This window comes from Brassica napus, chromosome C7 (genome assembly GCF_020379485.1).
Source record: "Brassica napus cultivar Da-Ae chromosome C7, Da-Ae, whole genome shotgun sequence".
NCBI lineage: Eukaryota > Viridiplantae > Streptophyta > Magnoliopsida > Brassicales > Brassicaceae > Brassica > Brassica napus.
In genome coordinates, this window is record NC_063450.1 from 33,056,564 (window position 1) to 33,126,902 (window position 70,339).

General features: G+C 37.0%; 8 protein-coding genes and 2 long non-coding RNA genes across 12 annotated transcripts; 4 read left to right on the forward strand and 6 right to left on the reverse strand.

Annotated features, from left to right (window-relative positions):
• Positions 1-4,376: 4,376 nt before the first annotated feature.
• LOC106417793 lies at positions 4,377-8,290 on the forward strand. The gene is made up of 7 exons (XM_048764167.1): positions 4,377-6,495; positions 6,586-6,591; positions 6,850-6,934; positions 7,007-7,076; positions 7,176-7,186; positions 7,806-7,885; positions 7,983-8,290. The coding sequence occupies exons 1-7, from the start codon at positions 4,377-4,379 to the stop codon at positions 8,288-8,290; spliced, it is 2,679 nt and encodes an 892-aa protein (XP_048620124.1).
• LOC106351986 lies at positions 8,061-11,149 on the forward strand. The gene is made up of 5 exons (XM_048762353.1): positions 8,061-9,238; positions 9,630-9,759; positions 9,958-10,245; positions 10,325-10,540; positions 10,661-11,149. The coding sequence occupies exons 1-5, from the start codon at positions 9,150-9,152 to the stop codon at positions 10,976-10,978; spliced, it is 1,041 nt and encodes a 346-aa protein (XP_048618310.1). The 5' UTR covers positions 8,061-9,149; the 3' UTR covers positions 10,979-11,149.
• Positions 11,150-15,091: 3,942 nt separating this feature from the next.
• On the forward strand, positions 15,092-16,794 carry LOC106381601 (uncharacterized protein At4g04775-like). The gene is made up of 2 exons (XM_013821518.3): positions 15,092-16,072; positions 16,155-16,794. Exons 1-2 carry the CDS (start codon positions 15,899-15,901, stop codon positions 16,443-16,445), a joined length of 465 nt encoding a protein of 154 aa, XP_013676972.1. The 5' UTR covers positions 15,092-15,898; the 3' UTR covers positions 16,446-16,794.
• Positions 16,568-20,294, reverse strand: LOC106381586. Of its 2 annotated transcripts, XM_048762352.1 has the most exons (3): positions 17,938-20,294; positions 17,442-17,856; positions 16,568-17,367 (listed from the first exon to the last, which is right to left on the reverse strand). In XM_048762352.1, exons 1-3 carry the CDS (start codon positions 18,973-18,975, stop codon positions 16,997-16,999), a joined length of 1,824 nt encoding a protein of 607 aa, XP_048618309.1. In that variant the 5' UTR covers positions 18,976-20,294; the 3' UTR covers positions 16,568-16,996. The 2 variants fall into 2 exon arrangements, with proteins under 2 accessions (XP_048618309.1, XP_048618308.1); XM_048762351.1 differs by having other exon boundaries at positions 17,442-20,294.
• A 1,045-nt stretch (positions 20,295-21,339) lies between these two features.
• Positions 21,340-22,299, forward strand: LOC125589819. The gene has a single exon (XM_048762354.1). It carries the CDS (start codon positions 21,340-21,342, stop codon positions 22,297-22,299), a length of 960 nt encoding a protein of 319 aa, XP_048618311.1.
• Positions 22,300-29,035: 6,736 nt separating this feature from the next.
• Positions 29,036-30,708, reverse strand: LOC106379430. The gene is made up of 2 exons (XR_001276038.3): positions 29,813-30,708; positions 29,036-29,685 (listed from the first exon to the last, which is right to left on the reverse strand). It is a non-coding gene; the product is annotated as an uncharacterized LOC106379430 (long non-coding RNA).
• A 3,500-nt stretch (positions 30,709-34,208) lies between these two features.
• On the reverse strand, positions 34,209-36,221 carry BNAC07G18340D. Its single transcript, XM_013819382.3, has 2 exons — positions 34,875-36,221; positions 34,209-34,778 (listed from the first exon to the last, which is right to left on the reverse strand). The coding sequence occupies exons 1-2, from the start codon at positions 35,051-35,053 to the stop codon at positions 34,361-34,363; spliced, it is 597 nt and encodes a 198-aa protein (XP_013674836.1). The 5' UTR covers positions 35,054-36,221; the 3' UTR covers positions 34,209-34,360.
• A 4,862-nt stretch (positions 36,222-41,083) lies between these two features.
• Positions 41,084-43,075, reverse strand: LOC106379427. 2 transcript variants are annotated; one of them, XR_001276036.3, is made up of 4 exons: positions 42,852-43,075; positions 42,716-42,769; positions 42,087-42,362; positions 41,084-42,005 (listed from the first exon to the last, which is right to left on the reverse strand). It is a non-coding gene; the product is annotated as an uncharacterized LOC106379427 (long non-coding RNA). The 2 variants fall into 2 exon arrangements; XR_001276035.3 differs by having other exon boundaries at positions 42,716-43,074.
• A 3,961-nt stretch (positions 43,076-47,036) lies between these two features.
• LOC106379426 (abscisic acid 8'-hydroxylase 3) lies at positions 47,037-49,591 on the reverse strand. Its single transcript, XM_013819381.3, has 6 exons — positions 49,080-49,591; positions 48,660-48,978; positions 48,173-48,559; positions 47,909-48,074; positions 47,600-47,825; positions 47,037-47,487 (listed from the first exon to the last, which is right to left on the reverse strand). Exons 1-6 carry the CDS (start codon positions 49,286-49,288, stop codon positions 47,382-47,384), a joined length of 1,413 nt encoding a protein of 470 aa, XP_013674835.1. The 5' UTR covers positions 49,289-49,591; the 3' UTR covers positions 47,037-47,381.
• An 8,543-nt stretch (positions 49,592-58,134) lies between these two features.
• On the reverse strand, positions 58,135-60,699 carry LOC106378082. The gene is made up of 3 exons (XM_013818271.2): positions 60,487-60,699; positions 58,985-60,229; positions 58,135-58,815 (listed from the first exon to the last, which is right to left on the reverse strand). The coding sequence occupies exons 1-3, from the start codon at positions 60,697-60,699 to the stop codon at positions 58,135-58,137; spliced, it is 2,139 nt and encodes a 712-aa protein (XP_013673725.1).
• Between the last annotated feature and the right edge of the window lie 9,640 nt (positions 60,700-70,339).

Consider the following 70,339-nt stretch of genomic DNA (forward strand, 5'->3'; position numbering starts at 1 on the left):
GGTTATGGTGGAAGAGGAAGAGGACGAGGAAGGTCTAATGGTTGATGGTCATAACAAAGGAGGAGAAGCTTCAGACAAGACCAAGAAGGACTACTCTAAGGTTGGATGTTGGCAATGCGACAAGATGAGCACTTCACAATGTCCTACACGACCAAGAGAAGAAGCTAACCTAACAGAAACACAAGAAGCAGATGTATTATATATGCATGAAGTAGTATTCCTCAACGAAGAGAGAGTGTTTCCTAAGAGGTTTGATGAATGCGATGGAAATACGAGTATATGGTACCTTGACAATGGTGCAAGTAACCATATGACAGGCAAGAGAGAGTTCTTCTCAAACTTAGATGAGAGCATCAAAGGCAAAGTCAAATTCGGTGATGGATCAAACGTCGAGATTGTTGGGAAAGGTTCGATCACGTTCATCGGAAAAACAAGGGAGAGAAGAGCACTCAAAGATATCTACTACGTCCCAAGTCTTTAACACAATATCATAAGTCTTGGACAAGCAACCGAGATGAGTTGTGAGGTTAATATAAAAGAAGACTTATTGATGCTGAAAGATCCCCGTGGAAGGCTATTAGTACAAGTCGCAAGGCAACCAAACCGATTGTATAAGATGCCAATGGAGGTTGAATATCCGAAGTGTCTTCAAATACAAGAAACTGATGTTACATGGACGTGGCATGCGCGGCTAGGACATGTGAACTTTGAAGTCATGAAGAATATGGTAGACAAGGAGATGGTAGTTGGTATGCCTCAGGTGATACACGAGAAAGATGTGTACAGCGCCTGCTAAGTTGGGAAGCAAACTCGGAAGTCTTTCCCGCTTAAAGCAAAGAATCGAGCATCACACGCATTGGAGTTGGTACATGGTGACTTGTGCGGTCTGATATCACCATCAACACCAGCAAACAATAGATATGTATTTGTCTTAATTGATGATTACTCAAGATATATGTGGACGATGCTGCTAAGAGAGAAGAGTGAAGCGTTCGAGCGGTTCAAAAAGTTCAAGGAGTACGTGGAGAATCAAACGAAGCTAAAACTCAAGACTTTTCGCACCGATAGAGGAGGAGCATTCACATCTTCTGGTTTCATTCGTTTTTGTGAAAAAAACGGTGTAACTAGACATCTCACCGAATCGTATACACTATCAACAAACGTGGACGAAGAACCAGGATCATTCAAGCTTCCTCATATCGATGTTACAGAAAAAGGAGATGGTGGTGAGCATCAAGATCACCAACACCACGAAGAGCAAAGTAATAATGAAGAAGAAGAAGCTGTAGAAGCAGGTGAACAAGAGCAAGTAGCAGAGAACAACGATGCAAACCAAGACCAGCATGTAACATCAAGATATGGCCGTAACATCAAAAAACCAAAGCGGTTCGATGATTAATACATTCTACTCGCTGAAGTTGAAGGTGGCAGACTCTTGCTCACCATCGATGGTGAACCAGAAAGTTACATCGAAGCTGCAGTGATACAAGCTTGGATTGATGCAATGAAGGCAGAGATCGAATCTATCATCAAAAACAAGACCCGAAAGCTCGTCAAGAAGCCGACAGGTGTGAAACCGATAGGTTTGAAATGGATCTATAAGATCAAGAGGAATGCAGATGGAACGGTGATCAAATACAAAGCAAGGCTAGTTGCAAAAGGTTAAGTGCAACAACAAGGCATAGACTTCGACGAAGTGTTTGCACTAGTTGCTCTAAGAGCTTGGAACATAAAACTCGACCGTGTTCTCAAGGAGATGGAGTTCACGAAGTGCACCAAGGAACCTGCGGTATATCAAAAGAAAGAGAAGGGGGAGCTTCTGATCATAGCTATATACGTTGATGACTTGTTTGTAACAAGAACTTCGCTCAACGTTATCAAGAAATTCAAAAATGATATGTCAAGGAGATTTGAGATGTCAGACCTTGGGAGGCTTACATACTATCTTGGTATAGAAGTAACGCAAGGAGCTGATGGCATTCTAATCAAGAAAGTAGGATACGCGCAAGGTATACTTGTCAAGACGAATATGGAGTCATGTAACTATACTCACGTTCCGATGCACACGAGTTTGAAAATATCAAAGGCAGAGGAGGCGCCTGAGATTGATGCAACACCGTATCAAAGCACCATTGGATGCTTAAGATATCTTCTTCATACACAACCAGACTTGGCGTTTTCGGTTGGTGTATTAAGCAGATATATGCAGAGTCCAAGAGAGAGTCATGGAGAAGCAATAAAGCATCTATACTCACGTTCCGATGCAACATCATATCAAATAAATGCGATGCACCTATTAACAGTCTGCGCAAGTTCATCGGAGTTCAGAAGATCAACATACCTAAGATTCAAGTTGGAATTAAGGGGGGGAACGTTGGATAATTCTAATTAACTTGAGGAGCAAGTTAACTCATTAAAGTGAAGTTTGATGGGTTAAGGAAAAAAGAAAACATATCGAGCTTAGGAATGTTTCCATATTATTATTAGGAAAAGATGTAGCTCCGCCCTTAGGAAAATATGTAGTTTCGTCATATATAAAGAGTTCTCATGGAGAGATGTTTCATAAAGAGAAACACATTGAAAAGTTTAGTTTTGAGAGACTTTCTAAATCTAATAAGAAGAGAAGTTCTTATAATCTTTGTGTTTGTGCAACTTTAAAATACAGCTGTAAACTTTTCATGCGAAGAACGAATCCTACTACGATCAGCAAAACAGAAAAACTCAAATGAGAATCTAAACTCATATCCAATTTATTTTCACTCAAAGAGTTTAAATATAGGACTTTGCGTCCCCACAAGAAATTGAACTTATTCTCCAAGAGGTTAGTCAGTGATGGTAATCGGGATGGCATGGCCGATACAGTCTAAAATCCATAAGATCTGTAAATATTTGAGTTTTATGATTACTCCAGCCTAACATTCACACAATTCGTAAATATTTGAGTTTGATCCAATCCAAACTAAAAACATTTTAGAATAATAGTATAGATGACATTTTTATCATTTTATGCATGTAAATCTTCATAAAAACAATATTTTCTGAACTATTTTTTTCAAATATAAAATCAAATTAGATATAACAAGACTTAAAATAGTCTGATGTATAATTAAAACTAAATATATAGATAACAACACTAATGCTAACCAAATCTTTCACACTTTTAATTTTGGCAAAAAGTATGTCTACATGAAGAAAAAGACACAATTTTAAAATTTCAAATGTGATTAATGTAATGATAAAAGAGTAAGGTAAATTCACATCTTTCGCAATTTCTTTACTAGTACTTGGATCAAAATATTAAAACACTATGCCAATATCAGAAATAGCTTCGACTACAAGAACAAGCTTAACTAAAATATAAAGTTTTAGGTTTTGCGAACCAGCTTTATCCTAAACGAGCTTAAACCCAAACTGATTTAATCCAAAAAATTCAGTTTTAAGCTCATATAACTAAGCACAAGCTCAATAATTTATATGACGGGTTCAGGGGACCGAGATTCGGCCTAATTGACATGTCTAAGATTAGCTTTATAACAACTGAACCATAAAGATTAATGGAGAAATTTGCTTATTCTTCTTAACTAATGGCAATGGAAGGACAAAAGTCAAAATCATCAAATAAAAGAGAAACCTAATCGAAGATAACCTAATAAGGCAAACGGCTACTCACACACCAATCGAAGAATACAGAATGAAAGTCAAAATTTTAAATAAACAGAAGACAGAACCAGAAGACATCATCTTAACATAAAACATCATAAAAGTACAATTCTATGAAATAGAGAAGCTTGGCCCTTGAGCAGAAAAGGTGGAACACACATGAGGAGAAAAGCCAAGATCGAGAGAGGAGCGCTAAGAAAATCTGACGAATTTACACGAGACGGAAGGGGGGAACACTACAAGAAAACAGGGATTTCCCTACTGAATTTAGTGACTACAGCTGCAGTCGCTAAATATACTAACCGAATACCTACTATTTAGCTACTGATTTGCGACCAATACAAATCCGTTACTAGTTGGTCGCTAATTTACGACTACTAAATTTAGTCCTTATTCAGTCGCTACTTTACGACTATTTAGCTACTTATACTAGGTCGCTATATTTTTGTCGGCCATTAGTCGCAAAATACCGTTACAAAACACGTGGAAATCGTTACTGAGTTTAGTATACCGGTTTTTGACGAGTGATTGTAGTTGTCGCCAAATCAGTAGCAAAAGAGTGGCAAAATAGTAGCAAAAGAGTGGAAAAATAGTAGCAAAACAGTCGGTAAATATTCTATATATAGATGAAAACTGACACATTTCTTATCTCATCACCCGTGTAATAAGAATCATATCCTTAAAAAAATTCGAGAAAAAAAAAATCGTGAACAACAATGACGAGCAATTATAACAAGTATATAAATTTTCGTGCTTGGATGTACAAGAGGATTGATGAAGAAACGGGGAATTTCTCGAGAGAGTTTGTCGCGGGGGTAGAAGAATTCATGACGTTTGCAAATAGTCAGGAATTAAAGCAGAGCAATGGTGGTAAGTTCTTTTGCCCTTGTAGTATTTGCAGAAACGAAAAATTTCTCTCGGGGCAAAAAATCTTGAAACATATATATAGTAGAGGATTTATGGAAGATTATTATGTTTGGTACAACCATGGAGAAGAAATCGACATGGGATTAGGAACGAGTTATGTTGATCCGACGCATTTAAGTGGTAGTGAAGAAGTTGGTAATTTAGTAGAAGATAGATATGTGGAAATGGTGAATGATGCATTTCGTGATAATTTGAATTATGATAATTATCAACAGGATGATAGTTATCAAAATGTTGTAGATCCGGTTTCGAACCATTCAAAAAAATTCTACGATTTGTTAGAAGGAGCAAAAAATCCTTTGTATGATGGTTGTCACGAAGGTCACTCGCAGTTATCCTTAGCTGCTCGAGTTTTACAAAATAAGACAGATTATAATATGAGTGAAAAATGTGTGGATTCGGTATGCCAAATGTTATCAGACTATTTACCACCTGGAAACCAATCAACCGCTTCACATTACGAGACAGAAAGGTTGATGCGCAATTTGGGCCTCCCCTACAACACAATTGATGTATGTGTTAACAATTGTATGATCTTCTGGAAAGAAGATGAAAGATGGGATAAATGTCGATTTTGTGATGCACCAAGATGGAAGCCTAGAAATGAACGGCGTAGGACAAAAGTACCATATAGTCGTATGTGGTATCTACCTATTGCTGACAGATTGAAGAGAATGTACCAGAGCAAGAAGACTGCATCAGCAATGAGATGGCATGCAGAGCACCAAGCAAAGGAGGGTGAAATGTGTCATCCGTCAGATGCGGCGGAGTGGAAATACTTTCAAGATCAACATCCCCGTTTTGCAGAAGAACCTCGTAATGTTTATCTTGGCTTATGTACGGATGGCTTCAATCCATTTGGAATGTCTAATAATCATTCGTTGTGGCCAGTGATCTTGACTCCATATAATCTACCCCCTGGTATGTGCATGAAGACAGAGTACTTGTTTCTCACAATTTTGAATTCTGGACCGAATCACCCGCGAGCTAGTCTAGATATTTTCCTCAAACCTTTGATTGAGGAGTTAAAAGAGTTATGGTCTACTGGAGTTGAAGCATATGATGTCTCCTTGAATCAAAATTTCAATCTTAGAGCAGTGCTTCTGTGGACGATAAGCGACTTTCCGGCATATGGCATGCTATCAGGATGGACGACCCATGGGAAGTTGTCTTGTCCAATTTGCATGGAAGATTGTAAGGCTTTTTATCTTACTAATGGAAGGAAGACCTGTTGGTTTGATTGTCATCGAAGATTACTTCCTGATAACCATCCACTGAGGAAGAATAAAAAGGACTTCTTGAAAGGAAAACAAGCTTTGAATGATTTTCCACCTGAATCTTTGACAGGTGAACAAGTTTATTCGGAGCAGTTAAATGGTGTCAATCCACCAAAAACATCTAAGTGCGGTGGAAATGGTCATGACAAGAAGAAACCTGGATATGGGAAACATCATAATTGGCACAAGGAAAGCATATTCTGGGAGCTGCCGTACTGGAGGGACCTCAATCTTCGACATAATCTTGATGTGATGCATATTGGGAAGAATTTTTTTGATAACATCATGAATACTCTTATGAATGTGAAGGGTAAGTCGAAAGACACAATCAAGTCAAGATTGGATATAGCACTTTTCTGTGATAGAGAACATTTACATGTTGATAGCAATGGGCAAGCTCCTTTCCCTCCCTACACATTGGACAAGAACGCAAGAACAAGTTTATTGGAATGTGTGAAACATTCGGTTAAATTCCCAGATGGTTATGCTTCAGACCTAGCTAGGTGTGTTGATCTTGAGAATGGCAAGTTTTCAGGCATGAAGAGTCATGACTGCCATGTTTTTATGGAGAGGCTACTTCCATTTATATTTGCAGAACTCCTAGACCAAAACGTCCATCTTGCGTTATCAGGTAGTAATTTTTTTGTTTTTTGAAATTTGATATATATATGTTGATAATTAGTGTTGTACTCACAATGTGAAATTTGAATATATATTGTAGGTGTTGGTATATTTTTCCGTGACCTTTGCTCGAGGACTTTACAAAAAAGCCGGGTCAAAAAACTTAAACAAAACATAGTTTCGATAATCTGCAATTTGGAAAAGATCTTTCCACCATCATTTTTTGATGTGATGCAGCACTTGCCTATACATCTCCCATACGAAGCTGAACTAGGAGGCCCCGTGCAATATAGGTGGATGTATTTTTTTGAAAGAAATTTCAAAAAGTTGAAAGCAAATGCAAAGAACAAAAGATATGTGGCAGGATCGATAGTTGAAGCATATATCAACCAGGAGATAGCTTTTTTCTCGGAGCACTACTTTGCTGACAATATACAAACGAAATCAAGGTAAATACATAGATATGATTCATATGTTCACTTTTTCAGATATAAAATGTTATATTTTCATCATTTGGGCAGGTTCACGAGATTTGATGAAGGTGAAGTCCCCGTATATCATGTCGGAGGAGTACCTGATATATTTACTCACGTAGGTCGTCCAAGTGGAGAAATGCAAGAAATATGGCTATCCGAAAAAGATTATCAATGCGCACATTCATATGTTTTGCGAAATTGTGAATATTTTCAGCCATTTGAGAGGTATATAATTTGACAATTGTTAACCTTATGTTTTTTTTTTATATATCCTACTTTGATTTCTCATATTTGTGTTGGTCTAATATAGGATGTTCGAAGATTATATCAGTGCAAAATATCCAGACATTTCCGAAGAAGAACTCTCCACGAAGAGAGCAGATGAATATCATATATAGGTGAAAGATTATGTATGTCTTAGTAATTATACATGTATTAAGTGTTTTTCGTTCTTTATATTGATATATATATATATATATATATATATATATATATATATATATATATATATATATATGAATTTATTGATACAGGTTAGCTACTGGAGCAACACACATCCTTTTCCTCTTTGGGTTAAAGATATGGCGAATGGACCCATGAATAAAGCTAAAGCATGGCCTATCTATTTCACAAGAGGTTTTTTGTTTCATACGCAGAAGCATGGTGACGGACGAAAGACTTGTAACTATGGAGTATGTGTTAAAGGAGAGAGTTAAACAAATATAACTGATGAAGCACATTACTACGGGATCTTAACTGATATCATAGAAATAAAGTATGAGGGGGCGGTCGATTTGAGAATCACACTTTTTAAGTGTAAGTGGTATGACCCTGTTCTTGGTAGAGGCACTCGGCGGAGCAATGGTGGTATCGTTGATGTTCTTTCATCGAGGAAATACTACAAATATGACCCATTTATTCTAGGTACATATATATATATATATATATATTTTTTTTTTTTTTTTTTTGACATCAGGTACGTATAATATGCGTAGATATATTGATATTTGATATTACACAGCTTCACAAGCAGAACAAGTTTGTTATATCCCGTATCCGTATGTAAAGAAACCAAAGCAGTTGTGGCTCAATGTTCTTAAAGTGAATCCGAGGAGATTAATCGTTGCTGGAGAATATGAAGACGTAGCCTCGATTACGTTACAACAAGAAAACGATGATGCTGTTCTGATGACTACAGTTGAAGACCTACAATTTGAGCATTTGGTACATGCTCGAAAAGAACCAATAAATCTCGATTTCGAGGTGGCAGATGGAGAACCAAATGACGAATTCCGATGTAATTTATCGTCTTCTGATGATGATGTTTAAGTTATTTGAGGCAATATGTAATGATATATATTATTGAAACATTTATTTTATGGTGTGTTTTTTTATAAAAAAATTGTATTTAGCTAACTAATCCCACCTAAACCATAAGTAACCCGCCTATAAAGCCTGAATTTACTAAACCCAAAAATTTGATAATTAGAATCCCTCCTAAACCAAAAAATTTAACTAATCCCGCCTATAAACCCAAAATTCAGTAAACCCGCCACAAACCAATTATTTTTGGCCCATTTAATTAGATTTCTTTACTAATCATCGGCAACCCTAGCTAATCAATCTCTAAATCTCTCGATCCCACACTCCTCTCTAACTTGCGATTTCACTCTCGATCTCGACCTCTCAGTCCGGCGATTTCACCGAAGCTACTGCCGATCTATCTCCGGCGATGGGTGGAAAGAGGAAGCGCAATCTCGTGGCACCGGGTTCGTCGATTAATAAAACACCAAGACCATTACCGACTCAGTATGACTTCGTCTCTAAGGCGAAAACGTCGAATCTTCCACCGGTGGTTCTCCCTAACAACAATCCGGCGCCGTCGGTAAGGGATTATCCACCTCCGAGGCAACTCTTTCCGTGCTCCACGTTCCAACCTTCTGGATCTGCTCTGGTTCCTTAAACTCAGTCTCCAACTCGAGTACCTCAGTCTTCTGGCGGTGAAGGTAATTCATATCCTCAACCTGGGCAGAGACAATCTCAATCTCCTCCACTTGAAGAATCTCCATCGTCTCCACTTCATGCAGCTCCATCGCCTCACAGTTCTCAAGCACAAAACTCTCATGGAGACCCAGAAGATTTTGCTGAGTTCGAAGCTCCAGTTGAGCCTGATCTCTCGGAGGATGTGATGGATGTATTAAACCGCATGCTAGCCCAACCAGGCCGAGAGGAGTTCACAACGGTCCTGTCTCCCAAACTCGAGCCTGGTACAACATGGTATGGGTGCTCTACTTTGTGTCTGTTGTGTGAGGTTTCAGTTTGTCTCCATGAGAGTTTTAGTGTGTTTAAGTTCGAGTTCGAGTTTTAGCTGTTTGAGTCTAGTACACAATTTTGAGTCACGAAGTTGAGCTAATTATATGTTTTATGTGTTTAAGTTTATGTCCGAGTTTTAGCTTTTCGTTTCAAAACCTTAGTTTTTTTTTTTTTTTTGTGGTTCTGTTGTGAAGATTTTAATTATGTTTCGCTTTTGTTTGAGTTTCTCTTCTTTCTGTCTGTTGTGTGAGTATTATACTAGTGAGAGTCTCTGCCTGTTTAGTGTCTTCTCACTGCTTGTTTGAGTTTGAGTTTGCTGATTGAGAGTCTCTGTTTTTTTCCTCTTGTCTTGTAGGTTTGGTTATGACAAGTCCAGCTTGACCCGTAAGATAACCAAGATTATGAAAAAGAAGTTTAATAAGCCTTTCTATAGTTGGACCTGTGTGCCTAGAGACAGACAAGAAGGATACTTCGTTGAATTTACGGTAACCTTCTTTATCTTTTACATTCAGTTTATAGTTCTTTCTGTTGTGAAAAGAAATATCGGCAAGTAAAGTATGCAATGAAACTAGGTGGAACAAAGAACACTGAAACATATATAATTATTTATTTGTATGTGAGAGATATGTAAAGTAGCTAGCAACCATGCACGATAAGCTTATATGTTATCTGTTGTTTTGTAGAAAAAACACACATGGAATCCCATGTTAACCGGTCTTGTTCAAGAACACTTTGAATCCATTTGTCAGCTTCGAATGAAAGGTATGGTCAGTGATGTAAGGACCTCTCGCGAGCAACCGAATTGGATAGGAGATACACTCTGGAAACAAATGACTGCTTATTGGGACACTGAGGCAGCAGTGGGAAAGAGCCGCAAGGCATCAGCAGCTCGTTTGTCTGAACGTAATGGTCTTGGTATTCACAAGCATAACTCAGGACAGAAGTCCTATATGCAAATCGAACAGGAGCTGGTGAGTATCATTTTCTTTGTCTCGTTTTCTTTAACACTTGTCTCATTTTCATGTGTGACTTTCTTCCATTTCATTTCAGACAGTGGAGTTGGGAAGACCTGTGAGTTTTGGTGAAGTATTCATCAAGGCTCATACAAGAAAAGGTGGAACCTATGTTGATTTCAAAGCAGAAAAAGTTGCTGAGGCTTACAAAAAGAAAAAGGAAGAGAAGTTGGCTAACCTTGAGAAGGATAACACTGAAATCTCAGAGGGGCTTTTGCTAGCAATAGAAGAGGACAACGAGCTGTTTATTCAGGTCTACTATTTTTTAAAAAAAATATTTTACAGTCATAAGTTTTTGCATTAAGAGTTTGGAGTTGTTTTCCAGCTTGGAAATTGATTGATAATGACTTACTCATTGTTTTCTTTGTTGTAGTCAACTTTCTGCAATGACAGAGGAGACCTTTTTGGTATTGGAAGCCTGAAGAAGAAGCTTAAGAGAAAACCAAATGACCCGATCAGCTCCTATTCTTTCATGCACATGCAACAAAAGCTTGAAGAAGCTGAACTCAAGATAAAAGAACAAGAAGCCCGTATTGCCAAGGCTGAGGCAGACCGTGCACTGGAACAAGCTACTAACCAGGCTCAGATGGCTGAGTTCTCCCTTATGCACAAGAACATGCGTTCAACTGACCAAAAATACCTTGATTTCATTGCCTCTGAAGCATCATCTCCAGCTCCTCCTGATCAGTAAAAGCTGTGTACTTAGGTTATCATATTTAACTATCTTTTGGTGTTTGGTATTTTGTACATATAACAACTCTGATAACGTTTTGGTATGTATCTGTATTTTGGTGTTTGATTTGGGATGTATCTTTTTGGTAATTAGGATTCTAAAAACTTTAATCTACCTCCAGTTTCTTCATTTAGCATGTGTCAAATGATTAATCCCACAAATAAAAATCAAAAGTGAACCAAAATAAATAAATACCAAATCCCAAATCAATGTTTGTATCGGTCAAAAAACAGTAGCTCCGTAGTCACTTATCAGTCGCTAAATACGTTGATAATCAGTCGTTAATCGTGGCCACCTCGGTCACTAATTAGTCACTATATATACCGACCGTTTAGCGACTGGTATATTAGTCATTAAATACGTCACTAAAGTAGTCGCAAAATCAGTCGTACCTTAGCGACTACTTTACGACTGTTAAAAGACTGATATAATGGTTGGTAGTCAGTGGCTAAATACCGACCGATTAACGACCGATTTATTTAGCGACGCACACTATAACGACAGGCTTAATTAGTCGTAAATCAGTCGCTACTCTTGATTTAGCTACCGATTAGCTACTATTCTTCCAGTAGGTAAAAACCTGTTTTCTTGTAGTGGAAACGCATACGATGAGACTCATACAAGAACAAGAAATTAATGCATATCACAACTTCCTATCTCAGTTTTCTTTCAAAACCAGTAATGAACATAACAATGAGACTCATACAACAACAACAACAACAACAACAAAATGCAGCTACCGACAATTTACTGGTCATAAAAGATATTAGAGACTAAGTCTCCCATATTGGTAGTTGGAATGGATCACAAGTAATATTTAAGATAGAGCAGTCAATCCACTTATTACCAATTACTTTTATGTTGGAAGTCCATCTATCTTAACATGGTATCAGAGTCCGATCTATATAGTCCAACCCGATCCACATTGATCTGACCCAAAGTTAGCCCATCGATCCTTACTCGAATATTCCGAGATTGACAATCAAATAATCATCATCTCGAGTGAGCGTACTAGAGGCTAAGTCCCCACATCGGTAGATCTTAAGTAATATATAAGATAGATATGTTAATCCACTTATGATCAATTAGTTTTAGTTGGAAGTTCATCTAGCTTAATGATGTGGGAGATTTAGTCTCTAATACAAGACAGCTAGTCATGCTGCTAAACTAACTGCAGGATACTATAACCCATCAAACTGTGATGGGTACTCTCTTGTTTTCAAAACTTTGAAGAAGTATTCCGTGACTGTGAAGTTGTTTTCAAAACTTTGAAGAAGTATTCCGTGACTGTGAAGTTTATGAGTCTGTCTTCAAATGAGCATAGATAAGCACTAGCTAATCCAGAAGGTCTGAGTTAGCAGGTAATGGCAGTTTTCATTTATGACTTAGCTTTCTTATTTCTCTGCAAATGTGTTTTCTTTAACTGAAGTTTGGTTGTGTGGGCAGGTGGTCAATGCAGCTTAGGATTAGGGATTTGTTTTTGGTGGAGAGAATGCGATAACTTCTTTAGATAGAGAAGATTGTATGGGGACTAAATGAAATAGCTAAACCAAAAATCCCTCCAAATAGTTATCACTTATATTTCTTCAGTTATAGCCAACCTTCTCCTCTTGTTTAAGGATCTATTTGCTTTACAGATTTGGACTACTTTATAAAACGTATACATGGTGAGATTTAACATACAATCAATCTCGCATGTCTACATTGCTAAAGTTGTGGTTCTTAAAATTATTTGTATGTTTTTGCAGGTGACATATACAGAGATAAAGAATGGCCGGAAATCAAAATTGAGTGATAAAAGTTGCAGGGTTTTAGAGGTTTTAAAGCAAGTCGTTGTTTGAACTTTGAAACATCAATTTTTTTTTACCTCTTCTTCACAGGGACTAAATTTGATATTACATATGTAAACCCCTACACTCTATAGGAGTAACTAATTATCACATTTTCCATTGCTAATGTTTAGGTCTAAAATCTAAACCTCATTCATAATTTATTTACTTTTAAAATTATACATGCGAGTCTTATACTATTTTTGGTTTTAAATAGTTAAATGCAATTATTCTGAACCCACTCAAGTAGAGCATCTACTTTTTCAGATATATTTTGGCAACTTATGCTTACAAGTAGTCAGTCATTGGTAGGTAAAGAGAGTCCATTTTTAAATAAGATGCTCTCTTGCACACGTTTTTTAGTTAATTAAAAATAATAAAATGGAAAACAATGGTTTTTACCTCATAATAATGAAGGTAAAGAGGAGAAAGTAAACAGTGTAATAATTTGTTTTTTAATCAAAAACAGTGTAATAATCTAATACTACGCCTTTAGGTATGAGTTCGGTCCTGTCCTTTAATATCATTGTTTGTACATGGCAACAACTGAAGGATTAAACCGAATTTAGTCAGTAGTAAAGTATATTTTGAAGAAGAAGATATTAGTTAATGGGTAATTGACGGGGCAGAAAGTGTTGCACCTAAAACCTTTTGACTAAATTGCTCGAATCCGATTTCAATGATGTCATTAACTTTGGTACAAAGTTACATGTTTTTCTTGTACTATTACAGACATATTCTGATAAGATTCAGATTTCTCATCATTGTATTCTGATAAGTTAGAAGAGCATTGAAGAACGTCTTTAAACAGGATACTCAGAGCATGATTAATTGAAGATTTTTAGGGTGGAGTTCTTGGCGGAATATCAAAAACTGTCTATTAACTCTTAGTTAAAAATGCTAAGAACCGATTCTTAAATAAGATATTTAAAAGTCGGTTTTTAGCATTTTTAGTTAAAAGTAAAGAGACAGTTTCTTATATTCTGCTAAAAATTTCACCTTAAGAACTTTTTATTAATCATGGTCAAATAAACAGAAGAGCTCTAGAAGAACTTAGAAATGGATCGTTAGTAATTAACCTTGAAAACTGTGCTTGTTAACTCCGAACAGACAAGAACTCCTAAGCCACAAGGCGGAAAAACGACTTATTCATGACCGCACTATGAAACCAGAGAAAATACATACCCAAACAATATTAACGTGCCAAAACATTCCTAAACTAAATAAGAATTTGAATTGCATACCTAAACTCATAATAAATAGCTAAAACATGCATATAGCCGGTTATATGATGATTTGGACTATTTTTTTAAAAAAAATTTGTAGTTTAGTCCCTATAATTCTATTTTTTGTTAATATGCCTTAAATAACTTAAATAATCAAATTTATCGTATTTATAATTTTAATTTGAAAAGTACAATTTTATTTTTTTTACCAGATTTTAATTAAATTTAATTATTTATCAGAAATTTAGATAGTTATCATATACAATATATTAATTAATTTAGTTATCAAAGTATGTTAACTACCTTATTAAAACATGAGAATTAATTATAAATAATCTTACTCATATGTAATAATTACAAGAAATAGCACTCAATTTATATTTATATAAAATTTTATTTACAAATATAGTCATTCAAATTTTAATCAAAATAACTAAAAATACTCTTTAGAAATTTGATCTTACAGTAGAGATCTTTAATAATATTACCCTTACTTAATAAAAAGAAAAGAATGGCTAGTTAACCAAAAATAGTTTCAAACACAACATCTCAAGAAAACAAATATCGCACAAAACCACTAGACCATATTACATTAATTTTATTTTGCTACAAAATTAGTATGTAATATTAATAATACACAAAAAGTTTACAAAACTATTTCCCGATTAATTTTCGTATAATTACCAAATAATTTATTCGGCGCTAGGTTAGGGTCAAGCGCACACATTATGCCTAGTGTAATTAACATTGGTTTTGATAACTACAAACAAAAATTACAAATTTTTAATTTTATTTATATTATATATATCACGCAAGCACATAATAAGATTTGCAACTAAAATAACCTAAGGAAATATAAAAAAATATTTTATAAACTTTAAGAACTAGTGAGATTAAACCAGACTTTAAATTATGATATTGTTTTTATGTTGTTTTCTATTTATTTAAATTTTTTGTACCAAATATTACAATATGAAATAATAATAAAAATAATATATTTATATTATTAAATCAATTTTATTTGATAAAAAATATTTCTATTTTATATATCACCATATATTAAAATTTATTTCCAATTTTGAAATTATAAATAAGGCCAATTAGATGATTTTAATTATTTGTGGTACTTTACAAACAAATAAAATGATAAAAACTAAAAGATAATAATTTAAAAAAATAAATCAATATATTTTAAAATGGACTGACACGTGTCAGTTACGAAACATATTTTAGTTATTTATTATGAGTTTAGGTATGCAATTCAAATTACTATTTAGTTTATGAATGTTTTGACACGTTAATATTGTTGGGGCATTTATTTTTTTGGCTTCGAGCATAGATATTAGATAAGCAGTTTTCCCACCGCAGGGCCCACAACTGTGATTAAAGTGGACTGGCGATCTATTTCCCCACCGGAACTATGGTGTCGCACTATTTCTCCATCAAACTATTGTCTCGTTTCATTTCCCCACCAAACGAAAGTTAAATATCTATATACCCACCATATCAAAGTTAAATATCTCTTTTCCCACCCGACCAATTTCGATGGTTAAATGTCGAAACCCCAGTACCAAACCATCAAACCTCCGTTAGTAAACCGAAGGAAAACCCAAATATTGTTAAACCGGACCTATATCTCGGTGATAACCCGACACAACGGTCAAAAATCCCAAATCTAAAAAATCCCAAATTGATAAGAACCCTAGAAAAAACTGTATAATGTGAATCTCAGAGTTCTTCTTCTTCTTTTCTTATTGTCGAGTGCTTTTTGCTTTTTGTTCTTAATCTCTTCTCACTTTGTGTTAATTTTCAGATCTAAAGCCATGAGTAACGTGTCTGGAGCTTCTAGTGGTTCGTCAAGTGGACGTTCTGGAGGCAGAGTGTTTGGTGTGCCGAGAATTTGTCATTGTGGGGTTCAAATAATGGAATTGGTTTCTAAATCCAGCAACAATCCGTACCGGCGTTACTATCGTTGCGGATATGCTGTATCTAAGAAGGTAATTTGATTAATCCTTGCTTCTTCTTCATTGTATTAGTTAATGTTTTCTTTTCATAATTTTTTGTCTAAATAATGCACAGCTCTCGAATGACAACCACACTTTCAAGTGGGTCGATGAGGCTTATTTAGATGAGATAGAGGCATTAAAAATGAAAAATGCTTCACTTGCGGCAAAACTGGAGACAGTTACAATGGAGAGGAATGAGTTTGAGAGAATAGTGTTTGAGAATGTGCAAATGAAGCTTGAAAAGGAGATTTTCGAGAGAGTTGAAGAGGCTTTGGTTGAATCATCTTCTACGATGAAGAAAATGATGGTTGTTGTAGTTGTTTTGTGTATGGTCATGGTTGGGTTTAGTAAGCTCTTTGGTTGAAAAGGTTTATATAGGAATGACCTTTGTTTTAGTAATCTTATGTTTTGTGTGTTTGATCATTGTGGTTTGTGTACAAGCTTCTAGTTGCAGTAACAAAGATAATATGAAGTGCAAAACAAAGATAGATAAATGTCATTACATTACATGGATCCAAGACCATTAAGTTCAAAACCAAAGATATATGTCATTACATAGCTGTCGAAAATTAAGTTCAAAACAAAAGATAATAGATGCCATTACATATCAAATCATTCAAGCTTGAGAAACACTAGCTTGAGTGAGAGTTCCTTGTGAGGATTCACCTGCAGTTTGAGATGTGCTTACCGGTACCGAATCATCATGCTTGCCCTGCTTTGTATGCCACCTCGAGTTGTGATTAGCCTTACCACAAATGGCACAATGCATAGTCCTTTTCTTGGCTTTTGGTAGCTTCTTGGTTGGTGACTCATTCACACCTCTTTTCCTTGTCTTATCCGCTTTGGTGAGCTTCTTCTTCTTCTTCCCTGTTTCTTTCCCTCGTTCTCCCTCTGTTTCTTCCCCTTGTTCATCCTCTAAGGTGGAGCATGTACATCAGGAGCATCTGTTTTGGGCCAAAACATAGAACCCCGGACTGGAACAATTCCATCTGTGTAGTTTCTTCTCCACTTAGCCGTGCGAAACCACTCACAAACAAAGTCTGACGGATCAACCTTTAACTTCAGCATCACACCATATGCATGCTTACATGGAATTCCAGTGATGTCGAACTTTCTGCACGAACAAGTTCTTTTCTCCAAATGGACACGATGAGTATGGCCATTCAATCTTGAGTCAAAGTAGCCTTTAACGCTTCTTCTAACAACACATTTGTTGGCTCCGTCTTTAAAGGGCTTATCAACAAGAGCCTTAGCGAGAACTCTCTGCACATATGGTGTACATTTTCCTGACAAAGAGAGAGCCAATTAAGTTAACTGAATTTATATTTTTTAGATATTAGAAGTATTGAAAAAAACTTACCTTGGTGTTCATGAGATTCTCTGGATCTTGTGGCTATACGCACCATAGCAAGTCTTGCTATTGTTTCGAGCATATGCACAAATGACTTCTCTCTTGCCTTGTTGATGGAGCTGTTAAAGGACTCTGTCGAGTTGTTCTCCACATCTTCGCAGTAATTTCCCAGCTTGAAGAAAGCTCGGCACCAACTCCTCGGATTTGTAGCCATAACATCTGTATACACACCTGTATCGTAGCAACTTAACCTGTCCAAGTTTTGCTGATACTTTGCTTCATTGTAGCTCCATGCTACACTCCATATGTAAGACTTCATCTGTTTTTTGTTGCCATGTTTCTTCTTCAAATTCCCGTAGATGTGTCTTACACACTTCCGATGCTCCATCTTAGGCAACTCTATCTTAATAGCTCTGATCAATCCCTGATACAGAACCACAAAATTAATCAAACAACAACATAAAGAAACAGTGATTTCAATCAAAAAAAAAAACAAAAAACTTACCGGGCTACGGTCTGAGACAGCAATGTAATTGTCACCATCCTTTAGATCCAAATCAACCTTCAGTTTTTGCATAAACCATTGCCAATTCTCGTTATTTTCCACCTTTACAACAGCCCAAGCTATAGGATAAATTGCATTGTTTGCATCTCTACCTAAAGCAACCAATAACTGTCCCTTGATTCTTTCTTTGAGAAAGCAACCATCAAGTCCTATCAATGGCCTACAACTCTCCTTCCAAGTATTCCTTAGGGCGTCAAAGCAAATATAGATTCGATTGAAGACATCTTGACCTTCATCATTCTGGAACGTGTCTACTTCAACAGAAGAACCAGGATTTGATTCTACTATCTCGGCAGCATAATCTTTAAGGCGTGCAAACTGTTGATCATGTTCACTCTTAATCCACTTCAAAGCTTTATTCCTACCAGCTTGACACTGAGGCCTAGACACACTAATAGACCAATTTGCCATGATCAATTCCTCGATCTTCATAGGCATATAGTATGCCGGCTCTTCACGGATCTTGTTCACAAACAACCTAGCTATCACAGGGACCTTCACCATCTCACACTCTCCATTAACCTCACATGTATGGTTATCTACAAACAACCTAACTCTCCAAATTTTATCCTTCGGAAGGATCGAAGCATAAATTTTCCAGCCACAAGCTTCATCATTCTCACCAAGACCAGCACATTCGAAACCAAGCTTATCCTTATCATACCTGTATTGTCTGATATTGCAGCGAGTCCTAAGAGCATAATCGAGGACTCTGTCTTTGAAAGCCACACCATTGAAGAATGTCTGGTCTCGGTACAAATGCCCATCACCACGGCGTATATGCGTCCTCATTCTCTGTGGGGCTTCAGGATCTTCTTCTTCCTCATTATCTTCATCACTCTCAGGCAAGACGTCATGCTGAATTGGCGGCTCACTCACGAAATTTTGCAACAATTCGTCGAGTTCAAACTCTTCTCGCTCAACTTCTTCATCATCAATTTCGAACTCTCCTTCGCCGATTATAGGTACTACAGACATGGTAAACACGAATTCAATCGATTTCCTGTTGTTTTCTCTCAGGAATTCTATCCCACTCTCTCTATTTCACGTTCTAGGGTTCTTGGGTTTTTGATTTGGGGATTTTTTGGGTTTAGATAGATTAGGATGTTTAAGTCGGGTTAAAATAATTAAGTTCGGTTAAGTCGAGATTCGGTATGAGTAACCCGTCTTAACCAAACTAATAAACCAACTCAACATGGTTTTATGTGGATTTGAATGTTTAATTTTTGTCGGGTGGGGAAAGAGATATTTAACTTTGATATGGTGGGTATATAGATATTTAACTTTCGTTTGGTGGGGAAATGAAACGAGGCAATAGTTTGATGGAGAAATAGTGCGACACCATAGTTCCGGTGGAGAAATAGATCGCCAGCCCGATTAAAGTAGGGCTGGGTTCGTGAGTCAACCCGTCCCGCATGACCCGCCAACCCGCGGATCGACTCTATTTTTTAAACTCAAAATTCCGACCCGCATAACCCGCGAAAGAAAAATCGTAAACCCGCACCCACGCCGTTAAGATTGCGGGTAACCCGCGGGGCCCGCATATAATATTAAATTTAATAAATAATTATTTTTATTATCAATTAATTACTTTGTATAATAAAAATTATACATTTATAATTTAAATTATATAATTTTCATTAATTTATATATTTTTTTACATATTTTTATTTTTATTTTTATTTATTTTAAAAAAAAATTAGAAAAAAATAATATTTTCTTTTTATTTTGCGGGTCGGCGGGTACCCGCGACTCAAATTTGGTTGACCCGCACCCGCCCCGCTAAAAATCGACTCAACCAGCACCCGTACCCGCACCCGCATGCTGAAATTTGTAAATCGATCGATCCGCACCCGTCCCGCGGCGGATCAAACGGGGCGGAACCCGCGGGTAATGACCCAAATTCCCAGCACTAGATTAAAGCAACACCAAAAGAAGATTATTCAAATTATAGGAAACTCTGCCACTAACGGTGTGTTGATGACATCAGAGAGAGAGAGTATAAACGAAACCAGGGGTCTAGAGGATTAAAGCGTTTAGCCTTGCGTGACTTTTAAAATTAAAACCAAGGTTTAAAGTAATTTTTGGGTAAAGGAAAAAGAATCAGATTGACAAAAATAAACCTGTTATAAGATAAACTTTGAAATGATCTTCCACTCCTTTACCAACTCAAGCACTATGATCATCTACTCATCAAGCACTATGATCATCTACTCATCAAGCACTATGATCACCCACTCATTTACCAAATCAAGCACCATATTTGATATTTTATGTATTGTTGCTCACTATAAATACCATCACTCATCTCACTCTTTTGTACACAATTACATCTTCTTCTTCTTCCTTATAATAAACTATTTCTCTCATATTAAGTGTTATTTGCTTCCTACGGGTATTGAATTCTACTCTTATTTAAATTTCCCGATACTATAAATTATAAGTTATTTCATAACACGTTATCAGCACGATCACTCTGCGATTTGGTAAAATTTATTTGTATCATTTATACCCTGTTATAATGGTCGGTATACCGCCTCTACTATTATTTATATCATGTTATAATGGCCGGAATACCGCCTATATTATTTACTAGTAATTTAATTTATTTATTGGTCGGCCGAGCCGCCTTATATCCTGTTTATTATTTATTGGTCGGCCGAGCCGCCTTATATCCTGTTTATTATTTATTGGTCGGCCGAGCCGCCTTATATCCTGTTTATTATTTATTGGTCGGCTGAGCCGCCTTATATTCTGTTTATTATTAATTGGTCGGCCGAGCCGCCGTATAATTTATTTATTATTCTGCATTGATCGGCTGAGCCGTCGCATGATTTGTTGTCATATAACATAAATATTTCATTGTCATAATTTTTCACTTTTATGAAATTTTATAGATTTGATTGACCGTTTAATACGATATTTTCAGACTAATTTTTGGTGCACTCGATTTAACCCCAACGGTCACAAAGAAAATTTTTCAAAAATTTCCCCTTTCTCCAACGGTCATGAACAGTAATTTTCATCTATAAATACAACTCATTTTCACTCCATTTCATCATCCAAAACATTTCATCTTCTCTCAAAAATTTCAAATCGCTCTCCTCCATTTTTCATTTCAAGAAAGATGATTCGCGCACTTTTGTTTTTATGTGCCATTTTTATTTGTGTTTCTATTTATGGTTCATTCGTTGGAGAATTTACTCCGAGTGAATTTAAGATGAATATCGGTTTAATTTTATTTACATCGCTTCTCCTTGTAATTGCTTGTATGATTAATGTAAACGGTTTTTAAATTATGAAGTTCTAATAAAATTACTATTTTGTGTTTTAGAAATACAAATGGCAAACATCGAGAAACTCCAGTTCCCGGCTCTAAAAGTAACCGGCGAAAACTATGTCAGATGGGTCACAAATGTGAAACCTTATCTTGTAATAAAAAAGATATCTGAAGCTATAAAAGTCGGTAACAAATCGCCACCCGAGCATATAGCCGAGGCGATAATCTTCCTGAAGAAGCACTTAGATGAGAATCTAACTCACGACTATGGAGACGTTGAGGACCCAGCTGTACTATGGCAAGCCTTGAAAGACAGATTCGATAATCAAAAGGAAATCAATCTCCCTCACGCTCTTGAAGAGTGGAAAACCCTGAGGTTTCAGGATTTCCAAAGGGTTAGAGATTACAATTCCACTATCTTGAGGATAGTTGCACAATTAAAATATTGTGGTAACCCTGTCACCGAAGCAGAAATGCTTGACAAGACATACAATACCTTCCACAAAGAACACAACGTCTTATCCCGAATTTACAGAAAATGTGGGTACACCAAATTTTCTGAATTGATGGTAACACTCATGTTGGCTGAAAAGAACGATGAGTTACTAATCAAAAACCATAATTCCCGACCCACGGGAGCCAAGGCATTTCCCGAAGTGAATGCTACGGCGGTAGAATATTCGGGAAGGAGAAACCATACCAATCGAGGTCGTGGTCGGCGTTTCAACAACAAACGTGGAAAGCCTTACTATCCTAAAAGTATTAGATCTAACAAATGGGTTAGATCTGAACAACCTCATAAAGGCAAAGAAACCGAAGAGGATACCACAAAGAAAAGTGAGACTGTATGTTACAGATGTGGATGTAAAGGACATTGGTCCCGTACCTGTCGTACTCCCCCACATTTGTGCAAGTTATATCAAGAATCCATAAAAGGAAAGGCTAAAGAGGTGAACCTCACGGAAAACGTTGAAGGGACCTCATACCTTGAATCCTCTGATTTCGCAAATGAGCTGGACTAGAATACTCTTGAAGAGTACGGAAATGTTTCTAATAAGACTGCTGAATAGTCCTCATTTGTAATGTATAATAATTATGTTTTCAAAGAATAATGTTGTTTTAACAACAATATTTGTATAATTATTGTGTGTTTTCTTTATATAATCAATGAATAAATTTCACGTTTCACTTTTATTTAATGTTTATGATAATTTCAGAAATGGATCAAAATACTAATGGAGCAAAATCCAAGAAACGGATTCGTGAAATATGCATACCAGATAGTGGAACAACGCACACTATTCTGAGACAAAAGAGATATTTCTCTGATATAAAACCGACAAGAATTGTCGTCAATACAATATCAGGTCCTGCAGACGTGATTGAAGGAACTGGTAAAGCAAACTTTACTTTGCCGAATGGAACAAAATTTTCCATAAATAATGCTTTATACTCTCCGAGTTCTAAAAGGAATTTGTTGAGTTTTAAAGACATATATCTTCACGGATATGATACTCAGTCTGCAACTGAGGATGGAAAGAAATACATGTATGTAATTTCTGAAAAATGTGGCAGAAAACACATATTGGAAAAGTTTCCAGAACTTCCTTCGGGATTACATCATACTTATATCGATGAGATCGAATCAAATCTTGTAGTAAAACGGAACCCAGAAGAGTTCACGTTATGGCATGATCGCCTTGGCCACCCAGGCACTACAATGATGCGTAAAATCATAGAAAGTTCACATGGTCATCCATTGAAAATCCAGGAGATTTCTCAAGGGAATAAAATGACATGTGTTGCATGTTCTCTAGGAAAATTGATCGTAAGGCCATCGCCAACCAAAATCGATAAAGAATCACCAAAGTTCCTTGAAAGAATTCAAGGTGATATATGTGGACCGATACATCCACCATGTGGACCATTCCACTATTTTATGGTATTAATTGACGCATCCAGTAGATGGTCACACGTTTGTCTATTATCATCTCGAAATGTGGCATTTGCGAGATTTCTAACTCAGATAATCAAACTGCGAGCACAGTTTCCTGATTATACTATTAAAAGAGTTAGACTAGACAACGCTGGTGAATTCACATCCCAAGCATTCAATGACTATTGTATGGTAATGGGAATTGAAGTTGAACATTCGGTTGCTCATGTTCATACGCAAAATGGTTTGGCTGAATCTTTAATTAAGCGTCTGCAATTGATTGCAAGACCATTGATCATGAGATCAAAACTTCCAACCTCTGTATGGGGACATGCCATTTTGCATGCAGAAGCACTCATTCGGATCAGACCGAGTGCATACCATAAGTATTCTCCACTACAGTTAGCGTTTGGTCGAGAACCAAACATTTCCCACTTTAGAATCTTTGGTTGTGCGGTATATGTGCCTGTAGCACCACCACAACGAACAAAGATGGGACCACAAAGAAGGTTGGGAATATATGTTGGTTGTGATTCTCCATCAATTATAAGATACCTAGAACCACAGACTGGTGACGTCTTTACAGCACGTTTTGCTGATTGTCATTTTGACGAAAATGTATTCCCAGTTCTAGGGGGAGAAAACAAAAATGTTGGAAGTGATATAAAATGGAGTGTACCATCATTGTTATATCTTGATCCTCCTTCTAAAGAGTCAGAACTAGAAGTTCGACGAATTATGCATTTACAGAGTATAGCTAACCAGCTACCTGATGCATTTGCAGATACCAAGACGGTAACTAAATCTCATATACCAGCTGCAAATGCTCCTGCTCGTATCAAAATGCCAAATGAACAAGAAAAGGAGGATGACACACGAGAGCCAAAAACACGCCTGAAGCGTGGTAGACCTGCTGGTTCTAAGGATAAGAATCCTAGGAAACAGAAGAAAGCTGAAATATATGATGCACCCAAAATAGCAGAAAATATTTTGGAAGAAATAAATGATAAGGACTCTGATGAATCAGAGCATCATGAATCGAAAGATAATCATGAGATTTCTATTAATTACATCCATAATAAAAGGATATGGAATAGAAATGAACAAAATGACCTTGATGATGCTTTCTCATATATCGTGTCAAGTGAGGTAAATGAAGATACCGATGATCCAGAACCGAAATCCATATATGAATGTCAAAAGAGACATGATTGGAATAAATGGAAAGAAGCAATACAAATCGAACTTGATTCGCTTAACAAACGAAAAGTGTTTGGATCTATTGTACTCACACCTGAAGATGTGAGACCAGTTGGGTACAGATGGATTTTCGTTCGAAAACGAAATGAGAAAAATGAGATTACAAGGTATAAAGCTCGCCTTGTAGCCCAAGGATTTTCTCAAAGACCTGGTATTGATTATGAGGAAACATATTCTCCTGTAATGGATGCGATCACATTTAGATTCCTGATGAGTCTAGCCGCTGATAAAAATCTTGAGATGCGTCTCATGGATGTTGTTACAGCTTATCTATACGGATCATTAGATACTGATATCTACATGAAAATCCCTGATGGATTTAAAATGCCAGAAGCATTAAGTTCCAAACCTAAAGAGTTATGTGCAATAAAATTGCAAAGATCATTATATGGGTTAAAACAATCTGGACGTATGTGGTACAATCGTCTCAGTGAACATTTAACAAAAGAAGGATATGTGAATGATCCTATATGCCCATGTGTTTTCATCAAGAAAACAACATCCGGATTTGTGATAATCGCGGTATATGTTGATGATCTAAATATTATTGGAACTCAAAAAGAAATACAAAAGGCATCAGACTATCTCAAAGGAGAATTTGAGATGAAAGATCTTGGACAGACACAGTATTGTCTTGGCCTACAAATAGAACATTCACAAAATGGTATATTTGTGCATCAATCCACATACACTAAAAGAGTGTTGAAACGATTTAACATGGATAAATCAACTCCTCTTAGCACCCCAATGGTCGTTAGATCACTTAACATTGAAAGTGATCCATTTCGACCACCTGAGGAAAAAGAAGAGATACTTGGTCCGGAAGTACCATATCTAAGTGCAATTGGAGCGTTGATGTACCTTGCAAATTGTACACGGCCTGATATATCATTCACTGTTAATCTTCTAGCAAGATTTAGCTCATCTCCAACACGAAGACATTGGAATGGAATTAAACATGTCTTTCGTTACCTACAAGGGACTATTGATTTAGGCTTATTTTACCCTAAAGATTCAAATGGTCAAATGGTTGGTTTTGCAGATGCAGGATATCTTTCAGATCCACACAAAGCCCGATCGCAAACAGGATATGTTTTTACGATCGGAGGCACTGCTATATCTTGGCGTTCTCAGAAACAAACGCTTGTGGCTACCTCTTCAAATCATGCTGAGATCATCGCACTCCATGAAGCAAGTAAAGAATGTGTATGGCTAAGATCAATAAGCCAACACATTTGTTCAAGTAGTGGGATTGACAAAAGTACGGGGCCAACTATTCTATATGAAGACAATGCAGCATGTGTTGCTCAAACGAAGGAAGGATATATCAAAAGTGATAGAACAAAACATATACATCCAAAGTTCTTCTCATACACTCAAGAGCTCGAGAAGAAGAAAGAGATTGAAGTAAGATATGTCCGATCATGCGACAATGCAGCCGACCTCTTCACAAAATCACTCCCTACTTCGGTATTCAGAAAACATGTCCATAACATTGGAATGCGTCATCAGAAGGATCTATGACTGCTCAATCGAGGGGGAGCTTACGTAGTTGTACTCTTTTTACCTAACTATGGTTTTTCCCATTGGGTTTTCCTAGAAAGGTTTTTAACGAGGCAACAAAGACATTAAGCGAGAGCGGAGAGTGACACCGGTCCCCAAGGAGAGTGTTACGAAACTTAATACAAGATGGATGATCAAGGGGGAGTGTTATAAGATAAACTTTGAAATGATCCTCCACTCCTTTACCAACTCAAGCACTATGATCATCTACTCATCAAGCACTATGATCATCTACTCATCAAGCACTATGATCACCCACTCATTTACCAAATCAAGCACCATCTTTGATATTTTATGTATTGTTGCTCACTATAAATACCATCACTCATCTCACTCTTTTGTACACAATTACATCTTCTTCTTCTTCCTTATAATAAACTATTTCTCTCATATTAAGTGTTATTTGCTTCCTACGGGTATTGAATTCTACTCTTATTTAAATTTCCCGATACTATAAATTATAAGTTATTTCATAACAAAACCCATATTCTCTCAACAGTCCAAACAAAGTATTTCGAGTGCAACTACATCTTTCTCCACGTCTGTTTTTTTTTTTTTTTTAACTAATCTCCAGTTTTATTATGTCACTAGATTTTGATCCGCACTTTCAAAACGCGGAACTAAATTTTGTTGACAAAATTATTAACTCATATATTTATTCACTAATATGTTTGTATAACCTGTCTTAGAATTGATAGAAATTTTTTATAAGAATTTGGATAGATATTCTTAAAGTTTTTAGTTTTTTGTTAAGTTTCCGGAATATTTTAGAAACTATATACATTTTTGTCAACATTTTAGAAACTATATTCAAATTGTAATTAAACATCTAAAGAATATTAAATTTCCAATCAAAAAGGAAAAAGATAAGTAATCAATCAATTAGGTAGTAGAAAGCTCTGAGCTCAAAAAAAAAGATTATGGGCTTTATATAAATTTAATTTAATAAATAATTTTTTGCAATTTTTCTTCCTTGTCTTATTTAAATTAATAAGAATCATCTTTCCAATTTATTTAAATTGTATGTTTTGATTAAAATATAAGAAAATTATCATCGTTTAGAAGAATACATAATAATTACCATAGTTACATAAGTGTTATACAAAGTAAACTCATAAAGTTAAGTACAAAAAAAAAAAAAGTAAACTCATAAAGTATGATGATAAATGAAAATGTAACTATATTATGTATCATCAATTTTATAAAAGAGCCAATTTACATCCACTTTTTCTTAGCTCAAAGACATTAAACGAAGTATGTTAGCAGACTCGCAATCTTTTATAACATCATTGACTAATCCCACGATATGAACATATATGACTGCGCAAAAAATATTTTTCTAAGTAATATATAAGTATAAAAGTAAGATGGATTAGACTTCTATGTATTAGAGTATTATTTAGGTGACAATATGGGATCAAAATATAAGAGCAAGGTGGATTAGATTTCTAATCGTAATATCAATTTTTTAAATGTAGTGCAATTGGTTTTTCGGTGATTAAACGTGTCACATAGGTAGATTATAATTATAAATTAGAACTATAATAACTCACAAAAAAAAATATGGAAAATATTAATTATCATAAATATAGAGAATATTCTGTTGTTTAATTTAAATAAATAATATTTATATTAAAATTAGATGCCAGTGGCATACCATTGTAAATATGATGAAAAGCAAAAGCATAGATTTTGTTTTAATAGTATAGATTCACCAAAAAGATTCTCTCTGTCATATACATTAACTTGTTAATACTGGGGGTGATTGGTAGTTGTTTTAGGTGCTGTCTACATTCCTATTTATTTCTAAAGCACCAAATTCAGAGCAATCAAGCTTTAAATTTTTTTTTGAAACCACAACTGTAGAAATAAACTATAGCTGTACAAGTGCTCTGCAGAGCCAAATATCCAAAGCAATTTTTTAATGCTTTCATAAAATTCTACAGCAATAAAATTTAAAACCACAGCAAAAAATCTGTAGATTTTTTTCTACAGCAAAAATTTGAGAAATTCTTGGGGTCACCCCCTATGGTGAACCTTTAAATTCATCAACCAATAGTGTTTGGGTATTTGATATTTGATATCTTTTATAAAAGGAAACAAAATTGAATTTCCAAATAACATTATATTTTTAAATAAAACAATAAAATACATAAAAATAGTTACAAAAAATAAATAAATAAATATTGTTAAACCGTTAGTAAAATACTAAATCCTATACCCTAAATCATAAACTCCAAACCCTAAATTATAAACCTTAAATCTTGGATAAACCGTAAACCATTGGAAAATTTTAAATCCTAAATCATACATTAAAAACTAATTCTTAATAACCCTAAACCCTAATCACTAAACCCTTGGATAAACCCTGAACCCTTGGATAAATCATAAACTCTAAATCAAAAATATTTAAAATTAAACCCAAGAGTTTATGATTTATCCAAGGGTTCAGAGTTTACCCAAGGGTTTAGGGTTTAGTGATTAGGATTTAGGGTTTAGTGTTATTAAAATTTAGTTTTTAATGTATGATTTAGGGTTTAAGATTTTCCAACGGTTTAGAGTTTATCCAAAGTTTAAGGTTTAACGTTTAGGGTTTAGGATTTAGGGTATAAGATTTAGTATTTTGCTGAAGACTTAACAATATTAATTAATTTATTTTTTGTAACTATTTTTATGTATTTTATTATTTTATTTTAAAAATATAATCTAATTTGGATATTCAATTTTATTTCCTTTTTTAAAAGATATCAAATATTAAATACTCAAACACTATTGGATGGTAACGGTGAACCCAAGAATTTTTCCAAAAAATTTTAAAGCTACCGCCGTTACCAATCGGACCCACTATATATGCTAATACTATATATGCTTCTGTGCAATAACTTGTTTCTATATTTACACTATCCAAAAATGACACAAAAACAACATCCAAAAAGGAAACTATTAATATTATTCGAAATAGACCATCATCGAAACCAAAACGAATCTGAAAAAGTGGAAATCAACTTCAATTTCTATTAAAAATTCTTCAAAACTTGCAAAACCTCCTATTTGGAACCATAATAAACTCTGAATCTGACAACATCATGAACCTTCTTACCGAACAAGATTCAATTTCGATTTCTATGGTTTCTAAACAAACCAAAAACCTGAAAATCAAATTCAGATGACAAAGGTAAACTCAGAGATTCAATAGAAGGAACTTACCTGCGACACCAACCTATGCCAATATAGATGCAGAATAAACACTGAAATTTCTCAACACCCCATTAAGCATAAAGCTTCGAGATTCAGAATCAACACATCTATAGATCAAGTGGGCATCGCAAAAATCTAGATCAATGAACCAATGAATATCTTTAACCTATGGAGATTACAAATACAAGATCTATAGCTAAGAAACACCTTAGATCCTGAAATTTCAAGAACATAGCCATTAGTCCTCAAGCTTCAAAACTAATTAAAAGATTGGAAAAGAAGAATAAATCCCAATTACAAGATATTTGATGAGTGTGTCAGATCTGAAAGTTGTAGACTTTTTTTCTTTCACGTCGGACTCGGATTCACTTGATACAAGGCGGGATCCGATCCCTGCTCACAAGCCAACCATGAAAAGCCACGTGGCAGTGTCAGCCAATCAGTTCCCGACCTGCACCAAGCGAATCAGAGGCCGCCGTAACATATTTGGTCGGTCATCCTACTCCTCCTCGGACCTTCTCTTCTCTCTCTCTCAATTGAAAAGACAGAAAGAAGAAAGAGAGATAGAGAACAGTTACCATATCTGGCAAAAATATCGTGGATAGGTTAGCCTCCATTGATGTGTATTTAATGCGAATGACAGACCATTCATGTATAGACGCATGTCTTCTTGGAAAAGTCTTCTCCTTTCGCACCAGTCGTGTTTCCCGAGATTTTAACTAGAATTGGTTTGAGAAAAGAAAAGTAAGTACTATTATTACGCGAACTCTCACGTTACTCACGTGGAACGGTTGTTTTTTTTTTTTTGCTGAAACCTGTGGAACGGTTGTTTGAACTATGTTTTGGTTTATTTAGGTTTGTAATCTTGTTTTGTATTATCCTATTATGTTAAGTTAAAAAATAATCCAGTAAAAATGTTAATCGTGACAAAAGGAATTACTTCGGGTTGCTTCCACAAGAAAAATAACTTCTGATAAAAATTTCGTTTCCAAGCATTATTCTCAACGTAGTCTTATTCGGTAATCATGCCAAACCTTATAGCATCTTTGAGTTATTACTTCATTTTTTACTCTAAAAAAGTGCACCACCCAAATTGAGTTAAGTTTTACTCCAATATATTATTCCATTTTTACTTCAAAAATAATATTCTAAAATGATTATATTTTATTTTATCAACAATTGTAAATAATACCTTATACTTATACAATTTTACGAATTAACCCCAACTATTTTATGTTTACAAAAATTACTTGAAATATAAATTATTTAAATTAAATATTTATTATTAAGAACTACAATAAATCATTAAAAAGACAATATATATGTTGGTTCAATAATGATCATTAGAACATTTTTCTCACAAATGATCAACTAATGCATTTTGTAATGAAAGATGAGCTTCTTTGTGTATGATATTCCTAAATCGAGCAAGAAAATTTTATTAATTTTGAAATTGTAAATAATAGCTTATTAATTATTTATGTTTGTTTTTAAAAAAAAATATTTTATTCACATTTATATAAAATTATTAAATAATCCTTTTGTGAAATATCCTATTTTATTTCATATTATTATATTATTTTTAAATATTATTTAAATAAAAAATAAAAACATTAAAGATTCAAAGGACCATTTTATAAATAAAAATATTCAACTCCAAAATGGAGTAATATGTAAGATTATTCCATAAATGGAGTAACCCTAGCCATTATTTTATTTTGGAGTTGAAAATGGAGTAGAGTTAAAAAAAGATTTTATTGCAAAATGATATTTGGATTAGAAAATAGAGTAGGATTGGAGATGTTCTTAGGACTGGGCTCTGGTCTAGGCCAAAACATCGTTAAGTCTAGCGTTTTCTAAGTCTAAGATCAAACAAGCAATAAAAGGAGAATATGCTCAACAAATAGGGTGTCCACGTAGGATTATTAATCCCAGCCAATGATAGAGCTTCATCTCTCCACATCATCACCGCACATCATCAAGTCTATCCACGTCATCAAGTGGGTCCCAGCAATAAATAAAAAACTTGCAACGATCAATTTGAAACGATGAAGACAATGTATTATCAGTCAATTATTTCACCACTAATTGCTACTTTTAATGCCAGGAGAAAAGAAAGACCGAAAGAGAAAATAAAACGTTTAAGATACACAGAACAAATAAAAAACAAAATAAATCGAAAGACACATAATTTACTGCTACTATTACTCCTTTTCAGAGGCAAAAATCCTTGATTTTCGTAGTTATCTCAGTCTATCTCTTTTTTTTTTTTTTGAGAAAATCTCAGTAGTTCCACCATTTCCTCGCTGGCTTTTTCTCCTTTTTAGCAAGAACAATTGTTTATGGCGTTCTAATTAGAGTAGCAATTTCTATAGATTTCATTGCTTAGCTGCAAGTCTAATTTAAGTTTTTCTCCTTGAGATCTCTTTTTTTTTTTTGAGAAAATCTCAGTCTATCTCCTTTATTCATATTTTGAAACCAAACCTCTAATTTAAGTTTTTTTGTGTATTCAATTTTATAGTTCATGGAGATTTCTACAAACATCGAAAGTGAGGATACCAGGAGATATGGGATCAATGGAGAATGTTCACTCCTCTGCTAGCGATTCTTTAATATGGGGTTTCAGCATAATAATTAATAAGTATCGTCATGACCAAACTAATCTTCCACGTAATATAAATCTCAGCATTCAATAGATGACATTTTGTATGTTTAATTCTTTCTTTTGGTATGAGGAATTTGTTACTGTACTTTTTAGGTTTATATGGTGGAGATTGTCGACCAAGAGGAAGCTAGAATTTTGCTTCAATGGCATGTATTGTATAAGGTACGAAAGTTTCAGATCTCTCTGATATTTTCACTTTCTGGACTCTGTGGCATTACTCATTGCATATATAAAATATGTGGAATCAGGAATATGTGGAAGAGGAGGCCAAATTAAAAGTTGGTGCAGCTGCGAACCAACAAGAAAAACAAACAAAGGTACATATACAAATTTCGCGATAATATATGACTATCTATCTTCTGTCTTCCCTTTGTTGTAGTCACTTGGAGTCAGAGAATCTAATGAATCCAGCTTAGTGTTTCAGTGTATACAATGGGATCTTAATATATGTTTCAGTATATATATATATATATATGTGTATATTTCAGTCTGATTAATATATAAGTTTGGGGTTGGTTAATATATAAGAGGAAGAAGTTGGTTTGGAAGTTTCTGTTACACCAAGTGGCTCGACAATGTATGTGGCTTCCATTATATCCGTGGACCTGGCCACATCAACTAACATGAGGCACGTTTGATATGTTCTTTAAAAACATAAAAGAACTGCACATGAGTTTTGGGTTAATTTATTATATGTTGGTAGTTTGATATTACGTTGAATATGAAGAATGGTAAGCTTGATTGGTTATTTTTCAGGTTCCTTACTTTAGTCCTAGAGACTAAGAAAATGGCGTCCGCCGCAAGCAGTTTGTCTGCTAAGGAGAGGAGAGAGCAAGCAGCTGCAGCTAGAGGTACGACATTGTCTAATTCCGGGTCATCGGAAAAATCTCAGCTTGGTTCTATGGGTGAGTTTACAACTCTTTCTGGCAAAAATTCTCTTCGTGTTTCTACTAATCTGTTGCTTACTGATATCAAAGTTTCAAACTTTCTATTGCATTCAGCTTTATGTTGTAATCCTGTGAACTACATCAGTAGACTAGAGAAATATTGGTAGAAGGGTTTTTGTTTGTACAGTGAGTTAAGAATCTTTGAGTTTTTGTTTTGATTTGGTTGTAGGGAAAACTGGGCAAATCTTTACGCCGCATATAGTTAATATAGCTTCTGGTGAGGTATGTCTTATTAGCTTGATTGTGTTTACAGCTAACATTACATTTTTGTTCTCTCACTTTCGATTATATTATTCCCCGATTATGATATGATCCTTCTTTTGTTTTTTAATTCCTTGGTTAGGTTATGATCCTAACCAAGACCGATTACTTTCATGATCTGGCTCAGTCGAAGATTTTCTCCTTCCCCTTCTTCAAACTCCGATTATTTGCAAGAAGATTTAAATTGAAGGAATTTTCCGATGCTGAATCTTGCCAAATAGATTTAGTTCTTTAGCTTTTCTATTAACATGTATATTTTTTTCGTCCAGCTTATGTTATATATGTTGCTGTAAAGAAAAGAAGAACCTTGGGGGTGCATTCTTGACTTTATTTGTAATACAACATGCGAACAAATATTTGTAAGTTTCTGATCCTAGCTCAGTTTGTGTGATTGATGCTTTGTGTCTACATGATTTCCTTGAAGATAATGTTTACAATACCAAGACTTGAGAATGTTGGAAAAACCCGTTTGCAAACGCAGTCGTGAGTGAATGTTGAATTTTTCTATCATGTGTTTTTGTTGTTTGAAACATGGTTGTGTTTTTATTTATCCTGCAAACTAAGGCTCACTGGGAAAGAGTTTATAATTTGATTTTCTACTATTCATAAAGCTATGACATGATTCTTTCAGATCAAAATGTTGTTATCTCATTACATTAAGTCACGATCACATCGAAACATTAGAAAAATAGTATCACTATGGTGTCCTAAATACCACAATTTTCGAAGCTTATTTGGACTCTTTTTCATGATTATTGTTAACTAAAAATACAAATCTTGCCAAATCAAAAACCACAACATAACACAGCATCACGTACAGATTTTTTGTATAGAGCAACAATAACATCAAAGGCCCTGCGCAAGCGCTGGGGCATGCCCCTAGTACAATTAAAAACTCCTATTTACATGTATAATATAGTACAATTTACCTCCCCCAAAAAGAGGTTAGTAGGTAAGTGCCGTGACGCAAGTGGTTATGCTTTCCACGGCTAAAAGAATATTAAGTTTCGGTAAAGTAACTTCATGTTGTAGAATGAAAAATAAGCTTCCTTCGTGACAAGAAAACTCCAATATCATGACTTTTCTTTTATGTTCTGTATCTTTGGGAGAGAGGGCAAGATTGTTCATTTGATAATATTATGAAACAGTTTATTACATTTATTATAGAAAATAAAAAAACCGGCCCCAAAAATATTTTTAAAAACTAATTAACTAAGTTTAAAAAGAAAAATCAAATGAGAGACAAAGAGTTCCTAATGCTTACGAGAAGAAGTGCAATGAGATGGGATGGAATTGTGATCAGACGGTCTAAACCTAAGCTCACAACTAAGGTTACATTCGAACTTGACCGATCCTACTGGCCCGACTCGCCATCGAGCCTTTGACCCACCTTTAAGTTCGAAAACAATCACATCTTGTTTAATCGCGTAGTCTATGGCTTGCTTCATTTGTGTACTCAATGGTATTGGAGATGACTGAACCACGTAATGAGAGAAAACTGATTTCTCTTTAGCAACTACGAACTCATCCTGTTTTAAATACGCTATTATTTTACCTTCATAGCTTAGCTTAAAATTGGTTTTATCAAACAAAGCAGGAGCCTTAGCATTATCGTTCTCTGCACGAATCACAATCGTTAACTGCGTCTGCATGACTCCAACTATATCGTACCTGGTTCAATAAAAGCAAAGAACACAAGAAACCGATCGTTGATGCTCAAGATTTCAAGAAAAAAGAAAAGGAGGAAGAGTTGTGGAAACCCGTTACTTTAAGAGGTCGAGGTGAGCATACTCAACACTAATGATGGGAACTCGCGGGTGAATGACCAAGTAACCAACAAAGATTACAATGCCACCAATTATCACAGCAATAGAGATGATGGCACAGATGATGCCGGCACACCAGATGAAAGGGCTTGTAGCATGGGTAGATGACAATCTGGGCATTATTATGTGGCTCTTGGACTGGGGTTTTGGTTAAGGATTTAATGAGACAGCATCCAGGCTGGGACCAAGTTCTTGGCTTTTTTGGTGAGATGTATGAGAGAGGATATAGGAACTTAACACTAATTGGTGGAGAAAGCCTTGGTATCTTTCTTTCCCTTGGTGTAAAGGCGAAGATGGGCTCTGCAAGTAACTTACATAATTGTATAAAGCTTTTAGTCATCATAGAGTTTAAGGAATCTTCTAATACAGTGCCTAATGTGCTTTTTCGTTATATATAAAAAGAGAAATTCTTAACTTGTAAGTGTTAAAAATTTGCTTTATGTTTATATGTATATTAGAATATTAAATAACAAAATATAAAAATTAAATAACAAAGCATATGAAGTATTTATCTATATTTGATGGTTTGCATATACCAAAAGGTTCATATTACTTTTGTGTTTCTCTACATGGAGAACCAACATTCTCTCCTGAGGGTTAAGCAAGGAACTTCGAACTTGCCAAAAATGATAATGCCTACAAATCTTGAGATATTGGTTACCATAAAGCTGTTCTTTACCCGAAAGAACTGAACTCCGAAACAGAGTGCTAGAAGTGCGAGTGACCAACCAAGCCATTTTTAGGAAGACAGAACTTCAGATCAGATATGTGTGTTTCTTCCTCGGTAACCATAATCCAAGTTTGGGTAGTAGATGTGGTTGTTATTATTACTATATCCGCCTCTGTAGTTAGTTTGTGCACCGAGATATGCACCCTGACCCGCTTGTGGTTGAAGTGGCCTTTGGAAACGGTTACCAAATGACCGAAATAAGGATGAAGAGAACAAAAAGGTCCATAAAATGAATACTATTTGCAATTTGAGGAAGAAAAGTTTCACAACTTTGGGTCGGTGGATATAGAAAAGATGAAACTTGTGTTAAAAAACGAGGGTGCCTAGCCAAATATTCGGCCTCCTAGGCCCTCAATGTTAAGATACCGATTAAGACCATCTCCAATGATTCAATCTATTTTTCGCTCTAAAATAGAGTAACTCTATAATAGAGTTGGATTATACTCCAATTGTACTCTATTTTAGAGTGAAAAATAGAGTTATGAACAAAAAAATAACTTATTCTATATATAGAGTAAACTCATTTTTTACTCTACTATAGAATGAAAAATAGAGTACTATTGGAACATTTTTATTCTAAACTCTACTTTACAGTGAAAAATAGAGCGGGGTTGGAGGTGTTCTAAGACCAATTCGGTAACTTAATCGGACCACTGAATAATTGGTTGTCTAAATCAAACTAATCGGCCCTTAAGATCAATTAATCAGTTAAACGACAAATTATACTGTGGTCTTATTAAGACCTTCCAAAACTTTCAGTATTAAAACCTTCCAGAGCTAAAAAAGATGAAACGAGAGTTTCTGGATTTGTGTTGTACGAGCGAACACTTGGTTAAGTTGGTTCAGGAAGGCCAGCAAGCGTATTTCCCTAATGAAAACGGAAGCTTCATTCCTCCTCAAAATATAGACCAATTCTAGAGTCTTCTCTTTTCTTAATCATTTATACCCAACAAGTGTCTTTCTGAACATGCTACTCTACGAGATCTTTGTTTTGTTGGCAAGAAACTAATTTACATGTGCTCTGGAAACTGGATGTGTTGGTCAAGTTGATCGCATGAGATTGTATTGAAAATTCACCTTTGTTATAAGCAGTCTGCAACAAGCATATAATAATGTTGATTGCTGCTTGAAATAATAAGTTAATAACTAATATAATGTCAAGAGCTTGAGAAACTGATCATCATAGAAATGAATACTTTTTCCTTCCCTTCTTCACTAGAATCAACTGAACTCTCTTACCTGTGATTAATTTGATTGTTGTTTCTTTCCAAGAAACCCCCATAGTTCACTCTTCTAGAACTTTTCACTCATTGAACTCAATGCTAGAACTAGGATCCGAGACTGCATTGCAAAAAAAAAAAACTATAGCATGTGTTGTAAAAGAACTAAGTTACAATCTCAAGTCACCAAATGATGCCTTGAGCCTTCAAATCCAGAGAGGTTTAAATCCAGAGAGAAACCTCTCTGAACTTGCCTTCAAATGCAGAGACACTCCTCTGATTTGCCTAAGACTTCTCTATGATCTTTTGATACCCCTCAACAACACTCATGGATCTTTATTTATACTCTCCACGTTGCTAACACAGCAACCATCAGCCACGTCAGCTCTAGTATTCGGTATCTATCAATTGTGCATCGCGGAGGATGGTGAAACTGCCTGGTCCATCATACAAGAGGGACACCAGTGGAATATAGCTTGTTTCCTCTGAGTCAGAGGCTCTGACAAAAGAAGGCACCAGTGGACAAGCATTACTTTTGAGTTGCCTGAAATGTTATTTGTCGAACCAATAAGGCTTGCTGGTAATTCTGTCAAGTTTCCAAAGATTAGATGGAGAAGGCTGGAAGGCCCGGCTCAAACTTATGACAGACCCGGGGCTATAGTTAAAAAAGGTCACAAAAGTTATAGGTCCATTTCAAAACCTTGTTTAAATATGGACCCTTTTTGTGTTACAAACAAAAACAAATATGGACCCTTTAAAGTCCACGTGCATTTTTAAACAAACACTGTTCTTCTTCATCAAAAGGACAAAACCTAATTTTTTGTTTCAGACTGTTCTTCTTCACCCGCTGTTATGTTACGTTTCCAGAGATATTTTTTTCTTCTAAATTTTGGGCCCATTTTTTGTAAGAAAAATTAAGCAAAATTTTAGGACCCTGTGCATTTGCACCGTCTGCACAAGCATAAAGCCGATACTCGGTGAATGTGTTGTGGCAGGAACCGGTTTAGTGTTCAAAGCAGGTGTATGGACCACCCATTGTGCTCCTCTCCCTAAACCATAACAACATCATATACTGAAGGCAACTAGCTCATAGCTGGCCTAGCATGAGAGGACTGTAAACAAGTAAAATGGAATAAAACACTGTAAAAGTCATGCAATCTGATCGTTTGAACTAACAGTTATCAGTTATCCATGCTTTACATGAATGTCTTTACATGATTGATGTCCTTTTCACTTTGAATTTCCTGACTTGATTGTGCAGATGGAGTTAGCTTGCAGATCCTGAAAACACCATACAAGCATCATCACAAATCATTATAACTAGTTTCAACAAAAAGGCTTGAACACTAATCTTGATGCACTTCCACGATAAATAATGTAATCGTACTGTATCACAATATCATTAAAAACCTAATGAGTAAACAAAAACAATAAGAAACAAAAAGCATATAGAATCGGATGATTTTCATGATCCTGCTTAATGCTTATTCAGATTAATTAATTAATATATTTCTAGTTGTTTAATCTGTTTTAGATATTTTAATTGTCTTTTTTATTTGTCCTTGGCTAATCACTTTATCTATTCAACTAATTATTAAACCGTGTGTTACAGCCAACTAATCAACGAACATAGTAATGTACAGTCACTTATGAACTTTGACAGACTGTTAATTCTTCACATTCAATTAAACTACAATTAAAAGTGGTATTATCTATTTAACTAGGGTCGGCCGCCCTAAGGCGGAAAGTTAGCAAAAACTATTTTATATGAATTTACATTAATTTTATAAAGCATTTTTAACAAAATTGTAGATTGAAAACGATATTATAAACAAAAATAAATAAATAGAATTCAGAGATCATGTTGTTATTTTTAATAAATATTTTTTGACTGAATTAAAATGACAGTAACTTTCATTATTCTATGAAGAAAAAACTAATATAATAAGATTAATGACATCCACGTACAATTATGCAATGATCATCCCAGAGAAATATGTTAAGAAAAAAACTTATATTATCTAAGCGAAAACAACCTTTTGTTAGTGTGAGTAACTTAGTATGTGTATGTTTTAATTAAAATGTGATAGTTTTCTATTAATGAAAGTCATACTTCAACTTTCTTGTTACTCTTTAAATTAAATACGGTTTATCGTTATTAAATAAGGTTAGAATTTATTAGATAGGTTTTACTATTAATTTAGAAGTTATTAATACTGTGGAAACTTTCGTTATGAATTAACAATATATTTAAATTTAAATTAAATGATAATATTGCATGGACGTTTTTTATAGAATTCATGCTCGTATGTAATAAAGAGTTTATGCTGCAGATGCGTGTAACTATCTTAAAAAATACTCCCTCTGTTTCATTATAAGTATCACTTTAGGTTTCGGCATACAGATTAAGGAAACAATTAATTTTTTACATTTCCTATAAAAAAAAAACACTATTACCTATACACCTAACCATATTTCAACCAATAGAAAAATAAATTTTGCATAAAATTAATAAATTTTGCATTGAAAATCAAAAACGACACTTATTTTGTAACGAAAAAAATTCTCTAAAACGACACTTAATATGAAACGGAGGGAGTATATTTTTACATTGATGTATTAATACTTTGAAATAAAACCGTTTACCGTACAAAAGGAATCATTCAAAATTTTCAAATATCAGAGTGTATGTTTATTCAAATAGCTAAGTATGAGTAATATATAATAATATGTTTGCGCTATTGTATGAAAAAAAAAAAGAAGTTAGGAACACTATTTATCCTGAAATCATTGACCTTAAAAAATACATTGATGTAAATGGGTAAAGCAAATAATTATAGGAGCACTATTTATCGTGAAATTATGGACCTTAAAAAATAAATTGATGTAAATGTGTAAAGCAAATAACTATTCTTATGTTTTTTTTTTGCTAAAACATTATTCATATGTTAAATACTCAGTATATGTATAAAAAATTAGTAAATTCAATTTTGCATTCACTATATAATATTATACATTTTATATGTATGTTCACTAATATACTATAAACCTATTGGTTCATCTAGTTTTTTTGGTTTTTATGGGCTATTTTACACATTAAAATAAATAAAAACATTTTATTGTATTTTCGACACGTGTAAATCTAATTAAAATCATTGTACTCGGTTCTGTTGATTTACATTAATTTGTCATACCGGTATGATCAGATTGAATATCAATAATATCATAAGAGTTGTTTTTATGACGTATTCACAAGACGAAGAACACAACATTATTTGTTTACTAAAATATAAAAGTATATTGTTAAAAGTATTATTTTTAATTTGATCTAAGATTCACACGACAATATTCCCACATGTTTATAAGTTACACCAAAAGCCGACACGATCTCCAACTCCAAAACGCCGCGTTTTGAACTCTAAGTTAATGAAACACCGCGTTTTGAATGCAGACACGTGTCGGCTTCTCAAAATTCGAATTAGTGATGTGTCCGCCTATGTGGACAGTCTAGGAGGGAAGCAAACTCAACTTTATATATAAAAACTAGGGTCGGCCCGCTCTACGGGCAGAATATATTTTACTTGTGATCTAGGTTATTATTTTTTGTATGATTTTGTAGTATTTTTAGGTTTGCATTTGCAAGAAAGGTGTATGATACACTACAAAAAAAGGATCATATTACATCATATAAATAGTATCAGAAAAATAAATGATATCAATTTGAAACACATATTAATAAATGATACAAATATTTGTTTTAAGATCAATTATTGTAATTGATGTTGTTATTAACTTATCTTTGTCTATATTAATCTTTGTTAAGCAAGTGAATATTAATTAAAAGATATATTGTATTTTCATATACGTGTAAAAAATATGCAGTTTACTTAAACTAAAAATAATTTTAATTTTTACTATTGTTTCTGTTCTTCTTATTAGAAATCAAAAGTTTGATAAATTAAATTTTTATTTTATTTTTTTCATTAATGTTATAATTTTAAATTTTTATCGTTTGTTTATTATTATTTTTATTATAAAAGTAAGTAAATAAAAATACTTGTCATTACAGTTGAAATTCAATACATAAACTATGAGTTATTTTTCATTCTTATAGATTTGTTTTTGAACGTGTTGGTATTATTGTATACATTTTTAAACCTATTGATTTAGATAATATGAATATGTATGGATATGGAGAAATGAGAAGAAACACCACTTTTTTTTTTTTTTTGAACATTGAGAAGAAACACCACTTGATCACTTAGAGCCCACGTTCCCACTCTTAATCACCCAAAAATTATAACAAAGACGTGTTCACATCTCATCTCTCACTCACTCACCAGCTCACTTCACTATCTCAATTCTTATTCTTTTTTTCTCTTACAATTCAACCAATCAAAGACGATGGCTCTCGACACATTCAATTCTCCGACCTCCACAACGACCACCGCTCCTCCTCCTTTCCTTATCGAGCCGGAGAATCTTGACTCGTGGACCAAAAGAAAACGTACAAAACGACACCGAATCATAGATCAGTCTGACGCTTCTTCCGAAGAAGAATATCTCGCCCTCTGCCTCCTCATGCTTGCTCGTGGCTCCTCTGATGGTGATGATCATCACTCTCCCCCAATGGCTAAAAGATAAATTATCACGACGTCTGTAACCAGAACATCAAGTGATAGACACAAGCACTGGCTTCGAACAAAGATTGGTCGGAAATAAACAACACCTATAAATAACAGAGCCAGCTTCGTTGAGATGCATCACTTTCTCTTTCATTTTAAGCCTTCTTGACATTATATTGAAGCCTCTTCATTTTCCGAACAGAAATAATTCTAGAGTTCCTAGAATATAGTGTGCTTGGACGTTGCCGCTACCAGGGCATGGCATCTAGTCATAAGGTCGCTGAAACGCTAGACGGAGGTCAATGGAGAGACCGTTAGTGGCTGCAGGTTCAGATGGTGGTATACCCATGGCTCTGTGCTGCCTCTGCGAGAACAGGGGATGATGGCATTGTGTTAGGTACAGCTGTTCGAGAACAGGAGACTGAAACTCCCGCCAGATTCAGACTCCTTGTCAAAATAGAAATGAGTTCCAGGCGTGGCATTGAGGAACAAACGACCTGCAAATTGAAGCTCGGTTAGTTTTCATAAATAGCATTAGGATGAAACTCATAATTAACAAAACAGATATGAAGTGATACCTCCTATAAGCTTCAGATTAATGCATGTTGGAACAACCACACGTGATTCAACCTTGTAGCCCTCAAGCTGTTTGTGAAACGATACAGCGTGAGAGTCGAATACACTCATCATAGTGACAGACACACCACTATTGAACCGGATCGAGAGAGGAGAGTTGGACAGCTTGAAGTTCAAATTGCTCCGTGTTACCTCAAAGTCGCTAACATAGTACATTGAAAAGATGCCTGAATGTGTTCAGCGGTGGACACGTTCCTGGTGGCTTGGGTGAGAGTCGCCTGCAATGCATGACAAATTGGAAACATAAACAAAACAAAATATATATCTTGACCATCAATAATAAACTAAAGCGCTTGTTAATTTTTTCATAATCAAGACATAAGCATATGGATTTCCTTATACGGACTATTTGATGAATAAAAATATACGAACAAAGTGAAACAGAATCAACAATCACAACAATGATCATATCCTAAATATTTGATGATAAGAAAAAATTATGGGGAATAACGAAAACATGAGTGTATTGATCTCTGGTGAAGAACTATTGTTTGAAAGTTTCATAATCAAAACAACAACAACGCTTGAAAGGATTAAGAAAAAAAAAACTACAAAGTCAAGCCGGAAGTACCTTGGCGTACAGGAGGAGCATGTCGACCCTCGCCGCCTCGCTTAACCGGAGATCCTTTCAGAGAATTGAAAGAGAAGATGAGTCCAAGAAGAGGATTGCTCACATATTTATACTGAACACACACCGCCTTTCATACCTAATCAACACCTCAAAGACACATCCTGGGAGAATAAATCAACAGGATTAAAGACGAATCCATAAAGAAGTCCGTTACAGTCATGAGAAGAAGCGCAAACGTCACCGCCTCCGGCCGCATGAAGATGATAGACGATCTTTGTGGGTTAGTCTACGTCGTATTAGGGTTAGAGGGAGAGAGTCTTCAGGCCGGATGTTTGCACGCTTTCAGGACCAATAACACACAATAAAGGAAAAGCTCATGACGCCATATATTAATGAAACGCTGCGTAGAGAGGGAAGGGTGTCGCGACGTCAGGCAACGACTTATTGACATGTCCGCCTACGTGGCAGCACCAAGAGAGAGTAAACCCTTTTTTTATAATAATAGATATTTGCACAAAAAAATCTACTTAATTTATGGTTTGATTGACAGAAAATTAGCATAAACATTATACTCTTCATTTAGCACATCATTACATTTGGATGATGCAAATGCTCTCCAGGTGTTCTTTACTCAATGTTTTCATATGAAGTTTTTATAGAGTATTTGCATTTAGAATATATAAAATCTTTAAAATAATTTAATAGAATTAACTTATTTTATATAATAATATCACAAATTATATATAAATACTGTTCAACCAATTACATTATTAATTGCATTCATGAAAGTATACCATTTCTGTAGCGTACTGGTTCTAAAGTATAATAGTACTGCTTTGCCATCAAATGTACTTATCGAGGCAATAGTAGTAGTATCGAAGATGGTGCTCTCTTTTTTTGAGGAAATATCAAATGAATATTTTTTCATAAAGTCAAATACGTAGATTTTAATCTACTCCTAAATATGGTTATTTAGTTGAGCAAATAATTATAATATTTGTTTAGCAACTTTTTCCCTTGGTAATTAATTTGTATTAACATTGTGGTCATGTAATTATTTAGAATCAGTTTCGATGATGTTTTTGAAATTTTGGTATGTACATCTCTCTAGCGCGAAACTCAAAACCATGTTAAATAAACTTTATTTAGCAAAGTGGATCCTTTCCAACCTGCAGAATCGAACATAACTTCTATTATTAAATTTTAAAAAATAATTCACTAGGCCAACTCTTGACTAGTTTTGAAAATGTTCGAAAACTCGTTAGGCGCTACGCGTGCGGTTGGGTAGGGCCTAGCGCCGAATCAATTAATCGGAGACTATACGGAGATTAATCGGGGAGTAATTTTATGGATTTTATATATATTTTAGGTGTTATATAAATAATATGTGTACTAAAACAGTCAATGACACCTAGGCTAGTCGTAATGTTCCTTCCCTAACTCATCCCAGGCCCGGGTTCGAATGACGAAGCCTCCTTTTGTCAATTTTTTTTTTTAAGGTTTAATGAACCAGAAAAGACGAAAATATCCCTGTCTTCAACCTAAATCCCTGCGAATTTTTTACAGAGCAACAGCCGCCATACTTTTTCTTTTGCGATTTCATTGTTTAATCTTGTTAATCTTGAAGATTTTAATCACAATAGAATAAGTTTAAGAGATATATGTCATTTGGAACATAAAACATACAAAAACGATTATATTTTAAAATTTTCCGATTAATGCTCCGATTAACATCAAATCGCGACGGTGGTCCTCCGAACCACGTATTTCCGCCGATTAACCGGCCGCGGAAGCCGCGTTTTTGAACAGGACTTTTGATGCGCGTGTGTGTTTTTTAAAACCTTCAAACCATAATAGAATAACCAACAAAAGTTTTAATGTGTGTCAGTGTGTGTATGTGGGTTATATACTATCATAATAACATATTTTATTTTCTGAAATTTAGTTTTATTGTTTACTATTTAACATTTCATTAGTGTAAAATATTAAATTAACGAAATTAACGAAATTCAAAATCAAATGGCTTTTTTTTGTGTGTCATGATCTAACATAGGCATGGGCATTCGGGGTCCCAATCGGATTTAGGTTTAGTCCAATCGGGTTTCGGTTTTTCGGGTTTATCAAAATCAGCTCCATTCGGATTATATGAAAATTCGGTTCGGGATCGGTTCAGATTCTATCGGGTTCGGGTCGGATTTAGTAAATCTTCAAAAAAACCGGTACAACCCGATGTACTTTTGGGTTCGGGTCTCAATCGGTTCTTCGGTGTAAATGTACCTAATTTATATCTACTTTGTAACCAAAAAGTAAGTGAAATCGGTTCTTTAGTTTTAAAATACTTGACTTGTACATATTTCGGTTCAAAAAAAAGAAAGGAACATCAAATGTGATCATTCAAAATCAAGTGAAAGGTAAACATAGTTATTGATCGAAAGAAAACCAAATAAATGAAAACATAAAACGAAAACCAAATAAATGAAAGCATAAAACGAAAACCAAGTTCTCATGAAATGAAAAACATTATTCAATGAAAACAAAACCAAAATCTAAAAACTTCAACCTTCAACCGCCTTCTTCAACCATCAATCTTCATATAATAGATAATTATTTTAGATGTTCAATATATTTTGAATACATATTAGGAATTGAGATCATGTTTGGTACAAGTTCTTTTTGGAAATTTTGAATGTTTCGGGTTCTATTGGGTATTCATTTAGGTTCAGGTTCGGTTCAGACGATACTCATAACCCGAAATACGATAAAACAAGATCCATTCGGTATTTATGCCGGGTTCGGATCGGTCCGGATTCATTTTTATCGGATCGGGTTCGGTTTATTTGCCCAGCCCTAATCTAACACATATAAAAACACCTATATTATTCTCGCTCGCTCAAATTAGAATGAATTAGATCCGCTATACTAATAGTAGTATTTGCTTGGATCCGCTAGTAAAGGCGACGTTATCACCTCAACAATGTACAGTAAATTAATAATGTTAGGATTACACCAAAACTATAATTTTTTTATTAATTTATAGAGATATTAATTTATCGATATACTAATTGAACCAAAAACTCAATTTGAAACTATGAAATTATATTATTTTATAGAAATTTTTAGTGTATATTAATTTATAGAGTATTAATTTAAAGATGTTATACTGTATTGTATATGAACACTAGAATTTGACTTTGGTAAATATCTTTCAGAAAGATTAAGAAAAGACTTAGTGATCCTTAGATTAAAGAACAAAATTACAGCTGTATATTTTTAAGAAATTTTTATTGTGATGACTGATTATAATTAGTCATCTAAACGAGAATATCCGCATTCTTGTAACAAAATATAATCACATTTATTTTACCAAAAAAAAAAATCACATTTGACTGGGCTGGCTCATAATTCACGACTTATGGTCAAAGTCGCCCCTGAAAAAGTGAAAAGATTAGAATGGATTCGGCTTTTAGCTATTTAATAAAATTATTCAAAATTATGTAACTCCAGCTGTCGTTGATTTTGTATTTACTTTCCATAAAAGGTATTTAAATTCTTTTGACCAGGTAGTTTATTATTTATATAATACTCTCTTATTTTTCACACAAATGTAAAAAATGATTGAAATACATTTTATCTCTTTATTAATTACACATATTTAACTAATAGTATTTCAAATAAATGAAATTATTTATAAAATCAATGCATTTATAATTAATATTAAAATGAAAATTGCATTAAAATTCTAAAATGGTATTTTTTGTAACAAAAAGTGTTAAAATGACATTTAATATAATATAGAGAGAGTAGTTAAAGTATTATACAAGTAACCATGTGAATGGTAGAACCAAAATAAAAGTAAAAAAGTGAACGGTAGAAGTGTAGAACCAAAAAAAGCAACTAAGTGAAATGTAGAACAAAAAAGTAACCAAGTGAATGGCTAAACAATTGGCCATGACTTACTGGTTGATGTCATGCCATATGTTTATACTGCAAATTTTAAAAGGTGATTACATACTCCAAAGGTATTTTTTGTGTCAATTAACATCAACCTAAACTACCTACGACCTTGATCATCAGATTCGAATACGCCAAATATCCTTCTTTTTTTTTTTGTTTGTGCAGTAAAAATTGTTTACTTACAGTTGATAAAGTTTTACTTACATCAGTCCTGCAATTTCAGTAATATACTTTAAAAAAAAACTAAGTTTCAGTGATATACTCAACGCTTTGTTTTATGATTTTTGTACACAAAATATCATACATGAAAAGTTTAGTTAGCATTTTGTTATAAGCATGATAAAAGACGTTAACAAAATTAGTTATAAAACAATAATTTGTTGACAACTGCAAATTTTGTTGGAAACTTGCTTTGAGCATTCCATAAACTGATATACATACATCGATAGCAAAAACAAATTACAATTTGAGAAAAATGACACAGAAAAGAACAGAAAAACACTAAACTTCTCTATAACCTTTTTAATTCTCTACATTACCTAAACCTAAACCAAATTTTCTATAAAATAGAATATAACTGAAATCTATGTACACTTGAGAGTTCCGTTTGGATTTTTCCATCTTGTTCTCTTCTCATTTTGTATATTTGATCTCTTAATATGGTAAGAATCCCATACTTTCTAATCTAAGAAAGCTATCTTTGTAACTATTTTCATACGTCAATCTCTGGTTTTCGTTCCAAAGTAATAGGCAGTCCATTCTGAGGAAGAGCAAACGGTCCATATTGAATTCCGTCACTTGGTCCTACGATTGACCACCTGAAAATTATCAAGAAACCACTCATAAGAAAAAAAAATCTTTCCAAAAGAAGATTAATCCAACTTTGTTTCACGTCTACATCAAAAATAACTATAATGATTTGTAACTAACCTGTACTTAGTGGTGAGGTGATGGATTAGAATGGAGATTTCAAGTTTAGCTAACTCGTTGCCCGGACATGAATGGATCCCATTCCCAAATGGCATGAATGTATTCGGCTTAGGTGCAACTTCAAATCTCGATGGATCAAATTTTCCGGGATCCGAAAAGAAATCAGCATTGTGATGAATGTTTCTGAATAGCGGCAATACTTTCCATCCCTTTGGTATCAAGTATCCTGTAGAAACCATGTTACTTAGCATAAGTCACATGTAACATATTGGTATAGACATGATCAAATATACGTATGTTTGTACATACCTTCATATTCGACATCTTCTACAGCTTCTCTAAATGTGAAAGATAAGATTGTAGCAACTCTCATTGTCTCTTGGACGACTCTAGAAGTAAGTGTCATCTTCCTTGTGTCTTCCCAAGTGAGACCCTCTCCTTCCTTTTTCTCTTTCCTTATCGCCATTTGTTCTTCCTGTTTTACCCAACAAAAAACCTCATTAACTTATGAAATTGCCACTCCTTCATGAGACTTCCATAAGTGTCCTTTTTAGAAAAAAAACATGTACTTACAGTGACAGCTTCTAGGACATTTGGATTATCTGCTAAGTACTTGAGGATCCACGTCAGCACACTCGCGGTAGTGTCTCTTGCCGCGAAAATAACTCCGATTATGTTGTCGGCGATTTGCTCATCGGTTAACCCTTCTTTGTCTTCCATGAATGATCCGAGAAGATCTTTGTGCGTAGACTGGTTTTGTCTTCTTTTAGATAAGATGTTAGCAAGGATCTGAGCTAGCTCCTTGCGAGCTTTCATGGCTTTGTGGAATAGTGTTCCCGGGAGATTGATCGGCATCGAGTTGTAACCTTTCTCAAGAATGTAGTAGCATCGTTTCAGATCTTCTCTGTACAAGACTGCGTCTTCTCCGAGTATTGAGATCAACGCCACATTGAAAGTGTACTGTTGATACATAAAGATCGAGTCAGAGACAGAAACAGAAATAGAAACAGAGGATACTCTGTTTTTAAGACAAGAGTGACAAAAGATGTGGGGGGCTTACTGTTTTCATTTCTTGGTAAGTGTTGAGTTGAGTTCCATCCCAAGAACTGAGGGATTTTTGAGCGATTGATTCAACGTTAGGGACCATGTTCCTGACTGAATCAGGCATGAAAGCTCTCAAGACGAGCTTTCTGAGTTTAGCATGGTAATCTCCTTGGTGGAAGAAGATGGCTTGCTTTCCAAGCATCCTCTCTTTGCTCGCCGGAAAAGTTGGTTTAAACAAATGAGACTTGGTAACCAATACGAATTTCGCTGCTTCAGGGCTCGAGATCATCACACAGGGACATCCTAATACATGAGTCTTGAACACCGAACCGTATCTGTTTTACCATGTAATAAATAAATAAAAGTCAACTTTTCTGTTTCAGACAGAAAATTTCAAATTTAGTTTTTTTTTTTTTGATTGTGTGCAAAGTATGACCTTCTTTGTTTTGATGCGAAGAACACATTAGGGTCTTGCGAGTAAAGCTGGAATGTTTCTCCGACGTAAGGATAACCCATTGTTCCCGGAGGAAGAGGGAGTTGCGAGGAGGAGCTACGGCGGAATCCAGCGACGGAGGTTATTAGCCGGAGCAAACAGAGAAACAGAGCCGCCACAAAGAAAGTGAGGAACATGCCGGAGAAATCCATTAATTTAAGTATTTGATCAAAACCCAATTCGTCACTTGAAATATCTTTGTGGATTCTCTCTAATGGAGGTTTGTTTGAAATGGAGAATCAAGTGGGAGAGATGATTTGGTTTTATAGGCAGTGGAGGGGAGAGAGACATAAGAGTGACTGGGAGTTTCCTAAAAGGAACTTCTTTTTTGTTGAGCCAGCTCATTTGAATGAGAGTGACGAGCGCATGTGTCGAACACCATGCAGGGGAAGAAAAAAAGTAGCGCGTGAGATTTTGACCAGAATTAGCCATCGTTAATTACTTATATTACTATAATATGTTTTTTAATTAGAATAAAGTCAAAGAAAGGGGCAATCTGGCTCTTAACTAGCGACAAAGGAGAGGTAATGGGCGGTTTTAATTAAATGTTTGCATGTTTATTGAAGGCTACACTTCAAGGATTATATATTACTAGTTTAATTTGTAGCTCCAACTAAGTAGTAACCTCTTGTGTTTATCTTTACTACAGATATTTTCAGAAGTAAAAATAATCATTGAGATAAAGCATAAAGAATAGAAATGGTTGATGATACATGTACTTCTAATGTTTGGTTTTAGTAATGTTTATCTATTTTTAATCTGTTGAAGATGGTATATGCAAGTTGAAGATGGTATATCCAATACTCAAAATACTGGACAAACAAGGATAATACTAAACATATTATTTTAAGTTCAAATGTTTGTATCATTCGTTATAGCATAAGATTCATGCCAAATTTAATATTGTTGTTTGATATGCTTTATTGTGTATATATATATTAAATCAATTGCATGTACATTTCCAGTGGCAACCGTCTACACAAACATGAACTATCTATTCTGGAGGAAAAATGATATCTTAGAACCAAATCAAGATAAGGATCATTATCCTTGGATAATATGGTATATTTGGAAGGTTCGTAATGATAAACCCTTCAGAGGAATAGACAGAGACCCTTTGGAACTAATTCGATACGCAGAAATTGAGTGTCAAGCATGGTTTAATGCAAATGAGATGATACCACCAGTAGTACAAGCCAACAATAATGATAAAAACCAAGTTTTAAGCTTGGGTAATATTTGCATGTTAGATGGATCTTGGACAGCTTCTGATCGATTGGATGGATAGTGGGGAGAACATACAACTTATGGGAATTCGGAATTTCACTCGATGTGAATCAGCATTGCATTCGGAGGTAGAAGCACTGCGATGGGCTATGAAGAATATGCTTCAACACTCGCTATGCCAGAGCTTTGGAACAGACTGCAAGGAGCTGATTGCAATGATAAAGGAACCCTAGAAGTGGCCAAGCTTCGCAACAGAATTGGAGAAAATAGAGACGTTGCAGATTTGTTTCCTGGACTTCAAAATCACTCATGTGTCACGAGTGCACAACCATTTTTCTGATTTTTTAGCTAAGACTGCTAGAACCTTCCGTAGGGAGTTATTTTTCATTGGTTGTTCTATTCCGGTCTGGTTACCCAGACCACTTCAAGCTTGAGTAATAGAATGGTCGTTCGACGTAAAAAAAAAAAAAATATTAAATCAACTGCAAATCCTGGTTTTAACAAAAAAAAATGTAAAATATGAAAAATAAAAATTTATTTGGAATGAATAAAACTATAAAAACCAATTTATAAAATAATATATTACATAAAAACATTTATATTGACAAAAAGAAAGATATAGTTGGTTAAAATCAAACTAGAAAAAAATCAACACACCCAACCTAATCATACTATCACTTGTTGGGCAATTCTCTCAAATAGTTTTTTTTAAGCTTTTGTCACAAAAATAACATTCAAAAAATAAAATGACCAAAATATGACTTTTTTATTTTTTATTTTTATTTTTTTATTTTTTTAAATTTGAAACTCTATCACCAAAACTCTCCCCCTTACCGCTAAATCATAAGTCTAGATTAGTTAACCCTTGGGTATAAATGCATATTTATCCTTTAATAAAACATATTTTGGTCATTTTCTTCATTGAGGTATATTTTTGCGAAAATAAATTAAAAAGGACTATCTAATATAATTTCTTTACCTTGTTTCATGTTAATTAGTAGTAATAGTCCATAAAAGTAGTTAAGCAAAAAAAAAATCCAAAAAAGTACAATAAAAGCTGTAAATTGAAACATAAACACTTCTCTATGGTAAAAATCTTGCCACATGTATAAAATAGCACAAAAATAGTTTTGTTCTAACTCCAACATACTATAAATTAACATTTGTAATATTTGTTAATTTAAATTAATTTTTAATTAAATCAAACCGTATTATGTCTTGATTTTTATCAGTTTAAAGTTTAGATTATTTCATTATGAATGGTTTTGATTTCATCAGTATGAAATTTATGCTACTAAAAATAAACGGGTGATGCTGTGATCAAGAAAAAAAGTTCGTTTACTTTAGTTAAAAAAAGAGGTAAACCATTTTTCGGAGAAAGAATGTGAAAGCTCCGGTGGTCACATTTGCGAAAATCTAATGTGGTGAGGATTCGAATTCGAATTTCTTGAAGATCCACATAACACCTTGATCACCCGACCACAACGCATGGTTTTTACTTAGTTATTTAATAATAAAACACTTTTTTGTAACTAGTAAATTTTATTTTTGGTACTATGAAAAATTGAATCTGATAAAAGAAGTGAATGGAATAACCACGTGGTCATGAAAACAAAAGACACAATACAAAACATTCAGGATTAAATATTCATGATTATATATGTCACTAACAGTAAACCCACTTGTTAGTTGTTACTAATTATATTATTCATAAATAACAATCTCTCTCCCACGTTCACCGTGCATTACAGCCATATATTGTTAGTTTTCTTTGTTTTATTTTTTTTGCTAAATAGTTAGTTTATTAATACATTATACGAATTAATCAATACCTACGTGGTTGACATACAAATTATTCAAAACCTATGTGATAGGAACTTAATTATATTATATGTAAATTAAGTTTGACTTTTATTTTTTCATCACACAAGTAGGTTTATAATAGAAATATGATCAACTTCATTAAGTATTTTAGGTTTGAGAACGTTTGATATCCTTTGACTTTGGTTTTGTTTCTATCTAATGTCAACTGACTTTGTGCCTGTAAAATAAAAACATAACTATTTTCTTGGAGGATCTATGACCAAAGACTTGAGTATTTATTTGCCTACTTATAAATTTTAAAATTTAGTCTTGACTATTGCCAAATATCTTGTAAGATTAATACATATATTCACAAGTAGTATCATTTTAACAACAATTGTAGCTAAAATATTTTTTAAACATACTAGTTACATCATTGTTTGAACGGGATTTAGTCGACTAGAAGTCAGATATGGGATGACCAAAGACGTTTTATTAGATTGAACTGAAAGGTTACAAGAGTGACATGAAAGCGAGAGAACAACAAGATCAGAGAAATCGCTAAAACCCTAGATCTAGCCGCTTAGTGTGTAAAAATCCAAAAGTCCTCTGTTCGTTGCTCCCTCTCCCTTTTTATAGGTCTCCTGCCCTTGCCCTTGATACCCTAATTTCGTGCCTCTTTGGGCTTTGATGCGAAAGACCGAGTACACGGGCCTGGACAGAATTCCCTTCAAGCCGGGTACTTTTGGTCGGCTTAGTCGACCGGCTAAAAGTACTCTAAGATCGAGATGTCGTGTTTAGCCGCCAAGCCGACCAAACTAATCCAACTTGCTGGATTAGGGCCTGTTATTCGATGTGCCTTGTGGAGGGATGTAATTCATCTCCTACAATAAGTCCCCCCCTCCCCCCAGTTCACTTGTGAGCGGCGCGGCGGTCTCAGTGAATTTTTGGGTCAGGTTTATTTGGATAGCAGGCTCTAATGCAAGGGATAATACTTCCCGTTTAGTCGTCGGTGCATGCTTTTAGTCGCATGATGTTCTATAAGTGTCTCTAGTCGCTCCGAGTAGCGTTTAGTCGTCGATGCGTGCTTTCGCCTCTCAATCTTTATGATGAGATACAGTTTACTCGAGTGATAGATAACCGGAGACCAGTTTAAATAGAGATCAGGAATCGATTCCGGCCTGACTACTTGATTGAAAACCGGTTCCAGCGAGAAGCTGAACCGTCGCGAGTAAGTTTCTGGGCATTTAGGCGGCCTTTGAGGCCCATTTAGGCCTTCATAGACCTAATGATTGCGCTCGGAAAACGTGCCTTCGTTTTTGCTATAAATAGGTTTCTCTCCTTCGCTTTCGTCATTTTTCTCTGCAGATTCAGGTATTCCATTTTCTCTCCCTTCTCTCTCTAGATAGGTTTTTCCTTGCATAGACTCGTTGGTATCGTTCGACGGTTGTAGTCGTCCCCTGCATTAAGGAACATGCCTCCGAGAAGTCGATTGTCGCGAGAAGAAAAAGGGAAGGACATCGTAGTTTCTCCGAGTCCGATCAGAGATGCGTCAGCAACTGGCAGCCCACTGGACGACTTCGACTTGATTCATCGTAATGCTCTTCGGGATACAGAAAACATGACCCTATCTCAACGTCTTTTGGTCGCTGATGCTCATAGGATGATTCGAGATGAAGGCGGGGGTTGCGTTGAAGTCAGGAGCAGCGACGCGAGCAGAAGTGAGGACAGAGGGGGGGGACCAAAGCGATGCTGTAACTGGTTCCGAATGTGGCGACGCTAATGCGTCTGGTCGGTCCCCTACACCTTCGAGGCGGGTTCGCGAGAGAGTTCGTTTCGACCAGATAGATTGTCGTCCAACTATTTATCATCCTGGTGGGATCTTTGAAGAACTGGCTCCGCTGCCACCCGAACTGCTACGGGACCCGCAGGCTCAGTCGTGGGGGAATGTGTTTGGATCCTGCGCTTCTCATCATACCATGAGGAATCTTTTAAGGGCGAGCGGCGGCGCAGGCGTTACCTACATCATCCCATCTGCTAAGCAGCGTCCCTGGTCGCCTCCGGTTGGTTACCAGTGCGTATATGAGTCCTACTTCGGGGATCATACGAAGCTATGGTTCCCGATCCCTCGGTTGGTAACGTCTTATGCATTTCGCCGAGACACTGCCATCTCTCAGCTTTTGAACGGGTCGCTGCGAATAGCCGTCATGTTGATGGTAATGGCAGCTGAGATGAACATCTCGATGAGTGTGAGGGTCTTCGAGGAGCTGACTTTCATGAAGGCGGAGCCAAACGGGATCTCTCGGTGAAAATGCGTTCGAATTACAACGTCTTTACCGGTCATCCAAATAAGACGCAGGATTGGCAACACACGTACTTTTTCGTGAAATCTGATGAACATGCTTTCGAAGAGCCGCCGGGGGACGACTACCGCGTTCTATTGAACCGGCAACTCGGTAGAGACTCGTCTGTTGGAGTTTTGTTTTAGTCGTTAGCTCTAAACCTTCTTATCCTTGTATTTTCAGTTCGTCACCCGAATACAATCGCCTACCCCGAGAAGTTTTTAGAGAGTGCTCAAGCGATCGCGGCGGATAGTCATCTTCGTTGGCCGGATCTCAGTTGAGAGTGGATACGTCGTCAGCAAGCTAGGATCGCTAGAGGTAAGCCTGATGGTTGCTTTTAGGGCCTATTCGAGTTTCCTTTTGCGATTTTCATGTTGATTCTTTGCTTCTGTAGTTGATTGGGAGTCGAGGCTTCCTTGTGTTCACGGTCCCCGTAAGTCGCGCCTCCCTTTGTTTACTCGCAAACAACAGAGACTTCTCGACAAAGCTAGAGAAATGGATGGAGTTCCGGATCTAAGCGCCCTGTTGAAAGGGAAGTTGCAGCTGCTCTCAAAGAAATCGACTACAGTCGATCCTCAGGGACCGTCTAACTCCAGAGTCGACGTCACTTCTGAAGGTGGTGGAACCTCCAGAGAAGGGGCCTCCAAAGAAGGAGCCTCCAGAGAGGGGGGGCCTATTGCAGTCGATCATGGGGGCGGAGCAGAGACTTCTTCTTCAGGTCCCAAGAAGAAGAAAAAGAGCAAAAAGACTAAGGGGGGAGCGACCGACGAGGCTCCTCCGGAAGAGTCTGCTTCCCTCGATGCGACTTTCGAGGGTTCGAAGGCAAAAAAGAAGAAGGATGGGAGGAAAAGGTCTCGTGGAGGGGCAGCTTCCTCTGTCGATAGAGGTGAGGGCCTAGCAGAAGGGCAAGAGGCTGTTTTAGTCGCGGCGGCGCCAGATGGTCACCCGAAGAAGAGAACTAAGAGGTCTATTGACGCAGAGCCCCGTCCTTCTACCTCCGACGCGAATGCTGCTGATGCGACCTTAGTCAACGCTGTTGGGGAGGCCAGCGGCACTCTTGAAAACCTGTCGGAGGAAAGGAGGAAAACCAGCTCGCGAGAAGGGGGTTTTGGTGGTGAGCCCGAGAGGTCTGCTCCAGACTCTTCTGCAAGAAAAGGATCTTTATCTGAAGGTTCTGTAGCGAAGAGAAGGAGGATCGAATTCCCTGATCGCGTCGAGTTTTCCTACGACGAGACAACTCCCTTAATCCTTAATCCCCTTAGGTGCGCGGAGCTGACGCGTCAAATTCGTGGTGGGACGAAGGAGATGCGGCAATTGGAAGACCTTTACTTCAAGAATGAATACATTGACGCTGCTTCCTCGAGAGCGCGGGTATCTGCGCTACCTTTCACCTTTTATCTCCTTCTTTGATTTATTGGGTTCATCCATCTCACGTGGTCCATGTTTGTCGTTCTGTAGAGTGACGGGAGCATGAACTTCCTTGTTGAGAAGTACGACAGTGCTCTGAAGCAGACGATGATCCAGTTGGGATCTTCAGAGAAGCTTGCCCATGCGTGGTTGAAGGCCATCGAGAGAGTAAGGGCGGGGCATAAGAAGGCTAACGAGAAGGTTGCGAAGGAGAAAGAAATTCTTCGAGTGAAGTTCCAAGAGCTGGAGGGTAAGCTCAAACCTGCCAGAGCGGCGAAGAAAGAGCTTGCCCGAGAGAACACTCGTTTGGGGCAAGCTGCTGCGACCCTTGAGAAGGAGAAGACTAAGCTACTCGAAGAGAGGGACGCTGCAGTAGAGAAATTGATCAGAGAGAGGCAACGCTTGAGGGACTCCCGGGGTTTGGAGGTTACTCGCAAAAGGGAAAGGGTCGAAGCTGCTATGATTGAGATGGCAAATCGCTGTTTTGGTCGCGTTCGCGACCATTTTACTCGCTTGGACGCCTTTGGGAAAGCGAAGAACCTGTACGGTCAAGCTTCGGGGACAAAGAAGTGCCTCGAGATGATAAGGGCAAGCGGGACGGAGATCCCACAAGAAATGATCGATGTCTTTGCTGAGCAGGAGAAACTCTATGAGGCGGAGGCTACGAAACTTTGTGCAGGTCTGCTATCTGATAGCGACCTCACTCTTTCCCCGCTGGGATTCCCTTCCCGCTTCGTCGAGGACAGGTTTAGAGCGTCGTTTGATCCTTATGGATCGAACGTAAATTTGATCAGACCGGAGGCGGCTTCTCAGCTTATTACCTCGCTCGAAATTACTGAGGAGCCAACATAAGAGCCATTGGTCGACGTCACCGCTGAGCACGTCGAGGTTCCAGAGGGGGGGTGGTTTTGATGAACGTCCGGAGGACGAGGGCCTGGAGGAGGTCCCAGGAAGGGACAACCTCGAGACAGACGATGCTCCGATTCAAGAGGAAGAGACCAAGAACGTGGGCATCGAGGATCCTGTCCTCGTCTCGGATTTTTCCTCCGAAGGACGAGAAGACAAAGAGGAGGAAGATGACAGAGTCGAAGAGACGTCGCCGCCGCAGCCTGTTGAGGAAGAGACAGCCAACGAAATTGGGGATAGAGACGTTCAAAAACTCCTGCTGCGGATTTCCTTGTCCCCGTTCCTGCTCGAGTGGAAGACCCGGCCGCTGCCGCCACTGAAGATCCAGTTGGTCCTCCTGCTCTTGGAACGCTAGAGGAGGACGATCAAGATTCTGCGCCTTGACGCTTTGATTTTGTTATTTTCTTTGTACCCTTTGTGTTTGTGGTTTTGATAGACCATGTTGTTGTACGGCTAGATACACTTTCGTTTTGTCGGTAAGTCGCTGTTTTAAGCAGACTTTAAATTTGTTGTGTTCCTTATTTGTACTTGCAACTTGTTTAAGTAAATGTCAGTTATCTTTAGAGTCTCGCGATATATTCGCTTAGAAACAATAGATTCCTGATCTTTAGGTTTTGCAAATAGATAACGAAACAAATCGCTAAGGACTTTGTTCAGCTCTTGTCGCGTTTCGATTGAGATAACGTCTAGGTGCGTCATTCTATTTCGAAAACAAGAAACTGAATCTAAGAGTGGAAGGTTCTTTCGTCCGTTTACTCAATGACAATCGAGTAATTAGGTTGCTAATCCGTTACACGCTAGTCGAGAAAAGGTTAAAGATTCACTCCGTTTGGTCGGTCAATGCTCTTTAGGCATAGGTGACCCATAACCGTTGGGTTCTTAAGCTAAGTGTCTGATCAGGACATAACTAGGAAATGGAACGTGAGTGTCCGCGTACCCCCTGCTGGGGATACGGGAGCCTTTGGGTTCGATAATCAGTATTTACTCGATTGAGGTCGAAACAAAGAACAAGATGTTGACTTTGGTTTTGTTACAGCTGGACCGGTTAAGGCTGTCTACAACCTCGGTTGATGATCAAGCTATTCGTAGTTTGCTTTTCCCGAGTAAAAGTGGTCGTTAGAGACGCATTCACTCGGTTGAGTAGAAGTGACCGCGAAGGTGCATCTACTCGGTTTTTTTTTTAGATGATGTCCCTACGAGTAAAAACGTCATATATGCATTGAGTTCCATGCTCGAGGCACTTCTTCTCTGCGGGGCGTTTGAAGTCGGTAGACGCCTGGTTTCACAACTTTGATGATTTTGTATGGTCCTTCTCACCAAGCGCCGAGTTTGCCGGTGTTCAGCTCCTTAGTGTTCTCGAACACTTTGCGCATGACAAGGTCACCAAATTCAAGGGGTCGGGCTCGGACCTTTCTGTTGTAGTAACTCTCTATCTGATGTTGATAGTTTTGGATTCGTAACAGAGCTTGGTCCCGTCGTTCTTCAACTTCGTCGAGGGCATCAAGTAGCATCTCCTTGTTGAGTTCGACGTACTGGGGAATTTTTGAACGTCGGAGGCTTGAAACGTTAACTTCTGCGGGAGCCATAGCCTCGACGCCGTATGCAAGAGAGAAAGGGGTCGATTCAGTTGACCCTCTTGGCGTTGTGCGGTGGCTCCATAGGACTCCGTCGAGTTCGTCGGCCCAATGACCTTTTTTCAGGTCTAAACGTTTCTTAATGCCGTCGATGATGAGCTTGTTGGAGGATTCCGCTTGGCTGTTTCCTTGTGGGTAACGAGGGGTGGAAGGGCTTAGTCTGATGTTCCATTTGCTGCAGAACTCCTTGAAGTTGCCTGACATGAACTGTGATCCATTATCAGTAACGATTTCATAAGGTAGACCGTGGCGGCAGATAATGTTTTTCCAGACGAAGCCACAGACTTCTTTCTCTGTGACTTGAGCATAGGCTTCGGCTTCGGCTTCGATCCATTTTTTGAAGTAATCAGTGAAGGGGTCCTATGATGTCCATTGCCCACCGCATAAATGGGTATGGCGCTGTCGTCGTTCGTAACATTTCAGTCGGACAATGGATGCTTGGTGCGTGCCGTTGGCATTTGTCGCAGCTTCTAGCATAGGACTCGCAATCTGCGTTCATCGTCGGCCAAAAGAAGCCTAGGCTTCTCACTTTAATCGCTAATGCTCGTCTGCCCGAATGATTTCCTCTGGCGCCTTCATGCGTTTCGGCCATAACCCTGACTGTTTCATCACCATGGATACATTTGAGGACTACTTTATTCGCAGTCCATCGATGGAGTTCGTCGTCTAGGACGACATAAGAGGCACTACGTGTTTTTAGTCGGCGGGCTGCCCATTTCTCGGTTGGAAGTTCTCCCTTTGAGAGATAGTCAATGAACTCAGTTCTCCAATCAGGGCCGAATCCATCAGTATAGGGCATGTCGGTTTCGGTGACTGGGGCTATGATGGTGGTTTGGTCCATCGAGATATTGATGCTCGGCTTCTCAATGCGGTGTATTGGGATGGTTCGTTTAACCTGATCCCGAAGCTTGCTTCCAAGGGCTGCGAGTGCGTCGGCACAGACGTTTTCTCCTCTGGGAACTTTGACGAGTTCGAAGAATTCAAACTCTGCGGCTAAGCTTTGTACTATCTTGAGGTAAGCGTCCATCCTATCATTGCGGGCGTCGTAGTCGCCGCTAAACTGACTGGCGACTACCTGCGAGTCGCAATAGGCGCATAGGCGTTTAGCCTTGACAACTTTTACTAAGCGGAGTCCGGCGATCAAAGATTCGTATTCTGCTTCGTTGTTCGAAGCTGGAAAGCCGAAGCTAAAAGACTGTCTGATCAGTTCTCCAGTCGGGGATTGTAGTTGGACTCCGGCACCTGCGCCCTTGTTAGTCGAAGATCCGTTGACATGCAGTATCCAGTTTGGATTTGGGAGTGTGAGGTCTTGCTCCAACTCTGGGTCCAATTCGACTAAGAAGTCTGCAAGAACCTGAGATTTTGCCGCGGTTCGGTTCTTGTAAGTTATATCAAGCTCATCGAGTTCGATAGCCCACTTCGTTAGTCTTCCGGACCTGTTGGTATTTTGGAGTATCTTTCGGAGGGGCTGGTCGGTTAATACTTCCACTGAATGTGACTGAAAGTATGGGCGAACCTTTCTCCCCGCTTCGACGACTGCTAGTGCCATCTTCTCCAGAGTTGGGTATCGCGTTTCTGGTCCAGTCATGCGCCTGCTTGTGTAGAAGATTGGCTTTTGCTCGCCACGGTCCTCTTTTATCAGAACGCTGCTGACTGCTGCTTGCGACACCGCGACGTAAAGAGATAGAACGTCACCACCATCTAGCTTGGCGAGTACGGGTGGTGTTGTCAAATAATGCTTGAGTTGAGTAAATGCCTCTTCGCATTTCTCATCCTAGGTAAACCTCTTGTTACCTCGTAGGAGATCGTAGAACGGCAAGCATTGGTCGGTGGATCTAGAGATGAACCGATTGAGTGCGGCTATCCTACCCGTAAGCCGTTGAACTTCTCTATTGTTTTTTGGGCTTGGGAGGTTCAGGACCGCGGAGATCTGCTTAGGGTTGGCTTTGATTCCCCGCTGCGTGACTATGTAGCCAAGGAACTCGCCTGAGGAAACCCCGAACGTGCACTTTGCTGGGTTCAGTTTCATGCCGTATTTGTTTCGAAGCAATCTTGCAAATAACGGAGGTGATCAGCGGCATGTAGTGACTTGACGAGCATGTCATCGATGTATACTTCCATGGTGACGCCTAGCTTATATGCGAATATTTTGTTCACAAGCCGTTGATAGGTTCCTCCTGCGTTCTTCAAGCCGAATGGCATGACCTTATAGCAATAGGTTCCTCTATCTGTGATAAAGGCCATCTTTTCGCGATCGTCGAGGTGCATCATGATTTGGTTGTACCCTGAGAAAGCATCCATGAAGGTAAGCATCTCGTTTCCAGCTGTGGGCTCGACTAAACGGTCGATGTTGGGAAGAGGATAGTTGTCCTTTGGGCAGGCTTTATTTAAGTCGGTGAAGTCGACGCAGACGCGCCACTTCCCGTTCTTCTTCTTAACGACTACCGGATTTGCTAGCCACTCGGGGTAGCACACCTCAGCAATTGAGCCGGCGCCGAGTAACCGGTCGACCTATTCGTTTACAGCCTTTGACCTGTCGGGACCGAGCTTGCGTCGCTTCTGCCGGATGGGCTTGAATGTTGGGTCGAGGTTCAGTTCATGAGTCGTTATAGCCGGATCAATTCCTTTCATGTCCGACATAGACCACGCGAACGTGGACACGTTCTTCTTGAGGAAGTTGAGAACTGACTGCTGCATATCCTCAGATAGATATGCACCAATTCTTGCGGTCCAGCTTGGATCGGTATCGTCAATAGGTAATTCGAGAACTTTGCCTTCCTGGGAGCAGACTTTAGAGGTTGGAGGAGAAACGGAGTTAACGGATAGGGACGATCGTTGTAGTTTGACTGTGGCGACTAGGAGTTCCCTAGCGGCTTTTTGATCTCCTCGCAATGTTTTGATTTTTCCATCTGTACCGGGGAACTTTACACATTGGTGATAAGTAGATGGAATGACATGCATCGAGTGTATCCAGGGGGTTCCGATTATAGCGTGGTAAGGAGCCTTCGTGCTTACAACGGCAAACTTGAAAGTTCGAGTGACTCCACATGCGCGTACCGGGAGGCGGATTGTTTCCAGTATTGTTTCGGAGGATCCGTTGAAACCGGTTAATGTTCTGGAGGACGGTTTTATGTCGCCAAGATCGACTCCATCTTCTGTAGAGTTCTTCGGAAGATGAGGTCGACAGAGCTTCCTGTATCAACGAGCACCTTGGTGACGTCGTACTCACCAATTCCAAGGACGACGAGAAGAGGATCGTTGTGGGGTACGTGAATCCCCTCAGCGTCATCCGGCGAAAAAGTTATCGGAGGGTGATTTGGCGGCCTAGTTGGCCACTTCTGCGAAGTCGCGACCTGTTGACGGTAATCCTTGACGGAGCGAACATAATTGCCGCAAGGAGGAGAACCGCCCATAATGACGTTTAGGTGCTGCCTCGTTTTCACTTGATTGGAGTCCAAGAAGGCGCGTAAATCGGTTGCATTATCGTCGTTTTTCGACGACGGAGTGTCGTTGCTTGACTTTTTAGTTTGCTCCAGACGCCTTCGGAGGTCAGTGGATTTCAAACGATTGAGATGGATGCGAAGATCGCATGCACCTGCATTGAGTTTATCTCGAAGGTCAGCGTTTGGGCGCCCTTTGTGATCGGGGTCACTTGTTGAGATACGCCGGGACTTCCGTGCATCCAACGCTGTTCGGAGATCATCGCGCGCGAAGCTGTTACTATCTTCAGACTCGAACTTTCGTTACAGAACATCTCTCAAATCTTCGAGTACAGGTGTGTAGTCGTTCTCGTCGTCCGACGATGAGGTTTTCCGAGAGAGTATAACCTCAATGCGCCTGCGGTTAGTTGGTTGCTCCTCGTCGGCAGAAGAGTCCCCTTTGCCGCTACCCCTCGGAGCATCCTCCTCGTCATCTCATTGTTGAGTTTCGCCATGTCGACCTTTGCCTGTAGCTTTGCGCTGGGCTCTCCTTTCTTTATTCTTGCTCCAGCTCTTGCCATTCTTCGGCTTAGCTTTCAGAGGTTCGAATTTGAAGTTGCCACTTGCTAGAGATGAGAGGTAGTGCGCATAGAGTGACTTGCACTCTATCGTATCGTGCTCTTTGACATCACGATATTTGCAGTGTTTGGTGAGATCGACAGTTCTGGAAGGGCCTGCCGCTGAACCTGCTGTTGTTGTAGCCTGGGTCGCGCAAACAACATCGGCTGGTTTGTCAGATAAATCGAGCTCCCTTACCCACTTGTTCCAACCTTCTCCGCGGACTACGAGAGTTGAAACCGGCACGTTGTTCTCATTGACGACGTACATGTATCCGTCTTTGCGGCCGTTTTTGTCGCTTGGGGCATGCTGGCACGGTTCTTGTCGCGTGTTGGTGTTTTTTCCCGCTGCAGCTTTGGGTTCGTTCATCTTGTTGAGAATTGCATTAGTATCTTCTTCCATTCGGATGAAGTTATCAGAGCGCGCGATGGCGTCTTGGAGTGACTTAGTCGGGTTTTGGTATAAGTCTTCTCGGAACTTAGAGCGAACCCACAATGTGTTCCGCATGGCGTCGATGGCGATACCATCTGGGATGTCAATCCTCGAGACTACAGCTTTGAACTTCTCCATGTAGTCGCGGAGGCTTTGGTCTTTGGTTTGGTTAGGGTTCCACAAGCTAGAGGCGGTAGCGCTGCACTTGGTGAACATAATGTAAGTCTTGAGGAAAGCTGCTGACAAGTCGCGGAAGCTCCCGATTGAGCTTTCCTCTAGCTGGGAGAACCAGGTTAGGGCTTGCTCATGGAGAGTTTCGACAAACAGTTGGCAGTAGCCTGCGTCCCTTTCTTCGTCGGAGAGTCAAGCTCGCGCCATCGCGATGTTGAAAGCTGTCATGTGTTCCACCGGGTCTCCGTCGGGTTTATACTCGGGTAGGCGCAGCTTCTCTATCTTTCTGAGTTGCACACTAGTCAACGCGCTAGTGAAAGGGGTGCGCGAGGTTGCGGCGAGCATGCTCTCGATTTGCGGGGCCGCGCTGGTTGCCTGATGGATCTTCTCGCTCATTTGTTGGAAACTGAGTTTGAGCTCGGCGATCTCGGGTAAGGTTGCAAGATCTGAGCCTACTGGGGGGTTGTCGGCGAGAAGGGTTTCATTAGGCTCTGAGTCGTCTGAGACGTGGTCGACTCCGGTGGCCGTAGGGTTGGTGTTGAAGAGGCGACGGCATATCTGCTGGGGACGGCTCGTTTGGCCGTCAAGAGCTGTGAGTACCGCAACCAAAGCAGCTAGTTGATCGTTGGTCGTCTTTTGGACTTCGTCTTGATGAGCGAGTCGAGCCATGATAGACCTCATGAAATCTGCGGTGATGGGTGGTGCGGCTTCAGGCATAGGGGTTGGTTCTCCACCTGGAGTGCCGAAGGTGGCGTCGTCTTGAGCCATGTAGATCTAGAACGTTACTTTAGTCAGCCCCACTGTGGGCGCCAATTGTTTGAACGGGATTCAGTCGACTAGAAGTCAGATATGGGATGACCAAAGGCGTTTTATTAGATTGAACTGAAGGGTTACAAGAGTGACAGGAAAGCGAGAGAGCAACAAGATCAGAGAAATCGCTAAAACCCTAGATCTAGCCGCTTAGTGTGTAAAAATCCAAAAGTCCTCTGTTCGTTGCTCCCTCTCCCCTTTTTATAGGTCTCATGCCCTTGATGCCCTAACTTCGTGCCTCTTTGGGCCTTGATGCGAAAGGCCGAGTACACGGGCCTCGACAGAATTCCCTTCAAGCCGGGTACTTTTGGTCGGCTTAGTCGACCGGCTAAAAGTACTCTAAGATCGAGCTGTCGTGTTTAGCCGCCGAACCGACCAAACTAATCCAACTTGCTGGATTAAGACCTGTTATTCGATGGACCTTGTGGAAGGATGTAATCCATCTCCTACAATCATTTATGTCCCACCATGGATAACAGTTTGATACACCAGATATTGTGTAAATCACGACTTTTTTTATCAGTTAAAGAATTAGAATTCTAACTTTTATAAATAGGTTCTTGAAATCTAAACTAATATGTGATCATGTTATAATCGATAAAGAAAACATAAACCTAATTTTCCCTTAAAAAGCAGCACCGCACGAACACTATATATATACAACTACACACACTTTGACGCAAAATTAAGTTTGAATTTGAGACAGTCAAAATCAGATCAGATCAATAAACTTATGATCAAAACAGAGTTCAGTGGTATTTGTCTTATCAAGGTTGTGTGGCCTCCTTAATTTTTTTTGTAAAAGGATATGTGACTGTGTGGCCTCCTTAATTTTTTTTGTAAAAGGATATGTGACTTTTGTTTTTTTGCTTAGCGGATATGTGACTTTTTCATATTGAAGAAACATCTACATCTCCACGTATCGTTTAATAATTACAAAACTCATAAACTAAGTAGAGTAGGGACTTATGGTTGGGGAAGCTGATCATAGACCCATTACAAATTTAATGTTTCTTCAATAAGAAACATATACGCGGTCGAATAAATATGATGCATCGTTACGCGGCCGTAGATAGCGTTCTTCCCTGCTCGTTGTACGTCGTACGTAGTCGCGGTACGACTTCTCAATTTAGTTTAATTATAATTATATACTGAACTATTATATGAGATCTCATAAAAGACGTTCTACACTTCTAATTAAATTGAGTGTGATATTCTCATATAATAGTTACACAATTCCTTTACTATCCTAAACAGAGACATTTTACACTTCTTCACACAAAACAAAAAAGTTACACAATTCCTTTACTATACTCGTTCACTAATTAATGCAAAGAGCAAACTAGCTAAATTTGTTAACTAAAAAAATAATATAAAGGGTAAATAAAATCATTATAGCTATATTTTACCTAATTTTTTAGAAAACGTCAAATATATTGGAATAAAAGAATAGTTCTAAAACGTCATTTAATTTTGAACAGAGGGAGTATCAAACATGGCGTGCAATCATGCTGGGTTTATTACATCGTAAATGAGAATATTCAAAGGACAATTTCATAATAAAACTAATATACTAACCTACATGCTTTAAGCCAAGCGTGTGGTGTAGCAGTAGCGTTTTTCTCCCCTTAGTTTAGGGGGATAATCAAATTTAGTTTTTTTTTACAAAGAAGCAAATCAAATTTAGCATTATATTAGTTATATTGCTTCAGTGTAGAATTTATCCGGATACAAAAGCAAATTATATATGTTGTTTTCTTATTTAAAAATGGATTGATGAGTTCATAATTTTAAAAATTATAAACGAAGCAAGGCAACAAACAGGGGCAGGGGCAATTGGGAAGGAGCGGGGTCAGCTGATCCACTTTTTTGAAAAATATTTGTGTTTACTTATTAAATTTGTAAAATACTTGTTTTTATTTAATAAAAATTGTACCACTAAAAATAAAAATTTATCCTGACTAAATTTTTTTGATCCAGTACAAAATGTTTATGGTTCTGCCACCGATAACAAATCATAACTAAAATAGATACGTATGAAATGGTCCAAAATATTTCAGCACAACATATTTATATTAGTTCAGTAATATTGAAATAATTTTATATATTAGATGAAATTGTGAATAAATAAAAGGCATGAACATATTTATACAAGATATTTAGTATTTCATTCGACATATGCAAGTGTAACAACTTACAACTGTTGTTTATTTCACATTTTACATTGCATTCAAGTTTTTTAATGTTTTGCAGATGTTTGAGCAAAACCAATATGTTGCGTACAGTACACAAATGTATGGCCGGTTTAATATTGTTATGAGTCTTACGGCAACAATTTTTTTTTACCCTCTAAAATTTATATTCAGCTAATGTTTTAAATATTTTTAAAATTTAATCAGTGATGTTTTGTATATTTTGTGATGAAAATAAAACTATATACATATTAAATAATTTTAGATTTTTTCAAATTTATTTATTATATTTATAAAAAATTTAGACCCTTAACTATTAATATACGAGGGACACGTTTGGGCCTGGGGCGATCACACAACTTATCTTCCCTGCTCAATCGGCCCTACACAAGTATAAAGAAAAGAGTAAACATGTGATTTTATGTCGTGATACGTTTCCAATGTATTTGTTTTTAATGGGACAAACTAGAAAAACAAAAGTTTAATTTTTAAAAATAAATGCACAATTGGAAAGTATTGGCTCAAATTGCAGGGACTAAAGATGAAAGATTTCAAATGTAAAATGAAATATTACATAAAGACACATGTCACTAAACCTCCCTTACACATGTCATGAAAGGAGAGAGTAACTCTACTTTATATATATATATATATATACTAGTGGTATGTCCGCAGATTATTTGACATTTTTGTTATTTAAATTTATAAATGTTTTTGCTGACTTTGTTGTATAATTTAGAATGGAGATTCTTATGTTTTTTTTGCTATTGGTATTGATGGGTACGTATTCAAATAGTGGGATGCGACTGACTGATGCAAGTTGAATTTTTTTGATGTATGACATTAGGAAGTTTATATGGTAGAGATAACATATGAATTGTTATCGTAGAAGAGTGATAATTTACTTTAATTGCGAGACACATAAATCTACATAATAGTTGTTGCATTTTAAAACTACAATATTGATATAGATAATGAATAAACATGTTTCAAATGAAATACTAATTTATTGATTTACTTGTACAAATAGCAGTGGCTAATGTTTTTTTGGGTGGCAGAAAATTGTAGCTTTTTTTTTTTTAGGCTTTGGGCTAGTGGCATTTGAGGGATAACTCCAATACGGTGAACCCGCAGTTCGATCACCGTTGGCCACCAGAATTTAACATTGCACTTCTGGGACACACAGAATAGTCGGTTGACCTCGATCGCCGGACACTGTGGTAAAACCAAAAAAAAAAAATTGTAGCTTTTGTTGCTTGTAGAACGGTGGACTATCAACTGAGTTTTTTAAACTCATACTCCATGCAATATTTTTTTATTGTTATTCCAACATTAATCACCCAAATTATGGTCTCACTTTGAAGTTCCAACCAATTTAATCAATGTATACTTCTCCGACATCGTTTTCTTCCCTGCATAGCATGGTTAGAGCATCTCCAATGGTGTTATCCACCATTGGAGTCCTTAGCATTAATTTAATATTTTTTTTTTTTGAATAGTTAAAGACTCTAATCATAAATGTTGGTCCAATGGTGTTATCCGTTTTGGAATCCATGAAAAAAAAAAAATTTAAACAAGAAAATTTGAAAATGTTATTTTTATTGAAACACAAAAAAAAAAACATACAACAATTAAACATTTTCATCATTACCAAATTTGTTCCAAATATTTTGAATCAAATCAAATTTAAGTTGTTCATGTATATGTTGGTCACGAACTTGGCTACGAATTTCAAGCATAGCACGGAGATTTGAAGGCTTGCGAGCATATGACATATCCACCTCTGAAGTTCTACTCGATTCGCCTTCTTCAAACTCTGATATATCACACTGAGTATATCCACTGCGTTCATTTTTTACGATCATGAAACTTTTGTGTTTGAGTTTTGGACTTTTTAAAAAAAAAAAATCTAATCAAACATGTTTAAGTTAAGGGATTAACTTGTTGTATATTGATGCTTGTTACTTGCTTGTTGCTTCTTGGTTGCGTCAACTTGATGCGATCAACTTGGGATTAACTTGCTTCTTGGTTGCGTCAACTTGTTGTATATTGATGCTTGTTAACTTATGGTCTTTTGTGTTTGACAAATTGATGCGATCAACAAGAAGAAGAGGAACTGCATTTCATAATAGTAGTTTGATACATAGATGGTTCAAGTTCAGACATGAAAGGAAAAACATACAGACACTAAGTTATAAAGACAACACTTGAAGATATAAAGACAACACCCGTGAACCTCTTGTCTTGGTTCACATCCGCAAGGAAAAACATACATGAACCCGTGAAACTAGTAGACAACCCGTGACCTCTTCTCTTGTACTCTTGACAACCCGTGACCTCGTCTCTTGTACTCCACCTGAAACAAAGCATTTCATATCAGTCAACAGTTCATATCACAACAAAGTAAACAATGCTATCAAAACTATAATGCAAGCAAAAGCTAAACAAACCATCACTCATGACAACAATTCAGACAACAGTTTATTTTTGAGAGCTGATTCCATCTCATCGAGGGGCTCCGGCTTTGCGAGCAACCTCTCCAGCAAACTTTGCCTTGAGATTTGCTTTTTCATCTCCATAAGTCCTTCTAGCTGCGAGAACTCCTCATCTTTTCTAGTTTTTTGCCTCTTACCCGCGGCCTTAGCAGCCTTGACACCAACTGGTCTATCTTCTGGCTCTGGCACAGGCACTTCAGGAGCCTTCCGCTTATCCTTGTCCTTCTCCATATAAGTGGAGCACCACTTAACATCATGCCTAAGCTCCCTCCACGCGTGTTCTAAGGTGAACTTCATGTTCTGGTCGCTGTTGAAGATATCCAAGGCTGCCTTCATGACGTCGTTTTCATTTTGCCCGCTTCTCTGCTCCCTCAGTGCCATGTCGTAGCAGCCACAGAACTTACAGACCAAATCATTGATTCTAGCCCATCTTTGCTTGCATTGCCCTATTTCTCTAGGCACTGTCCCGAGCAGAAGAGGACTGGAGTTGTAGTTACTCACAATTCTCTTCCAAAAGGCAGCACCTTTCTGTTCGTTACTGACAATTAAATCCTCCTTCACAGACCACTTTCTCCTTTCTTTCACACTAGACTCTTGTGGAGATTGGGTACTAAACACAGGGGAGTCGTTCGACTCTAGATCAACTGAACCTGGCTCGCTAAGAGGTTAACAAAACTATAGGAGCTAGCCATTTAAAAGTTTCTAAAAGGATTTGTTTCTACTTGTGAATGAATCACTAGTAGAAACTTGGAAGATTAAGTAATGGATTCTACATTCAGTACTAGTAGAAAACTATCTTATCACAACAGCTAAGGGGAATTTATTGAAGTTACTTAGCAAAATGCAGTTAGGTGAATTTAATGGTTGGTTAATGCAATGAAGTTTACAAACTAAACCATTAACCGACACTCCTATCCGTTTCTATCAAACTAATAAGTTCTAACTAAGCGACTATAGTTTTGTTAGGGAAAGAAGAATGGTTACTAACCTCAGTGGAGTCGCTCAAGATCAGCCACCCGCTCTCCCAACCTTCTAACCTGTGACTGCATTTCAAAGTAAAGAAAGAAACAATGAGTTACAAATCTACAACAAACAAGTATCTTTACTGAGAGCATAAACATACCTTAAGTGCTTCACACTCTCTCAGAAACTTGTCATGATCGTGAACGCGTTGTTTGAGCCTCTCGACCTCTTCTTCCACAGCCATGACCCATGGTTGCCTGAAATGAAGACCGTCATTCTGCCAAACAAATAAAGGGAAACTAATTAGACAGCAAACAAATATCTTAGTAACATAATCAACATAATCAACATAGATAGAGAATCAATACTAACCTCGAAATCTTTGCAAATGAAGAACCTTTTCCCGGGGAGGTAGTCATATGTATCAACTTCATCTACGGTCCTCTTCATGATTGATCCACAGGGGCACAGTTGGGGAATGCCCTGTTGCGCATTTGCAACGAAATCAACCTGGCTGATGTACGCTTTGTGTGCTTTCATATCTCGGAGTTCTTCCTCCATATCAGTACCTGCAACGAAATAATTTGAAAAGAAAAACCATTATTAGTCGATTCTTAACCCACGACAAACCCCTAAATCATAATAAATCCAGACGAAAATAAGAAAGAACCAAACTTTTAAAGAAAACCCTAATTCGATTTGAACAATTAGGGTTTTCTCAATCCCCAACCTCTAATCGCCTCGACAACATCAAACCATCACCAACAGAAGAAGAAAATAGAAA

What these genes read in the sequence shown, in the direction of transcription:
- LOC106417793 (XM_048764167.1), top strand. Translation starts at nt 4,377, where the DNA reads ATGACGAGCAATTATAACAAGTATATAAATTTTCGTGCTTGGATGTAC. An exon ending in AATATACAAACGAAATCAAG is followed by an intron (nt 6,935 to 7,006) that starts GTAAATACATAG and finishes TCATTTGGGCAG; the next exon opens with GTTCACGAGATTTGATGAAG. An exon ending in ATATGACCCATTTATTCTAG is followed by an intron (nt 7,886 to 7,982) that starts GTACATATATAT and finishes GATATTACACAG; the next exon opens with CTTCACAAGCAGAACAAGTT.
- LOC106351986 (XM_048762353.1), top strand. Translation starts at nt 9,150, where the DNA reads ATGGATGTATTAAACCGCATGCTAGCCCAACCAGGCCGAGAGGAGTTC. An exon ending in CTCGAGCCTGGTACAACATG is followed by an intron (nt 9,239 to 9,629) that starts GTATGGGTGCTC and finishes CTTGTCTTGTAG; the next exon opens with GTTTGGTTATGACAAGTCCA. An exon ending in ACAACGAGCTGTTTATTCAG is followed by an intron (nt 10,541 to 10,660) that starts GTCTACTATTTT and finishes TCTTTGTTGTAG; the next exon opens with TCAACTTTCTGCAATGACAG.
- LOC106381601 (XM_013821518.3), top strand. Translation starts at nt 15,899, where the DNA reads ATGAGTAACGTGTCTGGAGCTTCTAGTGGTTCGTCAAGTGGACGTTCT. An exon ending in GATATGCTGTATCTAAGAAG is followed by an intron (nt 16,073 to 16,154) that starts GTAATTTGATTA and finishes AATAATGCACAG; the next exon opens with CTCTCGAATGACAACCACAC.
- LOC106381586 (XM_048762351.1), bottom strand. Translation starts at nt 18,975, where the DNA reads ATGTCTGTAGTACCTATAATCGGCGAAGGAGAGTTCGAAATTGATGAT. An exon ending in AGAATCTCATGAACACCAAG is followed by an intron (nt 17,368 to 17,441) that starts GTAAGTTTTTTT and finishes TCTCTTTGTCAG; the next exon opens with GAAAATGTACACCATATGTG.
- LOC125589819 (XM_048762354.1), top strand. Translation starts at nt 21,340, where the DNA reads ATGGCAAACATCGAGAAACTCCAGTTCCCGGCTCTAAAAGTAACCGGC.
- BNAC07G18340D (XM_013819382.3), bottom strand. Translation starts at nt 35,053, where the DNA reads ATGCCCAGATTGTCATCTACCCATGCTACAAGCCCTTTCATCTGGTGT. An exon ending in GCTCACCTCGACCTCTTAAA is followed by an intron (nt 34,779 to 34,874) that starts GTAACGGGTTTC and finishes TTATTGAACCAG; the next exon opens with GTACGATATAGTTGGAGTCA.
- LOC106379426 (XM_013819381.3), bottom strand. Translation starts at nt 49,288, where the DNA reads ATGGATTTCTCCGGCATGTTCCTCACTTTCTTTGTGGCGGCTCTGTTT. An exon ending in CTTACCAAGAAATGAAAACA is followed by an intron (nt 48,560 to 48,659) that starts GTAAGCCCCCCA and finishes ATGTATCAACAG; the next exon opens with TACACTTTCAATGTGGCGTT. An exon ending in ATGTCCTAGAAGCTGTCACT is followed by an intron (nt 48,075 to 48,172) that starts GTAAGTACATGT and finishes TGGGTAAAACAG; the next exon opens with GAAGAACAAATGGCGATAAG.
- LOC106378082 (XM_013818271.2), bottom strand. Translation starts at nt 60,699, where the DNA reads ATGGCCTTTATCACAGATAGAGGAACCTATTGCTATAAGGTCATGCCA. An exon ending in ATTGCTTCGAAACAAATACG is followed by an intron (nt 60,230 to 60,486) that starts GCATGAAACTGA and finishes AGGTTTACCTAG; the next exon opens with GATGAGAAATGCGAAGAGGC. An exon ending in GACGAGCATTAGCGATTAAA is followed by an intron (nt 58,816 to 58,984) that starts GTGAGAAGCCTA and finishes TGGACATCATAG; the next exon opens with GACCCCTTCACTGATTACTT.